Source organism: Girardinichthys multiradiatus, chromosome 3, assembly GCF_021462225.1.
Source record: "Girardinichthys multiradiatus isolate DD_20200921_A chromosome 3, DD_fGirMul_XY1, whole genome shotgun sequence".
NCBI classification, from domain to species: Eukaryota; Metazoa; Chordata; class Actinopteri; order Cyprinodontiformes; family Goodeidae; genus Girardinichthys; species Girardinichthys multiradiatus.
This window is the reverse complement of record NC_061796.1, coordinates 36181232-36253320: the sequence shown is the minus strand read 5'-3', so window position 1 is coordinate 36253320 and position 72089 is coordinate 36181232. Positions and strand designations below refer to the sequence as shown.

General features: G+C 39.4%; 1 protein-coding gene across 3 annotated transcripts; it reads left to right on the top strand.

Moving 5' to 3' along the window:
- Positions 1–31136: 31136 nt before the first annotated feature.
- Positions 31137–68446, top strand: rspo1 (R-spondin 1). Of its 3 annotated transcripts, XM_047357698.1 has the most exons (7): positions 31137–31484; positions 35221–35343; positions 38242–38905; positions 42673–42867; positions 53231–53374; positions 56550–56774; positions 66897–68446. In XM_047357698.1, exons 3-7 carry the CDS (start codon positions 38809–38811, stop codon positions 67055–67057), a joined length of 822 nt encoding a protein of 273 aa, XP_047213654.1. In that variant the 5' UTR covers positions 31137–31484; positions 35221–35343; positions 38242–38808; the 3' UTR covers positions 67058–68446. The 3 variants fall into 3 exon arrangements, with proteins under 3 accessions (XP_047213654.1, XP_047213645.1, XP_047213658.1); XM_047357689.1 differs by lacking the exon at positions 35221–35343; XM_047357702.1 differs by lacking the exons at positions 35221–35343; positions 53231–53374.
- The last annotated feature ends 3643 nt before the right edge of the window (positions 68447–72089 follow it).

Here is a 72089-nt window from a genome sequence, read left to right as displayed (position 1 = left end):
ATTTAGAGATAGAGCAAATGTGGCTCTGTGGGTAGAGCAGTCATCTTGCAATTTCAAAATTGTGCCTGTGAATACAGCTTGCTCCTGCCCTATGCCGACGTGCCCTTGGCTCTAGTGTAAAGTGCTTTGAGTGGTTGGTATGACTAGAAAACTGCTATATAAATTAAATTTACCCTTCACTGAAACCAGTTGCCCATCAGACTAAGCTTCTCTCATTACTTCAAACTGACACCAATAAACATACAATGTGTAACCTTAAAAGTGTAAAAAAGAGTTTAAACAACATAGCAGATTTGTTTAAATAAATTTTTAGAGGATGTTGCGAATGGGATTTATTCCAAGGACCTCTCAAGCTATTATTCTTTGAAGGCAAACAAATGAAAACAAGGTTTAGTGATATGATACTGTTAAAATTCTTTGTAACTGCCAGAGGTAAGGCTGTCTTTTCAAATGTTTCTTTTTATGATCAATAGGGTAAATGGTTACAGCTGATTACCTGTTCCCTAAGCAGCTGTGTTTGAAATTTCAGCAAACTATTGTTTTATGTTTCTCTGGCATAGAAGAGACCAGCATCTTTGCATGCAGAGGCCAAATTGTCAGAGCTGATTTATGGGGTTGGGCTTCATAACAACACTCACCTTAAAATACCTCTGCCTTGGTTTTGGATATGCCAGTCAGTGTCCATGCCGCATGCCTTTTTATATTTTCTGTTATTAAGGTAAATAAATAAATAATTATTTTCAGCAAAATACTTGTGTCTCAAAAGTTTTAGCTTTTAAAACTAAATGTTGGTAACAATCTGAATAAAGTTTGCTGTGGTGAAACTTGACTGGTCTGCATAGAGTCCTGACCTCAACCTTGTTGAATACTTTTGGGATGAGTTCAATTCAATTCAGTTTATTTATATAGCGCCAATTCACAACACATGTTGTCTCAAGGCACTTCACAAAGTTCAGGTACATACATTCCAAGCAATCCTAACCATTGAACAGTACAGTCAGATTCAGTTGTTTATTCAAATTGGATAAAAAGTTTTTCTATCTAAGGAAACCCAGCAGATTGCATCCAGTCAGAGATTTGTAGCATTCACTCCTCCTGGATGAGCATGTAGTGACAGTAGACAGTCACTGGCATTGACTTTGCAGCAATCCCTCATACTGAGCATGCATGTAGCGACAGTGAAGAGGAAAAACTCCCTTTTAACAGGAAGAAATCTCCAGCAGAACCAGGCTCATAAAGTTGAAAACTGAAATAACTGCAAATAATGCAAAATTCGAGAGTAGTGTGAGAATGTAGCAAAGAGGGTGAAAGTGGTCATTATGTCCTCCAGCAACCTAAGCTTATAGCAGTATAACTACAGAGATGGTTTCAGTTTCAGTTTATCTATTTATATAGCACTTATTTACAACAATGTCTTCTCAAGGCACCCCACAAAGGGTCCGTAACGGTGCGGGGCCGCCGAGGAGGCCAGACCAAACCACAGAGTGCCAGAGCCCGGCCACCCCAGAACGGGCCACGTGTAGGGGCACTAAGTAAAACAATAAACTGATAAAGTTTGTCCATCTAGAGCCCACTGATGGCCAATGTTATACTAAAAACCACAAGGATCAGGATACCTCTCTCTGTCTGACTGATTATAACCATTGGAAAAGAGAAGGGGTCATTCAGGTAGCAGAAATGGAGGGTGTGTTTGCACCTCAACCATAATTTTGCCGGTTTAGGCTAAACCTGACTCCCCTTTACTCCATCCAACAGGGAGGGAGGAAGGCAGAGGTAAAAAATAAGGAAGATAGCTCAGGATAACCTAAGCCACTAACTATAAGCTTTATCAAAAAGGAAAGTTTTAACCATAGCCTTAAAAGTGGACAGGTTGTCTGCCTCACGGACCAAAACCGGGAGCTGGTTCTACAGGAGAGGAGCTCGATGACTAAAGGATCTGCCTCGCATTGTAATTCTAGAGACTCTAGGAACCACCAGTAAACCTGCAGTCTGAGAACGAAGTCCTCTGTTAGGAATATATGGAACAATCAGACCTCTGATGTATGATGGAGCTAGATCATTAAGGGCTTTATATGTGAGGAGGAGAATTTTAAATTCTATTCTGGATTTAACAGGGAGCCAATGAAGGAAAGCTAAAATAGGAGAAATATGATCTCTCTTTTTAATTTTCATCAGAACTCTTGCTGCAGCATTTTGAATCAGCTGAAGGCTTTTAACTTCATTTTGTGGACATCCTGATAATACAGAATTACAATAGTCCAGCCTTGAAGTAACAAATGCATGGACTAGTTTTTCAGCGTCACTCCTGGATAGGATATTTCTAATTTTGGCAATGTTCCGGAGGTGAAAGAAGGAAATCCTAGAAACCTGTTTAATATGGGATTTAAATGACATGTCCTGGTCAAAAATAACACCAAGGTTTTTTACTTTATTACTGGAGGTCAATGTAATGCCATTCAGGTTAAGTGATTGACGAAGCAGTTTTTTTTTTAAAGACTCCGGTCCAAAGACGACAACTTGTGTTTTGTCTGAATTTAGAAGCAAAAAATGTATAGTCATCCAAGTTTTTATGTCTTCAAGACATGCTTTTAGTCTATCTAACTGTTTGGGCTCATTGGGATTTATGGATAAGTAAAGCTGAGTATCATCAACGTAACATTGAAAATGTATCCTATGCTGCCTGATAATTTTACCTATTGTAAGCATATATATAGTAAAGAGAATTGGCCCAAGTACTGAACCCTGTGGTACTCCACAATTAACCCTGGAGTTTAAGTCAAGTCAAGTCAAATTTATTTATACAGCGCTTTTCAGCAACAAGGCACTCAAGGCGCTGTACATACGGAAAACATTACAATGATACAGAAAATCAAACAACAGAGGTAATAAAAAAAAATAAAATAAAATAAAGAGAATAGAATGATGGTTAAGAAATTGAAAAAGCAAACTCACATATTTTAATAGCTCCCACATGGCTTTTACATGCCTGTGAGGAACTGCTATAGGCCAAAGCTGTTACCGCCAGCTTCTCATTAACTTTCTGATTTTGAATTAGGTAACAAGAACAACATTTTTTAACTCATAAAAATGATCAAGTACATACTCAACCTAAAGCTTTGTGCATTTTTCACAAAACAGTAACTGGAAAATTAAATGAAAGTCAAGTCAAACCTGTGAAAATGAAAATCTTCTAGGCTACTTATAATAAGCAAAGAGATGTGTTTTGTGAAGTTGTGGTGTTCCGACATCATGTCTGCTAGTTAAATAAAAAAAGGTTTAAGGTACAGGGATAAAAGACATGTTTCAAATCTGAACATAAATCACAGCTTCACTGTGTTTCCAGGTGGTCTAATAGCACATAATAATCTGAATCTGTTTTAGAATAAATATTTATCTTTCAAAAGGCAAGCTAAGTGGCAGGCTTTGGTCCAGGTACATCATTGTGGCAGATTTAGGTCAAAATGATTTACATTCACCCAAGAAGTTGGATTTTGATAGGAAGTGAGACTATTTTTGACCATATTACCACTGGTGATAAGCTCTTTGAGGTTAGAATGTCTCCTTGCCATAACCTAATCTTTAGCTTTTAGTCAGATAAAACGTGTTAGGAAAATTGAAAGATTACTTAAAACTTATATCTGCCAGATATATGAATACTTTTTAGCTTAACTGTGTCTATGGTGTTGCAGTAACAATCAATGTGACAACCACCCTCATTCTAACCTACTATTGGTCGATGCATGCTTATAATCGAGGATGCCTAGTAATCTGTGCAAAATATTTAATAAGATACAAACTGTCAGAGGTTCAAATTAACCTTTTTTTATACAACCACTAAGTTTTAAATATAAGTCAGCCATGTTGGATTTTGAGGTCAGGGCTGGTAATATACCTGACTTTCCTACTCTGTGTCTTGTTAATCTTTCCAACCCTAAACCTGGAAATTTTAACTTCTGAGTAAAAATGCAATGCTTAAGTACAACATGTCCTTTAGCAATCCTGCTGCATGTTTAGAACATAAAACCTTCAATTCCTGTTTAAAATTTCAACATGGTTGTATTTGGAAAGTTTTGTGTTTATTTAGGTGGAACTTGTGAAGACAAGGCTGTAAACCAGGGCTCCAACTGAAACTAAATCAAATTAAAAACAAGTAAAATTATACGTACAAGGGAATTTTAAGAGTTTCAATTAGTTTTAGGTGTAATACTAAACTACACTAAACTAAGGAAAGTAATTCCCATGGAATTATGTGGAGAGTTTTTGACAAGCATTAAAAAAATCAAAGACTGAGCATTGAAATAATACCCAACTGATATCAGCCATATTTATTTTCAATTTAGAGTATTCTTCCTAGGTGTGTCGATCTGAAGGAGCTCTCTTCAGGACCAGAAAAAGGAATATGTAATGTCAGATATTGTTTCACTGAGAACATTTTTTGTGGCTTGAGAGCCTATCCTGTCCAACAAGCCTTTTGCTTCTGTCTATTTTCAAGGCGCAAGAAGTTCCATCTATGGTGTTGAGAAAGTTTACCTCGGAGTCCGTGTCAGAATGCCAGTAAGGGATCTGCTGAAGAAAATCCAAGCCCCCAAGACATGGAGCCTGTCGATATTAATGTAAATCCTTTTTTTTCAACTTTTTGAAAGTGACACAGTTACTTAGAATAGGTTGTTACGTTCTGCTTTTATTGTGATCTCTTTTAACCCCTTCCAAGTCGACGGCCCGCAAAGGCTCCGGAAGTATGGGTGTTTTCATTCAGAAAATCATTATTTAAAAAATAAAATCAATTTATTTACTCCATTGATTGACACCTATTTCGACCATTTGTGTTCAGCTATGGTCTCTCCAGATCCAGTCATATCCACAGTATGTCATCTTATGTGATACAAGTCCCACGTATTCCTTTGTTTAAAGGTGATTTATCATTTACATGAACAAACTGGAATCTGTCAGGCAAGTACGATTTAAACCAGCCTAGTGCTGTTCCCCTGATCCCTACAGCATATTCCAGCCTTTCTAAGAGAATATTATGATTGACTGTATCAAATGCAGCACTGAGATCTAAGAGGACAAGTACAGACACAAGTCCCTTTTCTGAGGCCATAAGAATATCATTAGTGACTTTCAGCAGAGCTGTTTCAGTGCTATGATGAGTTCTGAAGCCTGACTGAAACTCTTTAAACAGGTCATTGCTGTGTAAATGCTCACACATTTGATTAGCAACTATTTTCTCAAGAATGTCACATAACAAAGGAAGATTGGATATAGGTCTGTAATGTTTCAAGTCATCTCGATAAAGTGAAGGTTTCTTAAGTAAAGGTTTAATTACAGCTACCTTAAAAGCCTGTGGTACATATCCATTTACTAAGGATAGGTTAATCATACCTAAAATGGGGCTGGTAATCAGAGGGAACACTTCCTTAAATAATTTGGTTGGGATTGGGTCTAACGTACAAGTTGAAGGTTTAGATGAAGCTAATATTTCTGATAACTCAGGAACTCCACAGGATCAAAACAGTCCAAACACAAATCAGGTTCTGCAGTTATTTCCAATGTTGCCTCACTTGCTGAGGATGAAGTAATCATCTTCGGGAGTATGTCAAAGATTTTCTTTTTAATAGAATCAATTTTATTTAAGAAGAATCCCATAAAGTCATGACTGCTGAGAGCTATGGGAATAGATGGCTCAACAGAGCTATGACTCTGTGTACGTTTAGCAACTGTACTAAAGAGAAACCTATGATTATTCTTGTTCTCCTATATTAATGATGAGAAATAAGCTGATCTGGCTTGGCGAAGTGTCTTTTTATACAACAGTAGGTTATTTTTCCAGATTAAGTAGGAATCATCTAGGTGTATAGAGCGCCATTTTCTCTCCAATTTTCTAACATTGTGCTTTAAAGTATGCAGATCTAAGTTAAACCAAGGAGCCTGCCTCCTGTGAATAATTACCTTCTTTTTCAAGGGTCTGCATTGTCTAATGCACCACGCAATGATGAAGTAACACTATGAACAAAAGAATCAATTTATGAAGGGGCAGAAACAAAATTATTGCCCTCCACTGTGTTTTTCTGTGATAATGAGGAAATTAAAAGTGGAACAGATTATTTAAAGGTTGTTACAGCATTGTCTGATAATGATCTACTATAATGAAATTTTCTTTCAGGTGTGGAGTACTCAGTTAAATTAAACTCAAAGATTATTAAGAAATGGTCAGACAGGACAGGGTTATGAGAAAATATTGTTATGTCTTTACACTCAATGCCATATGTCAACACAAGGTCCAGAGAATGAAGACAAAGGTGGGTAGGTTTGTTAATGTTTTGTGCAAAGCCAATTCAGTCTAAGATAGCATTAAACGCTATATTTAGGCTATCACTTTCAGTGTCAACATGAATGTTAAAATCCCCCACTATAATAACCTTATATGTATTTAACACTAAATCAGATAAAAGGTCTGAAAATTGATCTAAAAATTGAGAGTAAGGACCTGGTGGATGGTACAAGAGAACAAACAGAAGTAGTTTTAGTGCTTTGCAATTTGGATGAGGAAAACTAAGGATTAAATATTCAAAAGAGTTGTAGCTATTGATTGGTCTGAGACTGATCAATAAATCGGACTGAAAGATGGTTGCTACTCCTCCTCCTCGCCCAGTATTTAGAGGAATGTGGAAATTTAAATAATTAGTAGGAGTTAACTCATTTATAGTAACATAATCCTCTTGCTGCAGCCAGGTTTCTGTGAGGCAAAATAAATCAATCTAATTGTCACAAATCAGGACACTAACTAGCAAAGTCTTTGAAGAGAGAGAGATCTTATGTTCAGTAAGCCACATTTAATTGTTTTATTTTTGTTTGTAGTCTGAGTTGTGTTTATTTCTATGAGATTTTCCTGATTTCCTCCTTTTAGATAATTTTTTAATCTATTCAATTTTGGCCGTGGGCAAGACACTGTCTTAATAGGGTAATGGGTGGGTAGCAGTACAGAAGCTGCAGAGAGGAGTGTTAAACTACCACCCTGCTTCCTGGTCTGAACCCTGGGTTGTCAGAGTTTTGTAGAACTAATAAATTCGGCCAGATTCCTAGAAAGAAGAGCTGCTCCATCCAAAGTGGGATGGATGCCGTCTCCCTGGATCAGACCAGGTTTTCATCAAAATGTTCGCCAATTATCAATGTAGCCCAAATTGTTTTCTGGAGACCACCTAGACAGCCAGCGGTTGAATGACACCATGCGACTAAACATGTCCTCACTGGTCAGATTAGGGAGGGGACCAGAGAAAATTACGGAGTCCGACATTGTTTTGGCAAACTTACACACTGAAGCAACACTAACTTTGGTGACCTCCGATTGACGTAACCGGGTGTCATTATCGCCAGCGTGAATAACAATCTTACTGTATTTACGCTTATCTTTAGCCAGCAGTTTCAGGTAGGATTTGATGTCCCCCGTTCTGGCCCCTGGCAGACATTTGACTATAATCGCTGGTGCCTCTAGTGCCACGTTTCTGACTATGGAGCTGCCAATTACCAGAGTTGGTTTCTCAGCAGTTGTGTCGCGGAGCAGGAAAAATCTGTTAGAAATGCAAACGGGTTGGTGGTGACCTGTGGGCTGGGATCTAGGACTATGCTTTCTATGTACTGTCATCCAGCAGGCCTGAGGCCCCGGCTGCGCGGGCTCTGCTGAAGGACTGCTATGGGGAGCTACCCTGGTGGCTCCGCGCTGGCTAAGGGGCCTTGGCTATCTGCTGGTTTTTTAACAGCGCGGAGCTGGGCCTCCAATTCCGACACCCTCGCCTCCAAAGCTACAGAAATGCTACATTTATTACACGTACCATTATCACTAAAGGAGGCAGAGGAGTAACTGAACATCTGACACAGAGAGCAGGAGAGGGGAGGAGACTTAGAGAAACAGCAAAACGGGTAGCCATGGTGGAGCTAAAGCTAACGCTAAGCTAGCGACCCCTTACCACTACTAGAAAAACCGTGTAAGACAGAGAGAGTCCACAAACATTAAATGCAGTGACAGAAAATATGTGTTTTAACGTGTTTATGTATTAGAACAAGTAAGATATATCACAGTACAGACAAATAAGATCAAACGAGAGAGCCTTCATACACCAAACAATCCACCAAGTACAACAGCGAAAACAGGAGTAAACAGGAAATTAGGAGTAAAGGCTGCAATTCTGATTTTCTCATCTAACTATAAAGAAACTCCCAAACCTTGTGGAAGATGTTAACGGACTACACAGCAAATTGCTGGAGTGAAAAACTTAGAAGTGTCTGGAAGTGTTAAACTGTCTGGTCTGTGTTGAAGGATACTAATAGAGTAAAATTTTTGAGTTCATTCAGTGGGTGTTCAGGTGTGTGATTTAACTCCCTGTTGGAGTTCATGTTTAAGGTTTCCTAGTGATTTGCTGGTTGCGCAGGAAATGGCTCCGAATGACAGGAGCTAGCTCCTCATTGGGAGCCTCTTTTTCCCGCTTCTCTCACAGTTTTTTCTCTTAAAACTGTACGTGACTGGTCAAAATGTTTGTTGTCATCTCTGTCTGCACTAGCAGATGAGTGGAGGGGCAGCAGTTATACACATTGGCAAATTTTTCAGCAATCGGTGGTGTGACCAACAGCATTAGCAAGGCTTCTGCAACAATTAATGCTCTCTGTTCAATGTTGCTGGTTAGATTGCTGTTCATTATTATATTGTGATCTGGTGGTTAAATGGTGAAAGGAACAGTGGATTTGAACTTTCATTCTGATAACTACTGATGAGAACTCTGGCTGCTTTTGGAGAACCGGTTCTTTTGGCTCATCTCAAATAAAACAGCTAGTTCTTTCAGCTACGGAAAAGCTTTTAACCTTTTAGTTGCTTGAATTAATGTCAGGGGACAGATGAAGTCACTTTGAGGGTGAACCTAGTTTTTCATAAATCATATAACCACTAGGTCACAAATACTGTAACATTGAACACCGTCTTAAGCAATATCATTGAATAGGCCTGTTTAATTGTAACCGCAGCCTTGCTCATGGTGTTGCAGCACTGGCCACACCCATTGCCAAATAGTTAGTCAGTGTTTATTACTGTCGACCCTTCACCCCTCTGCTTGCCCAGACAGAAACAACACACATATTGTCCAATCACGTGTGGTTTCAAGAGAAAAATGTGTTAGAGACAGAAAAAACAACTCCAAATCAGGAGCCAGCTCCTGTTGTTCCCTAAGAGTCGTTTTGTTGGTGACAGAAATATCACTACTGACAACTAAGTCTTATACAGCGATTGTTACTGATTTTGTCAACTTGACAGGTATACATAATAAAGTGCTTCTTAACAATCATGCATGTTTATATGTAAATTGTTTTGTAAATGGTGCCCAGGGTAGCAGTTATTTTTTAACACTAATAATGAGTGAAAATTTCAATTAACTCAGGTTCGGTGTTATTGTAACATTGATAATTTACTCAACTAAAAGCAAATAGTACTTTTTACTCAGGGTTGAAATATATTCAGTGCCCACACATGTGCACTAAAATTTAGTTGTTTGTAACTCCCAGGGAGTTTATTCCAAAAAAAAAAAAAATGCTGTATTGTTAAAGTTAGTGCAGGGGTCTATCAACAAATTGGATTATGCAGAGTTTCTGTACATGTAAAAGTAGATAGACATATACATTTGGCAATATAGTGTAGAAATCAGAAAATGAAACAGTTTGCAGTTATCTTCAGAAAACAATAATAAAAAATCATTTATTAGCATTATTTTTTAGGCAATAGGCATAACTCCCACATTATTTTATGGTTACATTTATTTTAAAGGCAGTTTTTCATATGAACAATAAGGCTTTCTGCTCAGGGCAGCATGCTCTAGAGAGAAATACCAGTGGGTGTCTGATTTGAAGCTTGTAGAAACTTTTGATATATTAAAACCAGTTTTAGGAGATTTTTATTTCTCTTTTAGCACTTTAATATAAGAAGATATGTATGGCCATTCATTACTTACAGGCAATTTAAAGAGTCTAGACACTCCTGTTAAAATTGTCATAATCTGCCTGTGTTTGGGGTTTTGAGTTTTTGAGTTCTGTTTACTTTCTCTTCACTGTCATGTTCTTCACTTGCTTTATTTCAGTTCATTCAGGTTTATTAGATTCATACTGTTGTTTAGGTGTTTGTTACTTCCCTGGATTCCTAGGTTAAATGTTTTAGTCTGTATTTTCTTATAGATCTGTTTTCTCCCTTTTATTCGTGGTAGTCTCATTGTTTACTTGTTTCTGTTCACTTAGATGTTTTCTGTTACCTACCTGCTCATTTGTGGCAATTAGTCAATCTCCCTCAGTTACCTTTGATCTCCCTGTTCCCCCAGCTGTTCCTGGTTACCTCTCTTGGTTCATTGGTCCATTCTCCTCCTTTCCTCAGTATTAGGACTCTCTGGTTTTTTGTCCTCATCACTGGTTTGTCCTGTTACTTGTCACTGTTGTTTTCCTGTTCCACGTCTGCCTACCTGCCTCTGTTCCATGCTGTATATTCTCAGTTATGTTATTAAATATTCAACTCACCTTCTGGTGCCCACACTCCTGTTCACACATTGGTCCTACAAAATCATGGCTTAATGTGACAAAAATTAAAGGTTGTTAGGTATAAAATGACACCAAGATAATTTATTTCTGAACTTTTTCCACCTTTAATATGACCTATAATATGTACAACTCAATTTAAAAAAGGCCAACAGGAACAAAAAACTAAATATTGTAAATACTGAAACACATTTTTATTATACTCTATTTTATTAGAGTTCTTCTGGGTTAGATTTCATCAGAACATATTGACATTATAACAATATTGTCTACTCTTTGCAAAAATTTTTCAAATCTTTCACATGGTTGAGGCATTCCCTGTTCAAGGCCATTTAAGTTACCCTACAGATTTTCAGTCAGATTCAGGTCTAGGCTTTGGTTTGCCCCATTCCAAAACTTTAAACTTTTTGTGCTGAAAGATGCAGCTGGAGCTGCTCATAATTCCCTCCACACTGACTAAAGCGGCAGTTCCATCTAAAGCAAAATAGTCCTAAACCATGGATGGTGCAACCACTATGCTTCACTTTTCATATGGTGCTCTTTAGATGATGTGCAGTTTTATTTTTGCATCAAACATTGACACTTTAAATATCCAATGCAAAAATTATGGAGGCTTAAATGATTTGCTTTATAAGGAATGTTTTCCCTCTCTCCACCACATGTAGTAGCCTAGACAAATAAAGAATATTGTCACATGTACTATACACAGCCAGTATTGGGCAGACATTCCTGCGACTTCTTAAAGACTGCTTGAAAGTCTCCCTGTATCATTTCTTCTCATGGATGGACATGCAATTTTTAGTAATGTCACTGTTGCACCATACTTTCTCCACTTGATGGTGACTGTCTTCTCTGTAATTCATTGTATGTCTAATGCCTTGGAAATCATTTCCTGACAGATACCGTTGACAATGAGATCCCTGCGATGATTCGGAAGACTCCAGTGTTCAATGGCTTTTGCTGTGAGATGTGACTAAGAAAATGCAAGGGAAAACCTTCTAGAAAAGCTGAACCTTGTCTGGGGTTAATTGGAGACAATTTAAATCATGGCAGATATGAACTGACTCCTATCTAATTTGACCTTTAATATGGTGGTCAATTCTTAACTGATCTATATCTCTACTTATGAGAGCCTGTGCATACTTATGCAACTAAAGAGTTTTTCATTATCCCCCTAAATGATTTTAGTTTTTTTTATTTGTGTTGTCAGAATTATACATCACAGTAATAGTGGAAAATGTCTTGAGTCACATTGGTCTTGTTTTTTTTGTCTCACATATTAAAAATTGTTTGACTTTTTATATTGCGTCTGTACTACAAGCAGAGGCCACATCCATGTGTATTCAGTCAAGAATGTAGTTATTTGACTGTAAGACTATTAAAAGGCTGACAAAATTTCTAAATCCAGTATCTTGTATGACAGAAAGGCTTTGAGAGTTCAAAAGGACAGAACTGAACAACTTTTTCTTTTTAGCCTTCCTGTTATCTGCTGAAAATTCTCATTCTTTTTGTCTACTTTTAAATGGGTTCTTGCATCTTACTTTAAGCACATTTCTAATCCTGAAAAAAGCTGACTTTGAGTGTTCTTTACGCAGTAACAGCATCCACATTGGAGTGTTCTTGTATGGTGTGTTTATCGATGAGAAAATGACAAGACTTTGAGTTTCTGACTGACTAGTCACTGGTCAGAGCAGATTGAGCTGAAAGCTAGCTAATTACTTGCTGCATCTCTCTGTTTTCTTTCATTAACTTTATTGGAGGTACAAATTGTATTAAAACATAGGTCTCAGGGTTTTACCCAAATGAGCCCCAGGAACAAGAAAAGCAAAAGCTTACAGCAAAGTAAAAACTGAAACAGAATAACAATCCAGGAATAGGTTTGAAGCTCTTCCAAACAAATGGAGGGCTGAGAGGATTTATTGTGTCACAGTGTTCTAATATGGCAGAGAAAAGAAAACAGGCAATATTTATTTTCCAACGTAGCACTTGAATTTTGTTTTGCTTGTAAAACCTTGCACGCAATATGCGTAATCCTGTGAACAATCCTAATTAAATTTTCATGTTGTTTCTTATGAATATGCAATATTCGACTGATTCTGTATATGTTTTTTATTGATAGATAGACAACCAATTAGCTTACTGATCATATATAATTATAGAAAAACATCAGCTTCATCTTAAGAAGGTGAGTCAGAATTCTGACAAAGTCTTATTTCACATCAGGATCTTTCAGGCATCTGTTGCAGACAAGTCATTTGTCTCATGCATTTGTGAGCCTTTTTTGCTCTCTGCTGGCTCATTGATTTTACAGCTGAAATCTTAATGACAAGGGATGAGCTTTAACATTACCTAATGCCTTAAAATACAAATTATCCCCACTGTAATTATTATCATATGGTTTATGGTCAGGCCACAAATGAATATTTAAAGCTTTTTGGGGAGTAAATTTCATTTATTTACTTTCTTTCAGTTGAAATGCAAGCACATAGCTCACCTGCTTCAAATTGTCTTGGAACAACACATTCATATACACTTCCAAAGAGGAATTCAGTGTACAGAAAATTTCTGTTGTAAAAAGTAGTCACTATTTTGTGCACAAGTATTTATACCTCTTAAACTTTTCAGCTTTGCCATGTTAAGACTACAAGCTCGAATGTATTTTATTGGGATTTCATAAAATTAACCAACATAGTGTAGTGCATAACTGTGGTGGGAGGAAAAGGATACATGATTTTCAAAAAAGGTTTTGTTCATATGCATTCAGCTGCACGGAGCCTGTAACTTTTAAAATCACCTTTTGCTGCAGTTACAGCTGCATCTCATCTGGGGAATGACTACTAGCTTTGCACTAGTACCTTTGTCAATCATTCTCTGCAAAATAAAAGTTCATTAAGATTGGATGGAGAGCATCTGTGAACAACAGTTCTTAATTTTTGCCACAGATTTTCAGTTAGATTTAATTCTGGACTTTGACTAGAACATTCTAACACATTAATACGTTCTGATCTAAAAAATTCCATTGGGGCTCTGGCTGCATGTTTTGGCTCATTGTCCCATTGGATCGTCTGCTACCGTCTCAAGTCTTTTGCAGCCTCTAACAATTTTCTTTCTTCTGTTTTTGCTTCCATCCAACTTCCTCAGGTGTTTTGTTTTTAAGCCATACCTTTTTTTCCATCTTTGAATGATGGACAAAACAGTGCCCTTGAGATGCTCAGTGATTAAGATATTGTCATTGCTTTCAGAATAGATCTGACCCACATACAGAAGTGCATTCCGGAGAACAAAGATCAGTAAAATAATGTTTTACTGTGCAACAAGTAATCAGGAACATTAACGAGTGAATGTTCAACTGTATGGAAGGAAGGGGAAGAGAACTGGTGAGACAAGGAACTATAAATGAGGCAGAACTAATGATAAATAACTAAGTTGAATAAGTGAACGGCTTAATAAATAGATGCAGTCAAGTTGCCTGGGGTTGATGGATTCGGGGTTTCGGTTTACGGAGCAGAGTTCGTTCTGATGTTTCCTCTGGTGCTGTTTGAGGGAGACTGGAAAAACCATGTAGTTATCCAAGATGCAGATGCTTACATTGGACGCTTAATGTCTTGATCCAAGAAACAGAGGAATCAGGAAGGCTGCCAGCCAGAGCAAAATCCAGTTGAAGCCAGTAGTTCAGAAAACAAAGTCCTCAAAAATGTAGGAAGTCTTAACCCACAGAACTTCTGAGATTGACATCTGTGTTCAGCGAGGTAAATCCAAGAATCAGGGGTTCAGCCACTGTAGACAAACATTCTCGCATCGAAGTGCTGGCAGCCTCCTGATTAAATACTCCTCATGCAATCAGTAGAATAAGACACACCTGTCCCCCAGTGCACCTGAGAACTCCAGCACCATCTGGGAAACTGAACACAATGTTGCAAGCACAATATACACAAAACACAACCCAAAACCCAGACAGATATTGTTTTAAAACCAAACAGTGCTTTAATCTTAATCCCAACGTTATCCCTGTCCTGTCAGGTGCAGATCTTCATGATGCTATTTTTTCACTAATGCATACTAACCTAATCTGAGAGGTCTTCACAGAACAGTTATATATATTCTGAGATCAAATTACACACAAGTGTACTATAATTACTAACTAGGTGACTTCTGAAGGTGATTGTTGCAGTTTATTTTTTTAGGGGTAACATATTAAGTGGGACTGAATACATGGGCATGTCACACTTTTCATATTTTTATTTGTATAGAATAGTTTTTGCACTACTTTGTTTTGGTCTATTATTTGTAAACCTAGTAAAATAAATTAAAGTTTGAGGTTGTAATGTGACAAAAATTTTCAAATGTTCAGGGGGTGTGATTACTTTTAGGAAAGCACTGTAAATGATTAATTTGTCTTGTTTTGTTTTCTTCTAACTTTTTTTACTTTACATTTAAAGACTGAGGTAAATCAATTGTAGATAAATGAAAGTAATCTAACTGATTTAAAAATGCTACAGTTGATTTCTTTAAATTTCTGGAAACTCTTGACATCCTTTCAGTGCAGCCAGATGGCTTTCGTGCTCAAATGTAAGGTGATTTTCTCTTCTTTTTTTAGGGTTGCTCATTTGAAGACCAATATGGCAAACACATGTTGGCAGCAGCAGCTAACTCTCCTGGCACATTGTTTCAAGTATGATCAATTTTTATTTTCAAGCAGTGGGAATGATTTCAAAGAAAAAGCTTCCCATAACATCTGAGGTATGCATCTATCTTCCGTCCACTTGACAGGATGGATTTTATTTAGGTATTCTCAATCATAATGTTGATGTTGAAGAAATTCACTTGATAAATAGCTGCATGCACAATGTTTACATCTGCTCAGATGCCAATAAATGTATTGCAGGTCCAAAAATTGAAACGTCCCACACTTCAGTAAATATACCTTTGTTACAGATGTAACACTATTGTTAAGACTGAGGTTAGAAATTCGAAACCTTTTTCAAGCCAAAGCTGTAAAGATACACACAAAGTGCTCTCTCTTCAGAAATGTTAAATACAGCTACTTACATGGTTTAGAATATGACTAAGACAGTTATAATCTTAAAGATGAATAATATAAACACTTTATCCATGAAGGAATGATGAAGGCTCCAAAAATGCAAATCCAAAAATAGTCAGAGGACATTCATTAATTTCATCTATCACCTTCCCATAAACTCTTAAACAATCTTAGATAAATATTAAAATGGATGGAAAGAATGCCTTGCGCTATTGTTGCAATCAGCTGCATGTTTTTCCGGTCTCTGCTTTCTTAAAACCATCGACACAAAAGGCTATTTGTGGGTATATCTGATTTCAAAAGGGTGCATAATAAGTACAGCTACATATCTGTAGATAAGTAAAATAAAATGACAAATTTAACTATGCAAATAATCTTCATATATCATCACATTAGTGTTCTTCAACACAGGGTATGATGAATGTATAGGTGTGTCCTAAGAGAACACACATTAGAGCTGGTACAAGGCCCAATATTTAAACTCATGTCACTCAACACAAGTGGTTGGAATATTATGTCTGCAGGGTGCCGGGACGAAACGCACAACAGTCTAATTTAGAATAAATAAAAGTCATCAGCTAATTGTATACAGAGAAGGAAATGATGTGCAAGATGCTGTAAAATAAAGGTAGTTTGATTTGACTAGTATATTTTCTAGCTTATCCCTACTGGGTCTGGAACTGGATCGTTTTGTTTGGTCAGATGAGACTAAGATTGACATTTATGTGTAAAACAAGAAATGATTATGAGGAAAAGCTTCTAAACCCACTTTTAAGTACAGTGGAGGATTGGTGATGCTATGGGGCTGCTTTTTTTCCCCAAAAACCATGGGAATTTTTCTAGAGTGAATGGCATCATCACTGGGTCTTTCAGCATGATAATAATCCAAGACTAACAAGAAAATAATTCACTAAGCTTAAAATCAGCCTTTTGCCATGTGCATCTGAGTTTACAGCCCTCAATCCAATTAAAACCTGTGGGGTGAGCTGAAGACAAGATAGCATAATAGAGGACACCCAGCTTTGGATAATCTAGGGAAATTGTGCAAAGGGAAATGGTTAAAGATCATGCTCTGCTCCAACCTTGTGAAATCTTGTAGAAGACAAAGTTGTTCTAATGACAAAAGGGGGTTGCACAAGGCATTAAAACCAGGGTTACCAGCATTTGCACACCAACTTATTTTGTTAAAAAGTTCTTTTAAAGAGTTCCAACTCAGAGGGAAGTTTACTTCAATAACGGCTGAGATACAAAAGCACAAGGCACAAAAAAACATGAGGTAAGGAGCAAAAGCTAAGTAGAGATTACTACCACTATGTTGGACAATCCGGAGAGCCGTGCTGGTCCTTTTAAGCTGTGTCTTAATGCGCTGATGAAGAGAAACAGGTGAAAAGAAGGCAGAGGGAGCAGCTCTCATGGAGATTTAGCAGCACAGAAGCGGGAGGTGAAGGAAGAAAGGAGGAGATAGACAACCACCCCAGGATCATGAAATCTTTTTGATGTCTAAACTATGTGCACCAAAGTTCCTAAGAATTTAGCCAAAAAAATTGAATCACTAAAGAATGGAAACTAATTAAAATACAGAAACTCTAGCTAGTTAACTACGCTACTCTAAATTCAAACCCAAAGAAAAACAGATGATGTTTAAGCAGAGATTTTAAAATGCCACCCGAGATTTTGACATGAAATGTATATTGAGGGGTACAACTGCTCCAAATATTTAGGACAGTTGCTTTAACAAGCTCAATTTCCTTTATCGGTTAATTTAGATGTGAGAAGTTTTTGAAGAAACTGTATAACTTTATGTTGTTATCTTTCTGGTGTACAGATGTTTAAAAGAAAATATTAAACGAAATCTAAATCAAATTGAAAAATGGACAGGAGTGCTGTTTTGTTGTCCGATGAGCTAACCCCTCCCTCCTACTTCCCTATGTCTAAAGGGATTGCTCAATCCAGCTCTCCATCCAACGGGTCCGGACTTCTCTAAACCTGAAAGGTCTAACTAAGCAGGTTTAATGACAGTTCTGTTTAAGCTGGTGTCGGGAAATGACTCGCCTAGCCTCTGACAACCTTCATACAAAAGTCTCGCCCTTCTTCAACTGGTGGTCTGGACGACTGAGTAGCCTATCGCAGTCATCCACACTTTCAACAGTCACTTTTGTTCACGGCTGCTCATTCCCTAATTTTACAACTGGCTCTTGATATATGGGCTAGGTTAATTTTAGTGGCTTGGCACGAGCCCCAATGGCGCTATTTTAACAAACTTGGCTAAGGCAACCTATAAAAACCTCCTAAAATATCTTAGAACCAGGCAACAAGACTTTTTACCACCAATAAAAAACCAAAATACGGTGACTCAAATAATTGAATGTCCACGATTTATCTAGAATTTTATATGCTTTCTTTAATTAGTATCGCTTTTGCAGGGGTCAGTAACAGCTCAAATTCGGCAACACAAAATAATTTCAATAATAGAATGAATCAATCAATTCAACCTGTCTTTCCCTGATGCTGAAACTAGTGAGTTTGGAGAGGCTTTGAAGACGGAGGCTCATCCATGCACCTGATGGAGACTTTTCTTCTGGTAACAACGAATAGTTTCTTGAAGGGAATACGACTTAATCTTCAGTTTTCTTCCTGTAAGTGGCAGGCACTGATACTCCAGGCTTTGATGGTTAAACAGAATCTTTGTTGTTATATGTCTCCGAAGACAGTAGTTTCCAGAGGCTGAAAAGTTGAAGGAAACCCGGAGACAGAAATGAGATTGATTCAGGACTTCCAGAAGCCTGAAACCTAGAGCAATCAGCTGTTCACCGATCAAGTTCACTTCTGTTGTCTGGATAAAAAGGCTTTAGATGAAATTAGATTCTTAATCTTGAGGCACAGTCCTTTCTGGGCTCATGGGTTGATCCTCTTTTTAGTTGATCAGTTGGGCTGTGTTTCTGTTCCTTTTCCATCTAAGCTTCTTTTCTCCATCCGATCTTGTTCGCTGGTCTTCTGCGAGGAAACAACCCTGTTCCCTCCTTCAGCATTTCTTTTATGGTGCTTGATGCTTTCACCAGTCAGCCCCTTATTAGGCCTCTCAGTTATTGCACAATCTATTCAGCTCAGCTTCTTGGTTATTGCTCAATACTTTAGTCATGGTCATCGTGACCTACTGATGCTGTTTCTCGGCCTTGGAGATGCCGGTAATAGCCAAGCAGGTGGCTGTAGTCGCATCCTTCCTTCCTCCCGTTAGCCTTCAAAAGGTTCAATGTCAGCATGCAGCTGGCTCTCGTCACTCCCAGTCATCCTACAATTCTTTCCCTAATCTGCTCAGTTTTAAACTTTACACAGTATTACACATTCCACTCTTCAGCTTTCAGCATTTACTTTAAAACACAGAACCATCACTTCGTTCTTTTTATTCATGCTTCACAAATGATTAACGTTATATCTCTCTCATATATAGCTGATTGAGAATGTCAAACCTTAATGTTTTTTTATTTTAATTCTTAGTTCTTACCCATATTTGAATCACATATCTTTTTACTTAATGATCAAAGATTACTGATTGCATTTAATACATGGAAAATCCTCATACATCATTGAATACTTGTTGTTTATACTTCTGCAAAAGATAAGACAGATAACATGTGGCAGATAATATGTGGCTCCACACAGGCCTCTCCAGTCTCTCAGCTCCAGAATATGAGAACATGCTTGTTTCACTCCCTACTGCTTCAACTGTGTGTTTTAATAATTATTGCATGGATTACACATAAGGACATTTATTGTAACTTTTATGGAGTTAACTGTGAGCAGTTACTAAATGTTGCATGGATTACATGGAAAGATCTCACCTTATTTTAACAGCTGCAAATATCAGATTGTGTTCAGACTGTTTTTATACCAGGTTAAAGACAAGCAGAAGCTTTCTAGAAAGTCTGGAATCGATGCAATGAGATAAAATGGTTCATACAGGAGGTGATAAAAAAGGCAGATATGTTTTTACAGGTCTCTTTGAAGGAGGTTATAACTTTACCTTGGTTCTAACATTTAGATGTAAAAATTTGGATTTCACAGCTGCAGTCATGAAGTTGTCCAATTTCTAGGAGCAGTTGAAATTTATGTTCCAGTTTCTTGAAAGGAAAGCAATGGTAAGAACCAAAGGAAAAGAGTGTCACCAAACTCTTTTGTGGTAAAACATTTCAGGGGAGGTCTGCCTGATTTTCAGATTAAGAATGAAACAAAGGCAGCGAACACATTTTGAACATTTTAATCATAGCAGTCTGTTTTCTGATTGTCAAGTATTAAAAAATGTAATTCCTTACTACTTTTGTCTTTTTATCTCTGGGACATATTACTCAATGTCTCCTTTAAGTTAGAAATTGTTTTTCTTTACTTTTCTGCTCTAACCATTCTTTATTTGGTCGTTTGCACCGCAAATAATTAATACAAGAAACATAGATCCATCATGGGCATGAAGAGCAGAGCATTAATTATGGGCATCTGACAATGCTTTTTAACTGTTCTTTTTTCAGGGTGGATTACTTATATAACAAACACCTTCAGAGCATTTTTAATAACAAGAATTGGGATTTAACTGAATTTATTACAGTAATCCACACATCATACCAACAGGCTCCAGTGAATGCAATGCCCAGTGTATGAGATATTGAAGAAGGGAGACAACGTCCAAATTTTTCATCTCACTTAGTTTTCTAACAGCACAATAATCCCAAATATACTTCAAAATTGGTTTTGGAATAGATGAAGCATGCTAACCGTAACCCTCAGGAACAGTCCTGATCTCAGTCCTATTGGGAATTTATGGACAATTCTTAAGAGTCAACCATCTTAAATAAAATGAACCATTTCTGATAAGTAAAGTAGTGAAATATTCCAAAAGGATCTTTATGATGGCTACAAAACACGAGGTTTTTCTTCAGCTTGCTAAGGGACATTTATTTAAATATTAGTTGGATTATTTCTATGTACTTGAGTCTGTTTATTTCTGCTCCTGTGTAGATTAGGAAAAATTCACAATAAATAAAAATTTGTCCAACCCAAGTTAAGTAAGCTGCATCTTGTTTTATTAGTACACTTTGAAAAACATAACTGTTTCTATAAATCACTAAAAGCTCAAAATGTATGAAATGCATGCCTATGATGAGTGTATGTAAACATGCGAGTGGCACTGTAAATGTTCCATTGCAACGCTCGGAAGCATTTGTTTGCTCAGCAAGTCATTGCCACATCACTGTGCAGTTTAGCCTTATTAGAAAAAAAAAAAAAATAGAATTGTGTGCAATGGCATTGACGGTCATTGAACATCAAATTGTATACTCACCACCATTTCATGCACAAGCTACAGTGTTAGTGTTTACTGGCTATGTAATGTGCAAATTATCTGGAGCAAAACAGGTTCATGCAAAACAGTTACTATTTACTGTTTGCAAAAATACTATACATGGAAGGATTTTTGCCGATCAGTGCATATACATTTATGCTGCACATCTGCGTCCTCTCGTTCAGTTAGTGTTTAACACAATAAAAAAAATAAAAAAATTGTAATAACAGATTAACCTGAACTGTGAACTGAAAACTCACTCAATGGTACACATCAGCCCTGTTTCACGTTTACTGCTTATACTATTAGCTCAGATGTTTTTATCTTTTGCATCTGCAGTTTGGTGCATCTGGGTTTCTCATTAACTAACAAATAGCTCTGATGATTTGTTGGCCCAGACACAGCCTTCAAGTACAACAAGTAGGAACAGTTTTACTGTTTTTGCACCACATTGATCTTCCTTCACATTTTGGTACAAACACAGTGGACAAATAACTGACAAAGATAAGGGGGAAAATGTGAGCACATCTTAGTGATTGAACGATTGAGTGACTTCAAAAACAAATTCTCAGTTTATCAAAAAGTGTCATATTGTTTTTAACGGATTTGACCCACATGCAGAAAGCAATCCAGGAAGTACTGGAAACGAAAGGTTTGACTTAAGAAACATGAAACACAGGATGGATACGAAGGCTGGAAGGCAGGCAGAGGGACTGATGACCGAGTCGATAGTGTAGGGGCCAATGAAACGAGGAGACAGTTTTTTGGACATAGCCTTCAACAGGATGTCTCGGGAGGACAACCAAACCTTTTGGCCAGGATGGTACGTCGGAGCAGGCCGCCGTCTGCGGTCAGCGTACTTCTTGTTCTGGTCTGCTGTACGAAGGAGAACTCTGGTAGCATTTTCCCAGATCCGTTTACAACCGCGTATGTGGTGCCGAACGGATGCTACGCCTATGTCTTTCTCATCAGCGGGGAATAAAGGAAGTTGATAACCAAGGGAAATCTCAAAGGGAGAGAGGCCAGTTGCAGATGAGATTTGTGAATTGATTGCATATTCTATCCAGGGGAGATAAGCACTCCAGTCAAGAGGTCCGGTAGCAGTCATGCATCTGAGAATGGACTCCATCTGTTGGTTCATGCGTTCTGTCTGTCCATTAGATTGGGGATGATAACTAGAAGTCAGGGAGGTCTTGGCTCCAAGCGTCAAACAAAACTGTTTCCAAACACAATAGATAAATTGGGGGCCACGATCTGACAAAATGTCCTGAGGTATGCCGTGAAGGTGAAAAACATGCTGAACCAACAGCTGGGCAGTTCGAAAGGCAGATGGAAGTTTTATTAGTGGTACAAGATGGCAGGACTTAGAAAAACTGTCAACTATGGTGAGGATGACTGTATTCCTTTTAGACATGGGTAAACCAGTTACAAAATCAAGAGCGATGTGTGACCAAGGGCGTTTGGGCGTACTGAGAGGCTGAAGTAACCCATAGGGGGACTGATTGCTCGATTTTTGTCTGGCACAGACCGAACAAGCCTGCACATACTCAGTAACATCCTTGTGAAGGGATGGCCACCAAAATCGCCTAGAAATGAGTGATATGGTTCTGCTAACCCCTGGGTGACCTGAGAATTTGGCTGTATGAAACCAGCGGATGAGTCTAAATCTAACAGACGTAGGGACATACTTCCTGTTGGGAGGACCTGTACCAGGGTCCGGTTCATTTCGTAGAGCATTGTCAATAAGGTCCTCCACCTCCCAAACTAGGGCTCCAAAGGTCCAATGGGACGGCACAATGGGTTCAGCCTCTTTCTCGGTGGAGCATCCGGCTTGACGTTCTTGGAGCCTGGCCTGTAAGAAATAGAGAGGTCAAAACGAGAGAAAAATAGTGATCACCCTCCAGCCAATGTCTCCACTCTTTGAGAGCTAACTTAATTGCTAGCAGCTCCCTATCTCCCACGTCGTAATTCCGTTCTGTGCTAGTGAGACGACGAGAAAAAAAAGCACATGGGTGGAGTTTTCCATCTGTGGCAGACTGCTGAGAAAGCATGGCACCAACCCCTGTATCAGAAGCGTCTACCTCCAAAATAAAATGTCTGGAGGTATCAGGATGAACTAGTATGGGTGTCTGAGAAAACCTCTCTTTTAATGCCTGAAAAGCTTTGTCAGCTTCTGTTGTCTAGGAAAACACTGTGTTTATGGAGGTCAAGGCGGTGAGTGGTGTGGCGATTAAACTATAGTTCTTGATGAATCGTCGATAAAAATTTGCAAATCCAAGGAACCGCTGTAGCTGCTTGCGGGTGTCTGGGACAGGCCACTGCAGTACTGCCTTGATCTTCTCAGGGTCCGAGCGAACCTATCCACCCTCCAGGATGTATCCCAAAAATGTGATTGATGTTTTGTGGAATTCACATTTCTCGGTCTTTACAAACAGTCTATTCTCCAAAAGTCTTTGCAGAACTAGACTGACGTGACGGGTGTGTTCTTTAATGTCCTTGGAGTAGATCAGGATGTCATCAAGGTAGACAAAAACGTTCAAAAAATCCCTAAATACATCATTGATGAGGGACTGAAACACTGCAGGTGCGTTACTTAGTCCAAAAGGCATGACCAGGTATTCAAAATTGCCTAACGGGATTTTAAAGCGGTCTTCCACTCATCCCCCTGGCGGATCCTAACTAGATGGTAAGCGTTACGGAGATCTAACTTAGAAAAAAATAGTTGAACCGTGAACTGGTTCAAATGCCAAGGAAAGGAGAGGGAGAGGGTATTTATTCTTTACTGTGATTTGGTTTAACCCCCTATAGTCGATACAAGGGCGGAGTGAACCATCTTTCTTTTCCACAAAGAAAAACCCAGCTCCGAGTGGAAATAAAGAGGGGCAAATTAACCCAGTCACAAGAGACTCATTAATATAGCCCTCCATAACCTTTCTCTCTGGACCAGAGATGTGATAGAGCCTACTGGAAGGCAGAGGGGCACCGGGAAGCAGATCTATTGCACAGTCATAGGGTCTGTGCGGGGGTAATGACAAAGCCTTGGATTTACTAAAAACTAACCTGAGATCATGGTACTCTGGAGGGACATTTGAAAGATCGGAAATATCATTTTCTGCTGGCCCTGACTCAGTGGGGAGTGATGCTACTGCTGACTGTAGACAAGAAGAAAGGCAGTTAGTGGACCAGGATTCTATTCGGCTTTCTTCCCAGTTAATGTGAGGGTTATGTTTCTTGAGCCAAGGAAAACCCAAAACGATTGTATGTAATGCGATGGGAAACACAAAAAAAGAAATCTCCTCCATATGATTTCCCGAGAGGATTAAAGTCAACGGTTTGGTTCTGTGTGTGATTCGAGGTAATCTTTTCCCATCCAACGAAGAAACTGATTGAGGAGTGGGGAGTGGCTCAGTCTCAATCTGAGCTTCACTAACTAACCTCTGATGGTGTGCCTCCCTCAAATGCGGCCGACAAATGTGTCCTTTTGCCCGATTTGAAGAATGCGTTGTGAGTATCCTTCACGGCTCATCATTTCCCATGATTCATTGCGGGTCGAAGCGGATTGGTCAAGCAGGGGAAGCCATGGCGGACCATGGCAGCAAAAGCTGTGAGTAAATTGTGGAAAATTACACTTTCTGTGACACAAATTAACTTCTACAATGTTTTTAGTGCGGGAATATAACTATGTAGACGTGAAATATCTGCTTGATTTATCTAGACATCGTTTAATTTCAAACGTGCTCCGACATGTTCGGAGTTTTCCGCTCCCGGCGTAGTAACTGGCTCGCCTCGCCAGCCTTCCCGGCGGTGAGGCGAGCTAAACTTGGAGACATCTGACCGGACTATCGGCACTAAGCTCCAGCTGGCAGTCATCACAGTGAACGTTTAACACAAGTGATTTCTAACAGTTTATGTTATTATTTTAATTGTTACTGAAAATCAATTTAACATTTCAGGTGATATTAAGGTTAACCAGAATAAATGGACAGTTTTATGTAATCCAACTGTATCGCTGGACAGTGTGATTGAGAATAAATAAGCTTTTCAATTTTAATTTTTAATGAAGAAATGTGCCATATGTTTTAAAAGTTTATTTATAATTCAGTTAGTATTATAATTTCTGATTCCCGGTAAACCCGACGAGGAATATACCTCCAAATGTAAGTGAATCTCAGTAAAGAAGTAAAGAAGTTTGAAAGAGCTTGTTTTAGACATTTGCATAGAAATATTTTAATATTTTCTTCAAATTAGGACAAATGTAAAATTAAAAAAGGCTTTATTTTTGCTCTGATATTAAGCAAGATGGTTTTTTTTGGTATTTTCATATTTTTTTTTAGGTACAAAGGAGATGACGGGCCACTTTATTAAGCTCAGGGGTGAGAACCACCACCTTTTTACTGGAGCTAAAAACTCAGCCACCGTGGCTTGGAGGTACAATAACAACATTATTTGCAGTCGGTTTCTGTCCAGTTTCAATAACTCCTATCTTTCTAACTTTCATAAATATCCATCCAGTGATTAACATACTTCTTTCGGTTTAGGACAATTCTGGAGAAGATGGACCAACAGGGGAAGGTCACCCCTTTTGCAGGACAAAACAATATGGAATAATTTGAAGAAAAAAAAGAAGAATTTAGAGTATGTTCAGAAGTTCTCATATCACACACAAATAAAAAAATATTTCTAAAAGTCTTGTTGGTTTCTCTGTTTAGTCAATTATTATTATTTTTCTTCCATCTAACTTTAGGATTTTAAGTATCCAGGGTCAGGAGAGGGAGTCAGTGAAAAGCCCACTGCTGCTATTGGCCCTGGTTTGTCCTTATGGATGAGGTGTTGGGACAGAGGTCTTCCACAACACCTCCTGTCCTGATTGCCTCCATCCCTGAGGACACTCCAGGGCCAAGCAGAGCGGTGGACAACCAGATGGAGAAGGAAGACAGTGAGCCAGCAGGATGGGGGTCAGCAAAGAAAGAGGGACAGAGATGATGGAGTTGATCACGGAGGACATGAGGGCACAGAGAATGGACAGACTGTTTTCCATCTTAGAAAGAATGGTACCGAAATAAGGTGCTATATAAGAAATATTAAGTTTTGTTCAGATTGTTTCGTAAAGTTTTAAATTGTTCTAATAAATTTCAAAATTGTTTTTGTCACTAATGTTATTTACATTTGATCTAACAATACATCAACTTCATTTAAAGTTATAAACAGAATTTATTATGAAAAATACAAACAGCATTTTAAACAGAATGGGGGAAGAAAACATTCAAACAGATCAAGATTACAAGACAAAAGGCATAAAATAAAACTATGTACAAGTATTTACAATGGCAACAGCAGGATCAACCTGAGTTACTGGTTCCAGGAACACCTCTTCAACAGAACAAAGAGGCAGATGTCTTTCTGAACAGAAAGTCTCTGGCGGTGTGGCTAAATCTTTCACAAGGTCAGAGACTTGGATGGGATGCTGCAACTGAGACCTTTGGTTAGTCTTTCTGGATGGTGAGCGAAGCATCACACAGGTGGTCTGCAGATGTTTGTGATGCCTCTCTTCGCTGTCCATGGTATTGTCCATCAAGTGGGTTTAAAGGGCTGGCTGAATTGACGGCTGCCACATCACTAAGAGGTAATCGGAAAAATGCAGAATTAGAAGATGGTGCTCACAAAATATTACAATTAGTTATACCATTCAAAAATTAATCACATCTATAATATACTTGGCTGACACAGTAGTCATGTTCTGGTAGTACCTCCTCCAGGGCAGACACCTCAGCTGAAAGCTGGTCTTGCCAGAGAGCAACGCTGACTGTCTCAGTCCCGACCTCACCCTCATCCTCTTCTACAGCCACCTCTGGGTCATCCTCTGGGGCCATGATACCCCCAGCACCAAGGCAGATGTTGTGGAGGATGGCTCATGCTGTTATGACCTGAAAACAATTTAAAAGAGGGTGCATATGTGTGTATGTGTATATATTATGTATAATGTATATATAAAATGGATCTAGGTCAAAACTTACGTGAGGTACAAAGGTGTCGTGCACCTCCAGCGCTTGCAGGAAGATGGCCCTGAATCTGGTTTTCATCATTCCAAAAACACGCTCTATAATAGAGCGTGTTTTTGGAATGATGGCTGTTAAAGCACTGGGCTCCCACACCTTGTATTGTCCTCTTGTAGGGAGCGATGAGGGGGAGTGGATGTTGGAGGCATGGGTACCCTCCATCAGCAAGGATAAAATGCCCTGGAGGAGGATAAACTGTACAGTGGGCTGTGGCGGAGCACCCTAGAGTCATGCACTGACCCTGGCCAGCCCACATACGTGTCAATAAAATAGCTCTCAGAAACTGCTTGCAGGATTATGGAAGGGAAGAGTTTCCTGTTCCTGTAGCACTGACCATCAGGGCTGCTTGGACACCTGATGCGGATATGGCAGCCGTCAATTGCACCGACAGCTTTAAGAAAAGCTCTGTGGCGTGCCAGCCTTGCAAACTCACGGGACACTGCCTTCAAGTCCTCAGGGGTCTTTAGAAGGTAGATGACCTGGTGACGAATAGCCACGATCTCCTCTGTAACTCTGTGGATGATGTGATGGACAGTAGAGCGAGGCATCCCAAACACTTTGCAGACCACTCCGTAGGATGTGCCACTTGCCAGCCAGAAAAGAAAAACCAAGGTCTCAATAGTAGCACCCCATCCATGTGCCTATCCTGGTGCAAAAGATTAAACAGCACTGCCAGAGACTCCCTGCTCAGCTGAAAATCAGGCCTGGTGTCCTCCTGGTTGAAGAAGCGTTTCAGGACTGGGACACTCAGGTTGATCCTGCAGTAAAGGGGTCTGGTCTAGAAAAGGGAAGAATGGAGATGGAAAAACACATTATTTTTAAGGCATGCTTCTGGATATTTTAAGTGATCAAAGCAAGTAGATACTAATACACCAAAAACACTGCAGTATTATATAATTATCTAAGACCAGCCAGAGGGGATCAAATACTTTATAATTCCTGTCAACATACATTAGCCATAAAGTTGCTATCTCTTAGTTTATTGGCTAGTTAAATCAAACATCTTTTTTACCTGAACATGATTGTCTCTGGATTGTACCTGGAATCAGAAATTATAATGCTAACTGAATTATAAATAAACTTTTAAAACATATAGCACATTTCTTCTTTAAAAATTAATATTGAAAAGCTAATTTATTCTCAATCACACTCTCCAGCAATACAGTTGGATTACATAAAACTGTCCATTTATTCTGGTTAACCTTAATATCACCTGAAATGTTAAATCGATTTTCAGTAACAATTAAAATAATAACATAAACTGTTAGAAATCACTTGTGTTAAACGTTCACTGTGATGACTGCCAGCTGGAGCTTAGTGCCGATAGTCCGGTCAGATCTCTACCGGGCTAGCTCACCTCACCGCCGGTAGGGCTGGCGAGGCGAGCCAGTTACTATGGTGGGAACGTAAAGCTCCGAACACGTTGGAGCACGTTTGAAATTAAGCGATGTCTAGATAAGTCAAGCAGATATTTCACGTCTACATAGTTATATTCTCGCTCTAAAAACATTGTAGAAGTTAATTTGTGTCACAGAAAGTGTAATTTTCCACGATTTACTCACAGCTTTTGCTGCAATGGTCCGCCATGGCTTCCCCTGCTTGACCAATCCGCTTCGACCCGCAATGAATGATGGGAAATGATGGGCCGTGAAGGATACTCACGACCCATCCTTCAAATTGGGCAAAAGAAGGACACATTTATTGGCCGCATTTGATGGAGTCTCGGAATGATTCATGAATAGGGACAGCCTTTGTTGCCGTGCTGTAACGTAATCGGCCTACAAATACGGCCTTCGTTTTGCATCTTGTTGATTTGTTTTCTGAAATGTAAATTTGTTTTCTGAAAAGTAAATTTGTTTCGGTACTTGTAAAAGTGTTTTGCACCCCCTGGCCACCGTATAATCTTCCTCTGGTTCATAATTTTTGGGACAATAAAACTATATTTATTTCTGTTTGATTGATACAACCACCATCTTGTTAATATTTTCCAATGTTCTCCCTGTTCTGTGCAGTCATGGTGTGGTGGTCATAAACCTATCATCAGCCATCATTTAAACCCCCTGACTCTCTTGAAACTGGCTGCTCTGCAATCTACCCAGAAGGTACATGGTCCATAACTTTCCTTGGCTTTTAGACCGTGAGAGGAATTATGATCTTAATAGAGTTGACTTTGCAATATTTGCATGGTTAAGCATTTTACAGCTGATGCAAAATGACTCTGGCTCTGTTTTAGGACTCCCCTGGACCGTCTCTTGGCAGTCAGTGGATGTGCTCATGACATAATAAGCAGTGAGAATGATTTAAAAAAGCCTGCTGAATAAATGATAACTGGATGTTTAAGGAGTGTTTATTGTCACTCACATTCAAAACGAAAGGCAGTTGGAATATTTCGTTTGGCCTTGCTGATCCCCATAGAGGATTTGGATATAGCAAATTACTCAAACATTCAACATGTAGGCCAGAATGTATTTATCAGAAAAGTGTTTTAACAAAAAAGTTTGTTTAAATCTGACCCGTCATCCATGTCTCCTCCTTATGTCATAAGAATCCAACTGAATCACTAGACGTCATAGGGATGGGGTTATGTCAGCTTTCAAGATCCTGGCTCTCATTATTACTTCGTAACTAGGTGAAAAACAGAGAGTTAGCACACAAGATTCATTCTCACGATAAGTCCTTCAGCAGAATAACCTGGTGTGTTTATCCGGTAGCCTATCTTGTTTAAACTCGGTTGATAAATGTCTCCTTCTTAAAAATGGAATACTGTGGTAAATCCCCAATAATTGTTGCTTATGGACCCCTGTAGAAGATCAAAGCAGTTGTACTGTGTTATATCTGTTTTTTAGTGCAAGTTAACAATCGGGCTTAGTGGTAATGCTCATTTAGACATGATAATATTAAATGCTTTTTTACACACAGGGATAAAAAGCTGTTTTTCAGGAGTTTTTTTCTTCATAGCAGATACACCTGGCCTAATGATTCGTTGTTTAGCTGTGTTTCATTCGTGGACGGAGTCAATGATGGAGTTATTGCTGCCCTTAATTACGTGTGCTGGATGCTTTTCTCATGGCTCAGTGCTTTTGTGTTAAGCTGCCTCTATTTTTCTAAACAGTCATTGACTGAGTTATTGATGTTGTCAATTATTTGTACTGAGTATGTTTTCCTTTGACATAGAAGCTCTATGCCTCTGTGTCATGCTGTCTCTTTCCTTGATGAAGTCAATGAAACAGCTTTTGGTCCTATTAACTCGACTACTCAGTTTTTTCTCCCCCATCGAAAGATGGTACTTCTGTGTTAAGTTGTCTCTTTCCTGATTCAATTCAATTCAATTCAATTCAAAGATACTTTATTGATCCCCAAGGGGAAATTAGAATTCCTGTACAACCCATCCATCACTGTAGGAGATACTGATGCCATTCACTATAAATGTTCTATATTTCCCATAGAAAGTAATTCTTAGTTAATCTCTGTTGAGGAGTGTTTCTTTTCTGGATGGGGTCATTGACAGAGTTATTGATAGCACTGACCATATGTATTCTCTGTGTTCTCCTCCCAAAGAAAATAGTCATATCACAGTGCATCCATACTTAGTTGTTTGTTTTCAAGACAACGCCCTTTGTGTTTTTCTTTCTCTTTCCCATATAAAAGTATTTGAAGACCAGTGCTTCTTTGTTTTTTCTGTTTCTGCTTTCTGGAATCTTTATCCTGACTCAGCCGCATCAGTGCCTTTAGGTAAAATTTGTCAAGAATTAGCTATTTTTAAATGATCTGTTTTAAATAACTAAAGGGCACTTAAAAATAAACGAACGAGAACAAACGTTCTGGCAAAATGTAAGAGAAACTGGTCAAACTGGCTCACTCTTTAGTTTACAGCTATGCCAATATGTTGTATTTAATTGTATCATATGGTTTCAGTTAACGTCTTTATGTTTCATCGTAGGTTTCTCTCGGAGGTGACAAAACCACCTGATGATTTTAAACGTGGGAGCAAATGTTTATTTGCTATTTAACAGCATGTCTATAGGCACAGGTCCGCGGCACTTTTCACATCCTTTCACAGTGAGAATGTTAGGGGCGGGCCCTGCAATGCCCTCTGGTAAGGACTGCAGTTTATATGTTAATACTACAGCTTTGGAACCACTCTCTGGAGTTGGACGCTGTTGGAGCCTCAAAGCGCGTTTAAAAGGCGCACCTCGCACGAGAATCCGAGCACAGCAGCGCGCTGCGACTGAGAGAAAGGAACATAAGTCAGACTGAACTGTTTCAGCGGACTGTACGCGCCTGCGTAGCTTTTATGCTATATACCTTATTTTTCCCCGTAAGAGCGCAAGAGTTAAACAATCTATATTTTTCACATTTTATCATCGTGTGCATCTACTTGCATTATAATTATTTAGAAGGTAAGAGAGGACAAACTGCGGGTGAGTTTCCGGTAAAAAGGATGTCTTGTGAAGGATTTTATCTTAGAAGAGGGATCAGATAAAGATCACATTAACAGGTGAGTCGATTAGTTTTATATTTTTATTATTATCATCATCATAATTGTTACTACTACTACTACTATTAATAATAATAATTATATCAATAATAACAACAATAATAATATTATTATTGTTTATATTATTTGTGTTGCTTTGGTAAATGCTAATTGTGGGTTTAACCGAAATTATTTTTATTTTTATTTCGTAATATGTTTGAGTTCCTACACACCTCCTTTCTTATTATGATTAGTTTTCCTTGAGTAATTGAGCATAATTTAAACAGATCTGTTATTTTGTGTCATGATTTGGTTTAATACTGAAGCTTGAATTTTAGCACTATATGAAATCATTAACTGTCAATTCTGAATAGGTTTACTTTTAAAGAGCAGTTTTATTGATTCATACTCTTTTTGCACAAGCAAAAGCAGATGACATTATTATGATATAACAGAACATACATTCCAGAATTTTTAGCAAACTATCAGCAATGTGTCCACCAGAGATGCTTCAGTTAGGACAGGTGAAATGTGTGTTTAGCTTTTTTAATCTATACTCAAAGAGCTGTCTAATGCAGTCCCTCCAGAGGCATGCTGTGCAAGCCTCTGGAGGGGAACGCTGACCTGTAATGATCTGAGCTGTTCAGAAACAGCCAAACATTTCTGGAGCTCTGCATGCCTCTGGAGCTATGTGGTGGTTTTAATCAGGGGACATTGCAGGGATATTTCCATTTGGCCGGTTGTTATGTTAGTTGGTTTAAATTTGACATTTTATGACGAGTACAATTGCAGCTTCTGCAGATGCTCCTGGTGCAACCAAATGTTTGTCCACACGGTGCAAATGATGTGGACTGGATTAATTGATTTGAATAAAGAAAAAAAGAATTAACATACATTAAAGAATTATGAAAGGATAATATTCTATGGGTGACTTATTAAAAAATAGCCATTGTTTTGCATGAAGTTAGTGATTTTTTTTTTACAGAAAAAGCCTGCTACTTTAAACATCACCTCTCTGACAAGTTATCTTTGATAAGTTTAACATTTTCTTTGTTTAAATACATTTCCCCAATTTTCTCCCATTATCTCCAACTTTTTTATTGTTTGCTTTGTTTTTTTTCTTTTGTTTCCTGTGACTCTTCTTTTATAATAATGTGTTGCAGAAGTAATCTTGCTAACATCATATACATAGAAAAACTCATTTGTTCAGCTCTCAGAAGTGCCAGTAGATTCAGTTACAGGTGTAAAGTTCATCCACAGACATTTGTAACTCTGCGCTCAGAGTTGTGGCACCTTCTCCAGGTTCAATAAATTCCCAGAGTTGCAGCTCATTTTCAGCATCTGAATAATTGATGCATCAAACTTAGGGTTTACAAAGGAAGCAATTTAATCTCCTGATTATTTAATGAGCTGACCGGGCTCTGCTGAGAGACGTAAGACAAAGTTTAATGGATGAGGGAGCAAAGATAGAGAGAACTTTTAATAGCTTACAGAAAAACAAATTTGTCTTAGGGAAACAACTGTTTGTGATGAAACATTAAAATAAAAAGCATCTTAATGTAAATGATAACAGATATTTTGCTGATTGCTGTACTGGACCTGTTTCGGAGAGGAGTTGCATACGGCCTTTTGACTGATATCGGAAGTGTATAAGTTTTGGACTATGAAATCCTTTTTGGCCGGTAGTTTGTGTGGGTGAGTTGTGGAATGTTTGAGTCTGACTCAGCCAAAGGCTTTGTGTTTCTTATTATTTGAATTTGCTCAAGAATCAAAGTGGCAATGACGAAAAGCACAGCTGCTTGCTGGAAATGATTTCACTGGAAAATGAAGTGTTTGTGAAATTTTATAGTTTTGTCATGTCAAGAAAACAAACTTGGGGAGTATGGATCACTTTTGAAAAAGATTAATATAACTCTACATAAAATGAGGCAGAATTCAAGAAAAACATGGTTACAAAACTCTCTGTCTCTCTCTCTCTCTCTCTCTCTCTCTCTCTCTATATATATATATATATATATATATATATATATATATATATATATATATATATATATTTAGATCATATCTGCAATACATTATCTTTAATGTATACATGTATTTTCAAATGATATGATATATTTAGGATAACACTTTCAAATGTACTTTATTTTTTAAATTAGGAATTATATATCATCCTTTGATGGTAAACATCTTTGCTTATTCTCATGACATTTTGGCTCAAGCAGCTTGCAGGAATGTGTGGAAATCTGAAAATATTTTGTCGCCTTTGATTTATACTTCAGCTTAAAATGTAATGTTGCCTGCTGGAATGTTTAGACGCACCAAATGGTATTGTCCTCAGTGTGATTCAGAGCCACAAGCAGCTAAGCGGCCAAATATGGTCCTATTTTTCTTTATTGAGCTGCGAGGGAGGACCGCCTATTGCTCAGATACGAACATGTTCTGAGTGTCCTCGTCACACAGGAGCTGTAAATATAGGCGCAGCATGACACTATCTTACAAAAGATCTCAACACCAAATATGACGAATGCCTTGCGAGTTTCTGAGGTTCGTTTTGCGTATCCCGGAGACAACATTGAATTTCCTAAAGATAAACATGCTTGGGTTATTGATCTGGGGCCAAGTGCAGCTTGAAGTGTCTTAAACCGAAAGCATTTGTGGGATTTGGTTTCCCTGTTGCATGATGGATCATTTAGTCAGTCATCTTAAAGGATATGATTAAGCATCATACCACCATGAACACAGTTTGGAGTCAAATTGCGCACCTTTGTTACATCTGTTTAGGATTTAGTGTCACTAGTTACCTATTTTAGAAAAAATTGATGGTGGGATCAATCTTTTTCTTTTGCAAAAAAAAGGAAAACGGTTTCTGACTTCTTCACAGAAGAATGAAACAACTTTCACATCTGTATGATAATATTAATATACACACACAATACTTTGCAAAAGTACTAAACTTCAATGTTTCAATTTAAACTTCTAAGCATTTTCTTGGGATTTTATTGAATAAACCATGCAGATCAATGCACATTTATGATATAGAAAGAAAAGGTACACAATTTTCAAAATTCTTTAACAATACAGATCTCAAAAGCATGGCATGCATTTGTGCATGTGCATTTTTTGCTGCAACATTTTTGGCTATGTCTCTGCCAGCTTTGCACAACTAGAGATTGAACTTTTTGCACATTCTTTTTTCAGAATTACTTAAGATTAGTTGGACTTGATGGAGACTGTCTGTGGATATACTATTCAAAGCGTGCCACAAATTCTTCGTTATATTGGACATTCTAACACATGGATTTGCTTTGATCTAAACCATTTCATTGTCATTTTGGTTGTATGTTAAAGGTTTTTTGTCCTGCTGGAAGGTGAACCCCTGCCACTATGTCACATCTATTTGCACCATCCATCTTCCCATCAACTCCGACTACCTTCCCTGTCCCTGCTGCAAAATATAAAGATAGCCAAACACGAATGCTGCCACTACTAGGTTTCACTCTGGGAACGGTGTTTTCAGAGTGATGTACAGCGTTAGTTTTCGGCTACATAGGGGTTTGCATGTACGCCGAAATATTCAGTTTTGGTCCCATCTGACAGAGCACCTTCTTCCACATTTCCTGCATCTTCTACATAGCTTTTGAGAAAATCTAGAGGGGATTTTTTATGGGTTTCTCTCAACAATACCTTTCTCGTACCACTTTTCCCTAAAAACTAGATATGTGGAGTGCACAACTAATTGTTGTTCTCATCATAGATTCTCACATCTGAGCTAAGGATCTCTTCAGCTCCTCAAGAGTTACCATGGACCTCTTGGCTGCTTCTTTGATTAATGCTGTCCTTGCCTAGCCTGTGAGTTTAGATGGACTGTTATATTTTGGTAGGTTTGCAGTTGTGCTATACTCTAAGGCTGCAACTAACGATTATTTTGATAATTGATTAATCTGTCAATTATGTTTTTGATTAATTGATTAATAATTGGAAAGCCAAAGGTGCTTTATAAGAGATGCTGCTTGAGGAGTTCTGGATAGAGCATATTTACAGACAAAATAGGTTTTTCATCTTAAATGTAAAATGTATATATTTTTTTTGTACAATTTTGACCTAATAACTGCTCTAAGTAGGTTGTTCTTTCAGCAAATAGCATGTTTTAAAGTCTGTACACTCCAGTTAACGATTATCAGCCCTATTATACTCTCTCCATTAACAGATGATGGATTGAACTGTACCAGGTGATATGTTCAAATTTTGGGTTGTTGTTCTGACTTAAACCTGCCTACAACTTTATCTCTGACCTATTTGTTGTATTGCTTGATCTTCATTATACTGTTTTTCACAAATTTGCCCTGACAAACCACGAAAGCATACACAGAACAGCTGGGTTTATATTCATATTTAATTTATTCTGTGATTAAATTACACAGAGGTGGACTCTGTTTACTAATTAGGCAACTTCTGAAGGCAACTGATAACACTGAATTTTATTTAGGGGTATCAGTTTAAAGAGGACTGAATACAAATGCACACCACTCTTCAGATTTTATTTTTAAAAATCACATAGCATTTCCCTTCCAGTTCACAATTATGCATCACTTTATGTTGGTGTAACACATACATTCCAGATAAAATCTACTGAAGATTGTTGCTGGACCATAACAAAAATATGACAAAGGCCAAGAGGTATAAATTCTTTTGTAAAGCACTGTATCTGTTACCTAATTTAGCCTTGTAAAAACCCTTACACCTGTCCAACAAATAGATAATAAATCTCTGAAAAGAATTCAATTAATCATTTTAACAAGACTGTTTTATTGTGGTTTGAAAAGAGAACTTGTGCTAAGGAGTGAACTTTAGCCATTCTTTCTGGCAACCTTGTGTGGTACTAGAAGTTTTTATCTATATTCATCTGGCAAAAGTAATTATAACCCTTTAACATTTTTCATATTTTGTCATGTCATAACCACAAAATTTAATGTATTTGATAGGGATTTTATTTAACATTAATCTAACAAAAATAGTGCTTAATTGTAAAGAGGAATAGGGTACGGGGTTTTTAAAGATTTTACAAATAAAAAGTTGACAATTGTTAAATACATTTGTATTCATCTCCGTAAACATTTTGACTATTTGTCTTTTTGACATAGCTAAAGCAGATTGAACAATAAGCATATGTAAACATCAAGAACCCCTCATGACGACTATTAAATCGGCATGGCGGAGCCGGGGTCCCACCCTGGAGCCAGGCCTGGGGTCAGGAATGGTCGGAGAGCACCTGGTGGCTGGGTTGCTCCTCGCGGGACCCAGCCAGGCCAAGCCCGAACAAGAAACGCGAGGCCATCCCCCCAGTGGGCCCACCACCTGCAGGGGGAACCGTGAGGGACCGGTGCAAAGCGGATTGGGCAGCGGACGAAGGTGGAGACCTCAGTGGCCCGATCCCCGGATGCTTAGGCTGGCTGTAGGGACGTGGAATGTCACCTCGCTGGGGGGGAAGGAGCCTGAGCTTGTGCGGGAGGTCGAGAGATATCGACTCGAAATAGTCGGGCTCGCCTCCACGCACAGCGTGGGCTCTGGAACCCATCTCCTCGAGAGGGGCTGGACTCTCTTCTACTCCGGAGTGGCCCACAGGGAGAGGCGACGGGCTGGGGTGGGTTTGCTTGTTGCCCCCCAGCTCAGCTGTCTCGTGTTGGGGTTTACCCCAGTGGATGAGAGGGTCGCATTCCTGCGCCTTCGGGTTGGGGACAGGTCTCTGACTGTCATTTCAGCCTACGGGCCGAGGGGTAGTGCGGAGTACCCGGCCTTCTTGGCGTCCCTGTCAGGGGTGCTGGATAGTGCCCCTCCTGGGGACCCCATTATTCTGCCAGGGGACTTCAACGAGGGTGCTCCAGGAATATGGAGTCGGGGGCCCTTTATTAGGGGCCATCTACATCTGTACAAGCGGAGCAGGAGTTTGGTTCTCATTGCCAGCACTAAGGCGGACCTGTTCCCGGTGATGTTGGACTCCTGCAGGGCTGCCCTTTGTCACCGGTCCTGTTCATAACTTTTATGGACAGGATTTCTAGGCGCAGCCAAGGGCCGGAGGGGGTCTGGTTTGGGGACCAGAGGATTTTGTCTCTTCTTTTTGCAGATCAATTCAATTCAAAGATACTTTATTGATCCCCGAGGGGAAATTAGAAAATGACGTGGTCCTGCTGGCCCCCTCTAGCCAAGACCTACAGCATGCGCTGGGGCAGTTTGCAGCCGAGTGTGAAGCGGCTGGGATGAGGATCAGCTCCTCCAAGTCCGAGGCCATGGTACTCGACCGGAAAAGGGTGGCTTGTCCTCTTCAGGTTGGAGGGGAGTTCCTGCCTCAAGTGGAGGAGTTCAAGTATCTCGGGGTCTTGTTCATGAGTGAGGGAAGGGTGGAGCGGGAGATCGACAGACGGATCGGTTCGGCTGCCGCAGTAATGGGGGCTACTTTGAGTTTATCCATTTTTTATTTTTTGATGGATATACTTTGAGTTTATCCATAAAAAAAAACAACATATATCAAAGCTTGTTATTGTGACATAGCAAAATGTGAAAAAAGTTAGTTATGAATACCTTCGCAAGCCTCAGTAAAAGCCATTTAGATGTTTCATGTCTTATTACATAGATTCCAGAAAAATTCAAATAGTTACTTTCTAAAATGTCAAAATATGTTTTTACTCTTTCTGTGATCTGTTGTGTTTCTGCATTTTCCATATAAAATCCATTCTAAACTTTTAATTTTCTGTTTTTCCTTCTTTTTTTTTCTCATTAGGCACTGGTTCAAACAAATTTGCTACCACGCATAGGAAAAAACCTGGATCCGTCTTTCGTCAGCTTGCATGCCATTATTTACCTCCATCTGTAAAGCAGCACACATATTCAAACGACAGTGAATCTGGTTAAAGCAGGAGGCTCCAGGCTTGTTTTCAAGCTCCTCATAAACTTCATGGGTTGACCCACAAGCACTCCAATACGCCTCCTCTTCATCCTCTGCTCTAACCCTTCCCGCTTCCCGCCACCTCCGTCTGTTTACACCACCTCTGACATGATGACTTGTTGTGCCTCGGACCTGTCCGGACGTGTAATCGCAGCGTCACACTCTACATCTCAGACTTGTGGATATATCAGCCAGTAGAGTGAAAGATACAGAGAGAGACCGTGGGAGGGACAGGCAGACAGAAGGAGAGGAAGGAGCGCAGCACTGTGTGTTGAGAAGAGGGTCCATCAGTACCTGCAGCAGAGGGATCCACCTGCCCCACAGAGGAAGGGGGAACCCCCCTTACCTAATCCATCTGGTTGCAAGGGGGGGCCTTGCACAGCCTGGAAGGCAGCAGACACTATGCAGCTGGGACTGGTGGCGCTGGCAATGATCATTCTCAGCTACATGGGTCACAGCGATGTTCTCAAGCTCTCCAAGGCGAGAAGGCAAAGACGGGGTGAGTTGTCACTTTTTGGTTTGTTTTATTTGTTGTCTTCTTCCACTGCACCAATACAGCTTTTCAATTCTGTGGTCTGACTCACTGCGGTTAAAGTCTCACAAACATGTAACAAGTGAAGAAAAGATAACATTTGTTTATTTCCCTTCACTCTCATTTGTTTTTCCAAGGCAGGTTATGTTAGGTTCAGAGTTTCCCCCGGAATGGCTCATCTTTCTTGCTCTTTTAAGATTATGCCTCTCTCAGTTTATGTAAAACGTTTTATGGGTATTAGAGTTGTTTATAAAAGGTTTTTTTGATGGATTCCCTCTCAAAGCCATTGCTCATTTTATGTCTGGCTGTGTGGGCACATAACAGAGTGAGTACCTGACAGCTCAAAGCTCTCTCTTGGATCAGGCAGGCAATATTATTGTAAGCATTTTCTGACCTCACGCAACTACAAAAACGGGGCACCCAGATCAACTTGCAGCATATCTCCCTGCGCTGGTGTTTCTGTCAGCTTTGAGATAATTCTTCCTTAACACACAAGGAGCTTTCAGCAGATGCCAAGCTCGCCGTACTCCTCAAAGCCAGAATACATAGAATACCAAGACTTGCCCCAGGAACAGATGTGGTGCTAATATGAGCACGCAAACTGGGAGAGCGGAGAGTCAGTTAATCTTGTGGCACTGTGATGAAAACAGAAGATGTGGAGCAACTAATAATACCCAGGAGGTCCCCTCTAGTGTGTCAAAGCCAGCTGAATGTTTCCCATCCGAAATATGGAAGATGTTTTGTAATTTAGGACATCTGAAAATATCTTCAAATTCAGTTTTTGTTAACCTTACCATGTGGTATGTAAACAGCTTTTTAAAATTTTAACCGTAGTCGAAATCAAGTATCAAACTAAAACAGAAAGATTTTTTTTTTTATCCATATGCCTCAGAGAAAACTCTTAAAAAACAACTCATTTCATATAAGCTACAGTTGAAAACCCAGATTTACTTACTTATATATATATAAGTAAGTATAACTTGTTTTTCCTTCACTGTCTAACATTTAATTGGGATAAACTTTTATGGAGGGAGAATGTTTTTTAACCTTCTTTTAATTTAAAAGTTACCTTTTAAATTGTTTGACGTGGATCAAATATTTTTTGGATCCTTCAACAATGTTCTCATAATAGTTTCCTGTAATTTGGGCCTATTGCGCCAGACAGATCTGGTGTAACCTTGGTCTGACACACAGCTTTTCTTTGTGACCACTCTAAAACATGCACTTTGTTGTCATTAAATTAATTTGTAACCAAACTGGTAGTTTGCATTGGACCTCTGTCCATGGAAGACTCATTTACAATATATTTAAACGTCCTCGCTAAGATCTTGAGATGTTACCTTAATATTTCACCACATTCTCACAATGCTATTTATTTTGTGAAGTGCACCAAAGATGATACTGCCGCCCCATACTTCAGTTATAATTGTATTTTCCAGGATTTGCGTTTTTTTTTGTCCAGGATGTGTCACCAAAAATTAAGGTGTTTCTCCATGAGGGCATTTGCAAACTTTATTCTGGGTTTTTATGTTGCTTTCTTAGTAGTGACGTCTTCCTTACTGAGTGGCCTTTCGGACAATGTCGGTACAGGACTGGTTTTACTGTGAATAATGCCTCTCTCTTACCAGCTGGAGGCAGTAATTTCACAAGGTCTATTACTTTTGTTCTGGGTTGCATACATACATTTCACACTAAACCAATTTCGTTTCTGGGACACAAAACCCTTCTCCTTCCTCAGTTGTATCATAGCTGGACATTCCCACAATGTTTATACTTGCATATATTGTTTGATCAGATGAAAGTCTCACCTTCAGGCAACTGAAGACTGTTTCCCAAGAATGAACCATATTTTTGGAGGCTTACAATTTTCCTTCTTGATATCTTGGCTGATTTAATTTCCTTGATGTTACAGAAAGAATTACTAAGTTTGGGGTGTTGCCTTAAAACACATCCACAGCCTCCATTTAACTCAGATGTTATAAATTAACCTGTTGGAAGTTTGCAAAGCCCTTAAATAATCATCTTTGCTTTCTCAAATTGTTTAAAGTTATAGAAATCAAATTTTGTTTTAACCCTGACCTAAAACTGACAGGGTTAAGTCTGATTTAATATCAGATACTGACAAAAAAGGGTATATGTATTTTTATACAGTGTATGTCATCTTTACGGTAATAGATTTCTCCTTCGAGACACTTTTTACCTATAACACAATTTGTAACAAAGAGTAACTGGACTTGACCCTAATTACTGCCGCTTACCATTCTTCAGACATGGAGAAATCTGTTCCTGGAAGAAGCTTTTTAACGGGTTTGGCCTTCTATCTTTATTCTGGGAGGCATCGCAGCAGATTGATTGGTGTACGAGTGTGCATTGAGCTAATAGAGAGCAGCACAGTAAATCAACTGGGCAGACTGTTGTTTTTTCCCATGAACACTGCTAGTAAGCATGTGCACTATAACACACATTTGCTAGAAATGACTTAAATTACTGCTTCTGTCTGCCTTGTCCTTAGTTGTTTTGAGTATTGAGGGATTTGATTCATATCCAGGCTTGGGATGACGAAAGGGGCTTGTGATGCATCTTTGATTGGGGGGTGTTTGCTAATTTGGGAAAATATTAAACCTGTATTTCTGCACTTGTATTTATTTCTTATCAAACCCATTTCTGACTGACCCATGTATAGTTGCCAAATTCTGGATAGCTCTTAGCTGACTGGCAGTCACAATTTTTGGGATATTTTTTCACAGGAAAATCTTTTTGGGATCTCCAATAGTCCAGTCTTGAAAATAACAATTTTTTTTAGAGTTTAAACAAAGATGTTTAGCTATTTAGGTAGGTGTTTGTGATTGTGCACCTCCCTTACAATTTACAATCCAGACTTATCTGTGAAATCAGTCAAATTCACTTTCGCTTTAGTTTGAACAACAATTTTCTATTTGTTTTCCTATTTTCGCTTTAAATCCAGAACCTTGTCATAAAACAACAGGCGCACATACCTCTGGTGAAATCACAGAAGACATAAGGTACTCTTGTTTTATTTTTTCCCTTTTCCGTTTATTAATCAAAATATTCCTCTCAAGGTAATTACTTGCGGTTTTCACAGCTGCAGCAATTTGGCAACAATAAAATGAATAGAATGGCAAACTGGTATGGCGCGTTTTATCAAGGATCTTCAGCTGAAAACCAGGAATTTAAACAGATTCATACCAGTTTAAACTCAGTTTAAAACAGCTTCATTATACCTCATGGTTTTGGGGTCATCAGAGTTTTTGTTCAAAGGTTGTAGTTCTTGTAACTCAAATGCTGCAGAGTCTGTGTTGAGCCAAAATGTCCAGTAATGTGCACCGGATCTACTTGATTGTCCTTCTTGTGATGTTTTTGACCTTAACAAACACAAAGCAGAATAAGCAGTTATTTTCTTCAGTTTGCTCTTTTAAAAGTGTGTAATTTGTGGATTTCTTAAGAGGAAATCCATACTTCACAACCCAGCTGTGCTCTCAGTGTCAACGTACATGTGTTACTATATAGTATCTTCAACCCTGGACTGTTTAATTGCATGTATGATTATGATGATCAGTGGGGATGAAAACAAAATCCCAGAAGCTACCTGATCTTATAAACCTAATGCAGATAAATACCACATTTTTATACCCTAATATGTGGTACACACTGTTATTTTCTGTGCACTCATTATGCTTGTTTCTTCCTCTTTGTTTATCCTCATGTTTTCACAGTTAGCACTGAGGGACCACCATCCTGCCCCAAAGGCTGTGACCGATGCTCTGAGTACAATGGCTGCATTAAATGCAATCCAAAGCTCTTTATCTTCCTTGAGCGCAACGACATCCGTCAGATAGGAGTGTGCCTGCCGTCCTGTCCTGTGGGTTACTTTGGCATGAGGAATCCAGAAGGCAACAATCGATGCACACGTGAGTTTTATTTTGCATACTTGAAAACCTGAAAAAAAAAAAATCAAACTCACCCATAATGAGCCAGATGAACCTAAACAGGATATGAGTGGGCATGGTAAATTTGTTGACATTCATATACAATCCTGTAAAGTCATGAAGGTTTCAGCAAACTCATTTCTCAACAATTTCCAAATTAGACCTGTGGAAGACATGTGCTTACTTTTGACTCATCATATCCTGCTTATGTGGGTATTTAGTGGTTTATACAGGAATTCTGCACTAGTTTTGTTTAAGTTGTGACTCTTGTTGCATCTGCAGATGTTTTAACAGAAAATATGATCATTTATATTATAAAGTTGAGACAGACATGAGGGTAAATAATTACTTTGATTCTCTATTTCTTTGGTTTCATGTTGGTTTCAGCACTCCTGGTAAAGATATGTACAAAACAATTTTAATTTGTGTCTTTGTAACTATAAGATGCCACTATTTGTTGCAGTTTTCTTAAAGGACCTGTTCTTTTCTCTCTTACTATCATCTTTACTGTGCATTGTGGCAAGATAAACTTGAACCCTCATTGGGTTTTTTATTTTGGAAAACGGCATTCCTCCCAAGCTACCATTTAGGATGTAGATAGCTTATTAAGGTTTCTATATAGACTTAGTGACCCTTCTCCCAATGCCCCACTTTATGGCACAGTCCAAACATTACACTGCAAAGATGGTTGTTTTTTACTACCTTTGCCATCTTCCTCACTGTGCTTGGTGGCAGACTTGAGTCCTCATCCAGCCTTGTTTGTCGCAGTTCCTTCTCTGACTGTAGCTATTTTCTGGTAGGAATTTCCTGACTAATGAATATCAGCACTGACTTTAAAGACAAAGATAAATGTGTCTCAAGTCATATTCATAACCCATTGAAACAAAAAGTCACGAATTACTAATTAAAAGTTTCTCTACACTCTGATCAACTTAAAGTAAGTAATTTATAATGTTTCAAACCGAAATTACATGAACTTTATAGAAATGATAGTGGGACCAAAGATTGTGGCACCACTGAATTTGTTAAACAGTTGTTTTTCCTACTGAGTAAAAGTACTTAAAACTTTTCAGTGCTCCTGTTATCCTCATTTTCTGTATACACCCTGTGTCCTCTGGGTCAAAATGACCCGTCTTCACTAAACCCCCAATATAAGCAGCTTAATTTAATTTTAAACACCAAATTTCATCTTGCATATTGTCATTGGGCTCAAAATGTGTGAATACTTGAGTTTTCCCTCTTCACTTGAATTTCTATAGCTTAAGAAAAGGAAAAAAAAGTGCAAAAAGGAGTTTTGAATACATTTTTATTCATCCCAATGACTCAGTTTCATTTTTTTTCTTCAGTGTACAATTTAAGACAATGTACAATACATAAATATGAAAAATAACATAACCCATTCAACTAATTAGCACATGTAGGGTAGTATACAAGTGCACAGCCCTTGCAGATATATTTCTTACACCTGCAGCACACAGTATGTGTTTTACAGTTCTTCTTTTGAGGGCAGAACTGACATCTATTCCTCTTACTTGCCCGAGCTGGGGAAGTGGCTGTGGTAAATGGATCCTCAGGTTGATCGGGAGCTCCTGCACTCTGAATAGCTTTCACAACTGCTGCTGTTCTGTGCGGGGGACATGCTTCCTTCTTTCAATGAGTGGAATTACAAGTGCCTTTCCTAGCTGCTCCAGGAACAACCTCCTCTTGTTCTGCTTATGAGACATCCAGGTTGGGTTGATCTCTCTCCAAATCACAAAGGCATTGTAGGAGGAAACATCAATGATGTTGTGGAAGATGACCAGGGGCCAGCGGGCAGTCATTCTTCCGCAGCTATATGTTCCAATCACCTTATCCAGGTTGTCCACACCTCCTTTGTTGCAGTTGTAGTCTAGGATGATGATTGGCTTCCTGTCCTCACGATCGCTAATGTCACCGTTTGTGTGCAGTGTGCTCAGAAGAACTACATTCTTGTTTTTCTTTGGGAGGTAGGAAACTAGAGTGGTGTTGGGCGTGAAGGCAAACTTTGAGGAGAAGACCTCTCTCTCCTTTGACGCAAGCAGTGCAGGTGGGAGCTCAGGCTTATTCTTTCGAACTGTACCAACCATGGTGATCTTCCTCTTCAGGAGCTGCTGTCCGAGTTCATAAGAGGTGAAGAAATTGTCACATGTCACATTGTGACCCCTCCATCCCTCTGTCACATCAAGCACAACTCACATCCCCTGGTTCTTCTCTGGGCATCCACTGGTCAGCTTCCCAGTATAGACTTGCATTTTCCAAGCATAGCTTGATTTGGCATCGCAAGCCACCCATGACTTGATCCCATATTTTGCTGGCTTGCTGGGAATATGCCGCCGGAAAGGACAACGACCTTTGGACAAAGACATTAGCATCAGTGATTAGTATCAGTGTCACAGAAAACAGTCAAAGAAATCAATAGTGAAAATCACTTTTATTACAAATGTGAAAACAGATTACCTCTAAATGGAACCAGATGTTCATCCACTGTTACGTCAGGCCCTGGATTGTAGAGGTAGGGCAGCCGCTCCACCCACTTGTCCCATACCTCTCTTATGGCTGCAAGTTTGTCTGTCACACGTCTTGCTGGTCTTGACTCACGGTCATCAAATCGTAGCAGTCTTGAGTATGCGTGAAAGACTTTGAGTGTCATTGTGGCTCGGAAAATTGGCCTTCCACTCTCAGCATCCCATAGACTAGCTGCAGCCTCACCTCGGGACCTGTATACACCTGCTAAGATTAGCAGCCCTAAGTAGGCCTGCAGGTCAATCTCATCCATCTTTTTCCAGCTGTCTCCATATTTGCGAAAACCCTCCAGATTTGTCATCCCCAGGATTAGTTTTTCTATTGCTGGTGTGATAAACAGGTAGAATGTAGAGACAATATCATGGGTATGAGAAACGGCACACCTTGTGGGTCCTGGGGTCATCTTTATGATGTTTTGTTCTGCATGCCTGCCGTGTTGGTCATATGCTGCTGAGGACCATGTTATTTTGCCATTTTTTGAAAGGAAAGTCTCGCTTTCAGCTTGAGGGGTTTCTTCTTCTTCTGAAGATGATTCATCATGCTCTGGGTTGTATTCCTCCCCATCGTCTTCTTCGGATACATCCTCCACTTCCTCTTCTGAATCAGAGTTGTCTTGCTGGACATCTGAGAAAATCAGCTCTACAGCGTCTTCAGCAGTATAACGCACACTCATGGCTTCAGCACAGACAGAATTCGGGGTCCTGTTATCTTCAGCACCTTTATAACCTCTGGAAATAAACAGGTGGTCTTCGGAAGCCTGCGAGAACACCACCTGATTTGCTTTGTTTACTTCTGCTACTGATTGATCTGAGACACATCTAAAACATTGTAACATTCTGTGGTTTGTAAATAACTCTGTGACCTTGATTTCAACTCTATTTGTCTCACGGGTCATTTTGACCCGAAGACCACCTTTGTACCTTTTTTTGTACAGCTTATATGGAAATGTGAATAAAAGCAACATTTCACTTTTTCTATTGTTGGGGCCATTCAAGGAAAAAATTTCAAGTAAAAAAAATAGCATTTAGTGGATTTTTTGGGGGGTTTTAACACAGTGGCGGGTCATTTTGACCCAAGGACAACTGGAGGGTTTAAGCTACTGCAATAAAGTAGGAATTTATATTAAGGCATTTGCACATGTTTACCAGGGGTGGAGATCAAGTAGTTGCTTAAACCCCCAGTTACTATTTATCAAATTGCAGTGAAGAGATCTAATCCAATAAAATAAGGCTAAACACCTATATTTTCCTAGGCACAGCATTTTCAAAATTAGTAACACTTGTCGTGACAAATATTTGTAACTGAGTAAGATATTCTCTGATAACGCATTTTGCACAAAGGCAAGATACAGAAAATATGGGTAAACACTTGATTGTGAAATTGCTTCTCTATTGCTGCTTATCTTGTTCAGAATACTGGCAAAAATACAAATTCCAGCTATAAATTTTTAAGCTTCAGGAATGTAAAGATTTAAATGGTCCTCTGTGGTTATAAGCAGGTTTGGCTCATTTACAGGGTGTTTAAAGGGGCAGCTGCACTCTAACTACTCAAACTATCTTTTTTTCCCTCTTATAGCATTGGCCCCAGTGCTTTTAGGTGAAGAGTGCCAGGACCTTGGTCTAAAGTGTGTTTTCGCTTATGTGTGGGTAGAAATAGGCATTCAACTAAAAATCCCAATGAAAACCGTTTTAGAGTTTGTTTTTCAGTGTTTGCTTTTTTCAGTTGGTACTGGTATGCAAGGATTATGGTGTTTATTTTCTCACTATAGCAATGCAGTTTTTGAATCGTATACAGTGATATACAGTGGCTGTTTTAGATTATGAGTAAAACTAAAATTAAATTGGTTTCCTAGTTACACATGTCAAATCACAAAAAAAAAAAAACAATTTTAAAATCTACCTTAAGTTGTTTTTATTTTGGTACTTTCTGGATCCATATGCATATAATAGACTGTACTTTACAAATCAAGCTAGATTATATCTGATAAATGAGTTACTGTAATGTAATAATACTTTGCAGACAAACTTTGCAGATAAAACTGCATAAAACATGTTCCTTTTGCTGTTTTCTTTCAATTTTGTCGCTCAAATGGCTGAATTTGTCCTTTGCATTCTTTTCAGAGGCACTTAGTGGTAAACTGGGGTTATTATCCAATCATCCTGCTTTTTACATGTCATGTTTAAATGTATCATTAGCAACATTTGTCCTAAATTATCATGCTACAAACATCTTTTATGGCAAATTTAGCTGTCATAGCTTAAAAATAGTAATTGGAAGCAAAAGGGAAGAGCACTAAGATCTCACTGAAGTCTTCAGTGTTAAATCATTTTTGGTCTTGGCATCAGATCATCTGCAGAAGGTTTAGCCTGTATTAGAAAAAGACATTTGTACCAATTTCCGTTCAGTGAATAGTGTTTTTACGTGATGGAGCGTTAGGAAGTCCTTCACAATATCTAAATTTGTAAATTTTCTATTCAATATATTTACTTATTGCAATTTAAGTGTAGCATTGATAGGTTAAGTATCAAAAATCAATCAGTCTAATGAACAAAATGAGCTGAATCGTGTTTGGAAAAAACATGAAGGAGGAATTTTTTCCTAATCATGGAGCTATTCTATCCCATATTTTAAAGAAGCAATGAGGAGATTTGTATTTTTATAAAACAAGATTTATTTATCAATGGAGACAATAACAAGGATCATACAATGCCTTGAAGAAGTGTTTGCTCCCTTACGGATTTCTTTTTTTCACGGAGTGTATGCCCATTTGTCACACGAATGTTTTACATCATCAGACTAGTTTTATTATCAGTCAGAAATAATGCATGGAATAGGCATTTTTTAAGGTAAAAAAGTTATCCATGTTCTGGCTTGGTTGCAACAACTGCCACCAAGCATTTGTAATACCTGCCAAAAAGTCTTTGACGTTGCTGTGGATGAATTTTGGATCCCTCATTTTTGCATATTTTTCTAAATTCAGCCACTTGTGTCACGGTTCTGTCACGGTTTACTTGGAATTGGACCCCAGAATGCAGACGAGCAGGCAGCGTGATGGTAAGTGAAAAAAAAAAGGTTTAATAACAAAATCTCACACTCAGCAGGAGGCAGGAACAAAACAAATGGGCACGCAAGACAGGCATGGCATGATCAAAAAAAAGACAAGACTTGGTTAGAGAACTAGACATGAGCATGAAAATGAAAGCTGTTTCCGCGAAGACTAACAGAACAGGTGTGAATATATGGCGTGAAAACCAGATGGAGTAAGGAGACAGATTAACTTGAAGCAGGTGAACTGAATAAACTTAATTAACAGAACAAAACGTGACTGGTCAAAACAGAGACTCTTGAACACAAACTAGAAAAACATGAAGCAAAAGCATAACCATATCTGAAAACCAAACTTGGCAAAACATGAACAAGACGACAAAACAAAAGCATGACCAGGAAAATAAACAGAAACATGATTCAAAACTTGAACAGTGAAAAACATAAGGAAAAACCCCGAAACCAAAAACCAAACAACCCTACATCATGACAGAACCCCCCCCTTAAGGGCGGATACCTGACGCCCACAACAGTCCAAACAAAAAGAAAACAACCCGACCAGGGCGGGCGGTGGGGGCCTTGGTAGGAGGGCCAAAAACAAAAACAGAGTTCAGGCGGGCGACCAGGAGGTCGTCCCGAGCAGGCACAGAGTTCAGGCGGGCGACCAGGAGGTCGTCCCGAGCAGGCACAGAGTTCGGGCGGGCGACCAGGAGGTCGTCCCGAGCAGGCACAGAGTTCAGGCGGGAGACCAGGAGGTCGTCCCGAGCAGGCACAGAGTTCAGGCGGGCGACCAGGCCTGCACCAAAGACGTGGAGGCCGACTGAGCAGAGTAGAGGACTTCCCAGACACTCTGTGGAAGCCTCAGAGGCTGAAGCAGAGCCTGGCGAACCCTCAGAGGCTGAAGCAGAGCCTGGCGAACCCTCAGCTCTGGGTTCAAAAGCCAGAACGAGGACAAAACGTTCCTTAAACTCCTGCAGACTAGGAACAGGAGCTGAGGCGTCGACGGGATCCTCCGTGACGTGAGCAGGAGCTGAGGCGTCGACCGGACCCTCCGTGACGTGTGCAGGAGCTGAGGCGTCGGTGAGACCCTCAGTGACGTGAGCAAGAGCTGAGGCATCGGCGAGACCCTCAGTGACGTGAGCAGGAGCTGAGGCGTCGACTGGACCCTCAGTGACGTGAGCAGGAGCTGAGGCGTCAGCCGGACCCTCAGTGACGTGAGCAGGAGCTGAGAAGTCGCCGGGACCCTCAGTGACGTGAGCAGGAGCTGAGGCGTCGGCGGGACCCTCAGTGATGTGACCAGGAGCTGAGGCGTCGGCCGGACCCTCAGTGACGTGAGCAGGAGCTGAGGTGTCGGCCGGACCCTCAGTGACGTGAGCAGGAGCTGAGGCGTCGGCCGGACCCTCAGTGACGTGAGCAGGAGCTGAGGCGTCGACCGGACCCTCAGTGACGTGAGCAGGAGCTGAGGCGTCGACCGGACCCTCAGTGACGTGAGCAGAGGCCGAGGCCGGACCCTCAGTGGCGTGAGCAGGGGCTGAGGCGTCACCGAGACCCTCAGTGGCGTGAGCAGAGGCGTCACCGAGACCCTCAGTGGCATGAGCAGAGGCGTCGCCGGGGCCCCCGATGACTTGAGCCGGGGCGTCCCTCTTACGACGTCTTCTGCGCCGTGTGGAGGGGGTTGAGGCTGACGTAGGGTCAGGCTGTGGTATGTCTGGCCTGGAGTCAGGCTGAGGCTGTGGTGTGTCAGGTTGTGGACCTGACGTGGGCTGCTCTGCAGCAGCAGCAGCTCCCTGGAGTCCTGACGTGGGCTGCTCTGTAGCAGCAGAAGTTCCCTGGAGTCCTGACGTGGGCTGCTCTGCAGCAGCAGCAGCTCCCTGGAGTCCTGACGTGGGCTGCTCTGCAGCAGCAGCAGCTCCCTGGAGTCCTGGAGTCCTGACGTGGGCTGCTCTGCAGCAGCGCCCTGGAGACTTGACGTGGGCTGCTCTGCAGCAGCGCCCTGGAGACTTGACGTGGGCTGCTCTGCAGCAGCGCCCTGGAGACTTGACGTGGGCTGCTCTGCAGCAGCGCCCTGGAGATTTGACGTGGGTGATGGAGGATGGCAGTAAAACAGCCTTACTGCCGCTTCATACTCCATCTCGATCTGCTTTATCCTCTCCATCAGCTCAGGAGAGGAATACAGGAGACCAGTCGTCCTGAGGATCTTGATTTGGCTAGCCGTGAACCTCAAGCGCTGCTCCAACTCGGCAAGTGTTGCCCCAGAACTCCGGGCTGGAGCGAGCGCAGACGGCATGGGCGGAGGTGCAGCGAGCCTGGGAGACAGTGCTATGGCAGACGAAGATGTGGGCTCACTTGCTGCAGCGAGCCTGGAAGACAGTGCTGTGGCAGATGAAGATGCGGGCTCACTTGCTGCAGCCCTCACGTAGGCTGGCTGAGAAACCACCTCCTCGCCAGCCGACCGGCTAGGAACCGCTGCACGTCGGCGTTTCTTGCGGCGGGAGGAGGACGTGGGCCTCACTGCCGGACCAGAGCGCACAACCAGGGGAGGAGGCGGAGAACGGCGACGAAGGGGACCTGTACCCCGGAACTGGAATCGCCAACCTGGATCCTTCATAAGCCGACTGCGGCACTGACAGACCCGCAGAACGGCGCAACGACTTCTCCGCCTCCCGAGACAGGAAGGCAAAGAGGCCAATGGAGCCAGCCCGATGCTCATTCGCGAGGTCCGTGTTTGGCGGAAACATACTGTCACGATTCTGTCACGGTTTACTTGGAATTGGACCCCAGAATGCAGACGAGCAGGCAGCGTGATGGTAAGTGAAAAAAAAAAGGTTTAATAACAAAATCTCACACTCAGCAGGAGGCAAGAACAAAACAAACGGTCAGGCAAGACAGGCATGATCAAAAAAAAAGACAAGACTTGGTTAGAGAACTAGACATGAGCATGAGAATGAAAGGTGTTTCCGCGAAGACTAACAGAACAGGTGTGAATATATGGCGTGAAAACCAGATGGAGTAAGGAGACAGATTAACTTGAAGCAGGTGAACTGAATAAACTTAATTAACAGAACAAAACGTGACTGGAGCAAAACAGAGACTCTTGAACACAAACTAGAAAAACATGAAGCAAAAGCATAACCATATCCGAAAACCAAACTTGACAAAACATGAACAAGACGACAAAACAAAAGCATGACCAGGAAAATAAACAGAAACATGATTCAAAACTTGAACAGTGAAAAACATAAGGAAAAACCCTGAAACCAAAAACCAAACAACCCTACATCATGACAACATGGAAGGTTTTACAAGCATGAATTGCCTGTTTAAGGTCAAGCCACTGCATCTCAACCAGAGTCAGTCCAGACTTTGACTAGGCCACTCCAAATCTTAAGTTTGAATGTTTTGTGCCATACAAACTGGATTTTCTTGGAGGTGGACTTGCTTGTGTGCTTTGAATTATTGCCCTGCTGCAAAACCTGTGCACCTGAACCACAGACTTGAGGCAGATCATACTCCTTTAGGATTTTCTGGCAGAGAGCAGAATTCAAGGTTCCATCAATTACAACAAGTCATCCAGGTCCTGAAGAAGCAAAGCAGCCCTTGAGTATCCCACTACCACTGCCATGTTTGGTTGTATGTATGATCTTTCTTGTCCGAAATGCTGTTAGTTTGATGTCAGATGTAATGGGACCCACAACTTTTAAAAAGTTTCGCTTTTGTCTCACCGGTCCACAGAATATTTTCACAAAACTCATGGGGAAGATTAAAGTGGTTTTAAACAAATGTGAGACAGGCGTATGTCTTCTTTGGGTTTTTCTCTGAGAAATCCCCCATAGATGCCATTGTTGCCTATTCCCTTTTTTAAATCATAAACACTGTGTTACTTTTTGAGATCTTTTAGCCTACTTCATATTGCCAGACAGGTTCTGTTTAGGTAATTTCTAGATTCTACAGGTCAGGCATTAATTAGGTCTGAGTGTGGCTAGTGAAACTGAAATAAAAAATGTTGTAAATCACAGTTAATTCATCATTTCACAAGTTGGGCAATTACAATTTCACAGTGGGTCATGCGGGGTTGGATAAGTATATGAAAGGTTCATTTGAAAACCCCTTTTGTATATACCTATGTTTCTTTGACAAAAAATGTGTATGATCATCAGAAATATTTAAGTATATCATAATTTATGTAGCAGCAGTAATCTGTAGGCGACAAATGCTTTTTCACAACACTATAATAGATACTTTGGCACTTATTTACAGGCATTTGGACAAAGCATGCCTCAAATGACACATCCAGTCTTTATATTTTAAAGACTGGATAAGAGGTTGTTGTGGCTAACTGTAAGAGTCCAGCAAGAGCAGTTTTAACGTAGCTAGACGAGAGTTAAAAGTGTGTGAAAGGTCAAATTTGAGGTAGCCGTGGTCACCCCTAAGTCAGAACTTTTTTTTAAGTTTGAGATATTGAGAAATAAACTGTTGTAACATCTACTATAACAAATCCTGGGAGCTTACATTTAAACTTGCTTTCCAACAAAAGAAATTCAGCCCTGTGTAGGGTGTGTTTTGAAAAGGCGGCTATAACTATTCTGAAAGAAAAAAAAACGTCTATTTTCCTATTAGTAATCTCTCAGAGAAAATAAAAATCAAGCTCTTTTGTGATTTGACTAAATGTTCCAACAGGAATCTTTAAATCTCTGTTCGGAGCAGAAAACATCCTGAACTTACTTTTTTTTTGTACTTCTCTCTCTTTTGTGTTTTTCAGAGTGTAAAATTGAAAATTGTGAAGCATGTTTCAGTCGCAACTTTTGCACAAAATGTAAGGAGGGCTTGTATTCACACAGTGGCAGATGTTATGTCAGCTGCCCTCCAGGCAAGCACACTGCCAATAACACCATGGATTGTGACGGTGAGTGAATTTTTATGTTTTTTAACCTCATACTTAAGAAACAAAATTACTATAAAAAAACAAGAATCCCTTTTAAATACACTGCTCAAAAAAATAAAGGGAAAACTTAAACAACACAATATAACTAAGTTAATCAAACTTCTGTGGAATCAAACTGTCCACTTAGGATGCAACACTGATTGACAATCAATTTCACATGTTGTTGTGCAAATGGAATAGACAACAGGGGAAATCTTTGGCGATTAGCAAGACACTCAATAAAGGAGTGGTTCTGCAGGTGGGGACCACAGACCACTTCTCAGTACCTATGCTTTCTGGCTGATGTTTTGGTCACTTTTGAATGTTGGTGGTGCTTTCACACTCGTGGTAGCATGAGACGGACTCTACAACCCACACAAGTGGCTCAGGTAGTGCAGCTCATCCAGGATGGCAGATCAGTGCGAGCTGTGGCAAGGTTTGCTCTGTCAGCTTAGTGTCCAGAGCCTGGAGGCAATACCAGGAGACAGGCCAGTACACCAGGAAACGTGGAGGAGACCGTAAGAGGGCAACAACCCAGCAGCAGGACCGCTACCTCCGCCTTTGTGCAAGGAGGAACAGGAGGAGCACTGCCAGAGCCCTGCAAAATCACCTCCAGCAGGCCACAAATGTGCATGTGTCTGCACAAACGGTTAGAAACCCACTCCATGAGGATGGTATGAGGCCCCGACGTCCACAAATGGGGGTTGTGCTTACAGCCCAACACCATGCAGGACGCTTGGCATTTGCCAGAGAACACCAGGATTGGCAAATTCACCACTGGCACCCTGTGCTCTTCACAGATTAAAGCAGGTTCACACTGAGCACATGTGACAGACGTGACAGAGTCTGGAGACACCACGGAGAGCGATCTGCTGCCTGCAACATCCTTCAGCATGACCGGTTTGGCAGTGGGTCAGTAATGGTGTGGGGTGGCATTTCTTTGGAGGGCCGCATAGCCCTCCATGTGCTCGCCAGAGGTAGCCTGACTGCCATTAGGTACCGAGATGAGATCCTCAGACCCCTTGTGAGACCATATGCTGGTGAGGCTGGCCCTGGGTTCCTCCTATTGCAGGACAATGCTAGACCTCATGTGGCTGGAGTGTGTCAGCAGTTCCTGCAAGATGAAGACATTGAAGGTATGGACGTTCCCCAGACCTGAATCCGATTTAGCACATCTGGGACATCATGTCGCGCTCCATCCACCAACGTCACGTTGCAACACAGACTGTCCAGGACTTGGCGGATGTTTCAGTCCAGGTCTGGGAGGAGATCCCTCAGGAGACCATCTGCCGTCTCATCAGGAGCATGCCCAGGCGTTGTAAGGAGGTCATACAGACACGTGGAGGCCACACACAATACTGAGCCTCATGTTGACTTGTTTTAATGACAATACATCAAAGTTGGATCAGCCTGTAGTGTGTTTTTCCACTTTAATTTTGTGTGTGACTCCAAATCCAGGCCTCCATTGGTTAATACATTTGATTTCCATTGATGATTTTTGTGTGATTTTGTTGTCAGCATATTCAACTTTGTACAGAACAAAGTATTCAATGAGAATATTTTATTCAATCAGATCTAGGATGTGTTATTTGAGTGTTCCCTTTATTTTTTTGAGCAGTGTATATAAACTGTGCTCATCACCTAATCTTACTTGGATTGTGAATATAAAGAGAAAATATTTATTCTTCTGTTTCTGTTTGAAACTATATTGGCATTCTCTAGTTTCCTCTTTAATGCCTCAGACACTAAACAGTGAAAAGCCTTTAAATGCTAGGCTTTTTGGCAGCATAAAATTAGTTATACTCTCTGAACTTTTTCACATTTGACATGTCACAATGACTATATTCAGACTATTTTAATGGGATTTTTATGTGATAGACTAATACAAAGTAGTGCATAATTGTGAAGATTTTACAAAGAAAAACCGGAAAAGCGTGCAGTTTAAATTCAATCTACCTGTTAAAATACTCTTTTGAACCACATTTTGCTACAGTTACACCAGCAATACTTTTTGTGCATGTCTCTTTCAGCTTTGTACAACTAAAAATAGAACTTTTGCCCATTTTTCTTTTCCAGTTCAGTCAGATTGGATGAAGAGTGTCTGTGAACAGCAAGTTTTTATTCTTGGCACAGATTATTGGTTAGATTTTGGTTCTGAACATTGACTGGGTCATCCTAATGTATGAATATGATTTAAAAAAAAACATTCTGTAGTAGCTCTGGCTGTATGTTCAAGGTGGTTTGAAGGTGAACCTCCGCTCAGCTGTTTCGTAGCCTCCAACAGCACCTCTTCCAGGATTGCTCTGAATTTAGCTCCATCCATCTTCCCATAAACTTAGACCAGCATCTCTGTCCCTGCTGATAAGAAAAGCATCCCCACAGCATGATGCTGCCATCACAATGGTGTTGGGTGCAAAGTTCAATTGGGACCGCTTTTAGCTTTCTTTCAATTATGGCTTTCTTCTTCCCTCTCTTTCATACAAGTCAGATTTGTGGAGTGCATAAATAATAGATGTTTTGTCATTAGATTCTCGCACATTAGTTGTGGCCTCTTGGCTGATTCTCTGATCAATGTTCTCACAGCCATGTTTTTGTAGGTTAACAGTTGTGCCATACTCCATTATCTTTTCACATGGGACAATGCTCCATAAGAAGTGAAATCATAGTATACTATTTATTTAAATTCACATATTATTACAATTTAGCAATTAGGTGAAGACAATCGGTTGCACTGCATGTTTCAAATTTTCATTTAGAATTCTCCTTTAACTTCAAAGTTATGCACTACTTTGTGTTGCTCTCTCACGTAGTCGTCCAATAAATTTTTAAATGCTCCAAAGGTATGAATACTTTTGCAAGGCACAATATTACTCAGTTAAACTGGCTCTTCTTTCACATGCAGAGTCTGCTTAAAGACAACACATTTTCAGTTTCTTAGCAACTACGTAAACGTGTTGCTCCCCTGCCTTCAATCCATCTACAAATCACAAATTGTTTTCAGATGTGCAGACTCCCTAAGCTCATTATCCTGAGTCAAACCTACTGAGGTGTGAAAAGCACACAGAAAATATGGCGCAAATGTGAGATGCTGAAATTGTAGGCCATTCACTCAGCCCATAAGTCGTTTGAATATAAATATATATATATTTTGTCTCAGGTCATCATGCTTCAGAGTGTGAACTGGGAGAGTGGAGCCAGTGGAGTTCCTGCATGAAGAAGAACAAGACATGTGGATTTAAGAAGGGCTCACAAACCCGGGTTCGTTTACCCCTTCCCCAGATTCACAGTGTGGACACCTCCCCTACTTATGTGCCCTCACAGACCTGTGCTCCAGAGACAGAAAGGAGGAAGTGTGTTGTGACCAAGACGCCTTGTGCAAGAGGTAAAAAACACATCCAAAAAAGCTGATTCACAAATGAGACTGCCAAATAAAATGTAGCAAGTTTTTGCTTCCCTCAGACATATGAGCAAATAAAAGGCAGAGTATTCTTTAAAAAGGCATCCAAAGACTCATAACTCACATCTCAAAGATCAGAATGTTCATCGGAGTCTTTGACCCACAGCATGTTGGTTGGGCTTGGTTTGGCAGAGGACACAGAAGGTAACAGATTCTCTCGAGATTAACACATACAAACAATAAACTCAGTCCACCAGCTGAACAGATGAAGGGCGGACAGGACGCATTGCTGAGCTGGATCGGGATCTGAAACGCTAGAGAAAGAGCTGTTTGTTTTTGAAAACCCTTGAAGCGAGAGGTTTTCATGGCTCCACACAGCTGCTTACTCTCCAGCAGGTTAACTGTCATTCTCATGGCTTAGTGGCCATTATCTGCTTTCACAATGTTTTATTAGTCGCTCTTTGCCTTGTTCACTGAGTTCACTGAGGCCAATAAACAACGCCTCTAGCAGAAAAAAATCCACTGTAAGTTGAATGAAAAGTGCAGGAAAACTCCTATGTTTCCACTCATTTGAGGCAAAGAAAATAAAAGGCATCCACAAGTGATAAAACATACAAAATTATAGAAAATGTACAATGCTATTAAAGAGAACGGATTTCTCCTGTTTTTGTTTTTTCATCATACCTATTCCTTGGGTGGTCCAAGGAAGATAACTAAATATCAGCCAAATATAAGCCGAGTAAATACAAAATCCAGTTTGCAAATGATTATTTAATAAAGGAAAAACGCTATCCAGATTAACCCCTGGCATTAAGAACTGAACCAAGTGTTTGTGATAACTGATAATGAGTCTTTTAATCCTCTGGAGGAAATGTTGCCACACTGGAGGGTTTCCGAGGATGAATTGCCTGTTTAAGGTTATTTCACAGCATCTCTTCTGGATTTAACTCCAGACTTGACTGGGCCACTCCAAAATCTTCATTTTGATTATTTTAGGCCACTCAAAGGTGGACTTCCTGTTGTGCTTGAAATCATTCTTCTGCTGCCTAACTCAAGCGTGCTTGAGCTTTGGCTCACTGGTGATCAGACACTTTCATTCTGGGTTTTCTTGTAAAGAGCAAAATAAATGGTAGGTATAGCAAAACATGCAGGTCCTGAAGCATCAAAGCAAACCCCAGACCATCACACTATCACCCTTGTGTTTGGCTGTATAATGTTCTTTTTCTGAAATGCTGTGTCAGCCTTACACCAGATGTAATGCAGCGCATATCTTTCAAGAAGTTCCACTTTTGTCTCATCAGTCCACTGAATATTTTCACAAAGGTGTTCAAGATGTTTTTTATTTCTCAAGAAAATGTGAGACGGGCCTTTTATGCTCTATTTGATCAGCAGTGGTTTTTTGCCATGGGTTTCAAATTTGTTCTTAGCGTAATATTGCTAGGCCAGTCATTCCTGGGAAGGTTTACCACTGTTCCTGGCTCTCACTGTTTTGCTGGAGTCCCAGAGCCTGAGAAATAGCTTTATAAATCTTACCAGACTGATAAACGACTTTGTTTGTCAGCCTTTCTAAAGTTTATTTAGGTTGAGGCATGAAGTGTTGCTTTTGAGATATTTTAACTCACTTCATGTTGTTCAACAGGTATATTTTAGGTGAAGTCTGGCCACCAAAAATGAACACAGCTAATTTACTTCTTCACATTTAAATTGTGATTTAACAAAGGGGAGAATAACTTTTTCACAAACGGCCAAGTTGGTTTGGATGGTTTTCCCCCCCTTTAATAAATGAACTCATTTGAAACTAGTTTTTTTGTGTTTTCTCGGGCTCAGTAACATTTGTTTAATGATCTAAAAAACTTGTAACAAAAAGTAAAACAGAAAAATCTTGAAGGGGGCAAAGGCTTGTTCAGTGCACTTCAGTAGCTGTTACCTTGTTTAATTTAATTGGATTAGACCCCTTTAATTGCAATAGAATTAATGGTAATTCGTGGGTTATTAGCTAATCATTCTCTCTAAATGCTACCATATGTCAGTTTCTTTTACATAATGTATCAATTTTCACAAGGACTAGAATAGTTAAGTTATTTGCAAGGGCAAAGAGAACTTTCAAGTCTTTATTGGACGGTGGTACGCTTAGGGGATTTTGGCCACAGCAGCAATGTTGGCTAACAACATTTGCACAACGCTGGCAGCAGTACAGATGTTTCAACATGTAACTGATGGCCTGCCCCGATATACTGTATGTGAGTAAACATGTGGAGGGCTTGCATATTATGTTACCTTTCTCTAAACTTGGAAAGTTCCTCTCGGGTTCTGGATCTAAACAACAGAACATGATCTGACAGTGTCCCCTACAGATCTGCGTGGATGAAGGATTGAAGTTGTTCATCGAGAAGCTGGCTCTTCGTTGGATTTTAACTACAAGATATCAAAAATGAGAAGAAGACTGCATCTTGGAAAAACCTTCAACTTTGAGTTCAAAAATAAAATTAGCGGTAAAATAATTGTAAACCTCTGTAGCTTATAATAAAAAGAAATGATACAGGAGGCTTCATGTGACAAATGTTACATCATTGAAGCTTTGTGGAATACGTAATAACTTACTGTTAATGTTAAGGAGCTTTTTTCTCAGTTTTTCATTTGCTAACCCTCTACTAAAATGGACTGGGACGACTTTTATCTGCGACGACTTTCATCTGCAGGATAATTCATGGGTGATGGCACTGTGACTCCAGTAAACAAATGCATGTGGGTAAAAGAGTACAGCTGTGTATTCATCAGTGGGAGCCGGCTGGCAGGCAGGCTATATAAAACACGGGGCAGATCTTGTATAACATTAGTGATTTAGTGGTCTGCAGAACTCATGTTTTGTGTTAATTTGGCTGTGATTTCATTCCTGAAGCTCCACAAAAAAAAGTCTCACGCGAAAAGAATTGCTATGTGTGCTGCATTTGTCAAGCAAAACTGTTTAGCTTGGATGGAGAGGAGGTGCAATCAGAGCTGTCATAAACTGATGGAGTCCCAGTCTCTTGGCCCCATCAGTGATTTGTTAGAGGAGTAATTAAGTCCTTACACATTGAGTGCATCTGCTCATGTTTTTGAAATATTTTTGACAATTCTTCAGACATGCTCCACTGTTGTTCACCATGTTTAATTTCAACCCTTTATACTTTGTTTTAATGGCTCAGTATATTGATGCAATGATTAGCATTTCTTACAGAATCTTTGCCAGTTCAGAAAATGAGTGTTTAGTAGTGTTTTGCAGTTTTTGTATTTTAAACAAATGTGTTGTTGCTTGTGGTGTGGCTCAGATTCTTCTAGTTTTTAGTTGGGAGTACACCAGCTGTGGTGTTTTTCTGGGTCAGTGGCAGAGATACAAGGATCTTAGATTTTGTGGCCAATTTCTCAACTCTGACTCTGCCAATACAGAGTTTAGCCGATTCTGGTTTCTGTGTTATAGCTATAGATAACAACCTGAAACTTACTGAAATCTACAAAGGAAATGGGACAGAAGCATCTATAAATAAAACCTAGGTAAACAGAATTACAATGCATGTTCTTTACAACACATGATTATACCTCATTAACAGTTTTTTGTACATTCCAAAATGCAAAAGTAGAGCGTAATAATGAGAGAAAAAAAAAATCACATTTGCTAATATGTGTTAAATAATTTATTATTTTACAGGGGCATTAAGCAGCTATTTATTTGTGAACAGAACACAGGATTTTTAAGAACATTTTATTAAATATACCAGTGGAAACTTGCAAAAAGCTTCTCAACAAAGGGTTTGATAGCTGTAGAGACGATACAGACCTTTCCATTTTAAACATGGTATAAATAACATCAACAGGTACATCTCAAAGAATTAGAATATCAGAAACAAATTCTAAATTTTTTGTCACTCATTTTAGAGCGTGAAAGTCAAATATTGTATAGATTCATTACACATAGAGTGAACTATGTCATGTCTTTATTTCTTGTAATTTTGATGATTATGGATTACAGATAATGAAAACCCCAAATTTTGTGTCTCAGAAAATTGGACTATTTCATAACACAGATTTTAAAAAAGTATTTTATAAATGTTATGTAATAACCAGATTATGGCCAACCCAATCATGGATAAAACTGCTGGCTTGACAGATGTTAAGAATACAGTCCTTGACAGCCTCCACAAGGAGGGTAAGCCACAAAAGTTCATTGCCAAAGAATCTGGCTGTTCACCGAGTGTTTTTACCATGCATATTCATAAAAAAGTTAAGTGAAAGGAAAAAGTGTGGTAGGTTAAGGTGCACCAGCAACAAGAATAACCACTATTGAACCAGAGACTAAATTGTTGCTCAGTGGACCAAAGTCCTCTTTTCAGCTAAAAGTAAACTTTGCATTTCATTTAGTAATCAAGGTCCCAGAGTCTGCTGAAAGAGTGGAGGAGGACAGAATCCATGTTGCTTGAAGTCCAGTGTAAAATTACCACAGTCAGTAATGATTTGGGGTGCCATGTCATCTGCTGGTGTCGGTCCACTTTATGATTCCTTCTGCTGAAAAGCTTTATGGAGACACTGATTTTATTTTACAACAGGACTTGGCAGCTGCCCACACTGCTAAAGGTACCACAAGCTGGTTCAATGACTATGGTGTTACTGTGCTTGACTGGATCAGCAATCTCGCCGACCTAAAGCCCTTAGAGAATCTGTGGGGTGTTAAGAGGAAGATGAGAGACAGCAGACCCAACAATGTAGATGACCTGAAGACTGCTATCAAAGCAACCTGGGCTTCCATTACACCTCAGCAGAACCACAGGCTGATCACTTTCATTCCACACCCAACTAAGAATTGAAATGAACATTTTTCAGAAGCCTGACATATCTGTTTAAAAATATTTTATTTATTCCTATGTAACATTCAAATTTTGTAAAACACTTAATTCTGGGTTTCAGAAATAAAGGCTTGAGAAGTTTCACTCTATATACAGTGAATTTATGTAATATTCAATTTCTGAAATGAGTGACAAATTGTTTTTAAAAACGTTTTTATGATATTCAGATTTTTTTTAGATGTACCTGTAGATTTTATGGTGTTTAAATATTGCATATCTACATTTGGACTATTTTTCTTTCAGTTTAGACTGCAACCAATTGCGTGACAAATCAGTACGGTGGCGATAGGTTTTGTTTACCCATTGTCACTTTTGAGGCTCTAAAGAGACCGCACATATTTTGAATCAGTCAGTCTCCATTAACTAACCATGTAACGACAGAACAATCAAATGTGATTCAGCGGCTGTTCAATGTTAATGTCTGTTTTTCACTTTGTGACTACTGTTTAAGTTGTCACTGGCCAATCCCTGGGCCCTTGACAATGTTCATCTTATTAAGGCAAAAGTGATTTTTAAGTGACTTTGAACAGAAAATTGCTACTTCACTATCCACAGTGCTCTTATAAGCCTTCAAAATCATCAGCTTAAATCATTTCTGAACTGAAGATGTATGAAAATTAACCAAAATGTGGGAAGTTTTTGTATTTAGGGTGCAATTATGCCCTTAAAATTCGTGACAGGTGTGTACAAGAGCTAAAGCAGAGAGGAGGGCGTAGACGGTTTTAGTGTGTCAAGTGGGACAGAGGAGTGAGTAGCTGTTGAAATTCAAATTAAACAAACTAAGAGACCACTGCCAGATCGGTCCCATGTGCTTTAGGACAGCTGGGCTTCGAGTTCTTTGCTAATGTTGATCCGTTGCTATAAAAGTTTTACCTTGTTGATGTTAAAGAGACGATAGTTTTAACTTTCTGCGACTGTCGGCAAATATATAGCATTCAGAGTTGGGTTTGTTCCTGCAGGAATGTGGTTGTACAGTAGTGGTGCACAAGTTTGGAGATGATCACTGCTGCAAATAAGTTGTTTATCTGACAAATTAAACCTTATTTTATTTACAAATATAAAAGTTCCTGGCTACATATGATACAACAATTTGAACCATTGGCTGTTTTTTTTTCCAAGTCTAATCTTCAAAAGCATGCAGGAAGGCTGATTTAGCTTCGACGCCTCACTTTTGATAGAGGATTAAAAATTTATAGTAATTGAACAGTAAATGTTTAAAAACATCCAACAAAGAACATATGTTTTTTTAGACTGAAGTGTCACAATTATTCAGTATTTGTGTTTCTGAAGATGTTGCTTTAAAAATTGCAAGTACAGTAGTAGCTTCCATTATAAATATCCTGCAATGCCGCTGGTTTTTGTTAGATGGTACAGTTGCAATTTTGCTCTTCTGTTGATACAAGAATGGGAAGCATTTTGTCTAAACAATTAAAACATAGAAAACTTTTCTGAAATTGCCCACAATGTCACCATTCTATTGTCACTATGCCATACGTTGCCTGCCGTAAGAATATTCAACCCCTTCCCTAAAAGAAACTACTTATTTTGGTCCTAAAACTAAATCATAAGAGCCAAGCCAATTTATTCAAAACAGTGTTGATATTACATCTATCAGCAACAGAGGTAAAACCACTCTGAAATTATAAAGTTTGCTACAGTTTACTTTAAATGAGCTAATGCATGATGTTTTTGTAATATTGAATTGGCTGCACACATCCATTCAAAGTTCATATATCACTATTTTAGTGCACACAAACATATCAGATTTGACCTTTCACCTACACAAAGTCCTTTCTTCCAAGTCCCTTCAAAATAGTCTCCACAGTTCATAGGCCCAGTCATAATAAGTTAAGCTCTTCTTCCACACTGCTGGTGTCCCAAAATCCCCAGACAATGAATGCTTTTGTGACTTCTGCAGGTGTAAAGCTCAAGGGACATCTTCTCTGAATGTCTGACAATATATATGTCATTGGCTTGAAAATGATCCATATGTGGAATAACTTTAAAGATTGGTAAAGTATTAAAATCTGACCATGTGTCCCTGTGTTTTAATTAAACAGAATGTTTACAACTTTAAATGTGAAAACAGCCCCAGTCATGATATATTTTGTTCACAGTAAAGGCCAAAACACATTCGCGCGTACTTCACTCCGAACGGACTCAAAGTGGACGTCTACCGGACATGTCCGCATAAAGCTTAATTTTTACGAGGTGCCACACAATAAACTACTCGACGGGAAAAAGTCTCCACATCGAACTGTTTTATATGTGACGCACTGCCCCGAGCAGTGGGTCACAAGTATGCACAGCGTCACGGATACTCTGGTGTATTCCTATTCTTCATCCCTAATGTGGTTTAATGGCCTTTAACACTACCTTCTTTTCTTTTTCTTTTTTCAAAGCCACATGGCAAGTTAGTTCTCTCTCCACTTCCGATGTGGTCATGGCAGAAAGTGTGAGAAATGTAGGAATTTGTCTCCAGAAATATAGGAAATTGGTATGCTCGACTATGAAGCCCCGGACAGTGCGCGCAGAGTCCATGCTGCTCAAAGTACGCCCGACTATGATCTTCCATTAATAGTTTGTTGGCATTTATGGTCTCTCTGTGGTCTGAAGGTGTTTAAAAAAAAAATTATTTTCGCTGTTTAATTTATCGCAGAATTTAGTTGATCAGCTCCTTTTGGTGACTCCTCTCCCAGAGAAAAGAAAATGTCAAGAGAAGCCATTAAACTCTTCATAAATCTTATACTTTATTCAGTTTAAATGTATTTTAGACATTCAGTCTCATCGTTGTAAACGTTTTAGCCTGTAGTAGTTGTAGAGTAGAATCAGTAATAGTATCTTTGTTGTTTAGATTTATTTTGCTTAATTAATTAAAATAATTAGTAAATAGATATTAGTTTGGTTAATAGATTTCACCTCTGATTATGTTTATTATCAATATGTTTTCTTAATAATCATTAGCTGAATTAGTGTAATTATCGTTGGTTATTCTGAAGACATTTGTAATCTTGAAAATGTATAAAAATCACCGGATTCTTCTATAAATGTGTGATTTAGATTCCTCCATATAAGGGAAAGTTGTTCAACTTTTACATCGAGTTTAGAGATTATAAACACTACAATATGTTCACATATGGGAAGAAACTTGTGCCATCAGAAATTGAATTTGAATTTCTCAAACTGAATCTGTATTTGTGTAATTTTAAATTAAATGCATTGGTTTGAAATTAATTTCACTTAATTGAAACTGAATGTAATGGTTTGAAACTGAATTCATTTGCTCTGAAAATGTATTTTGTTGAAAATTCCGTTTCACTACTATTACTTTCAGTACTAAAATTCAATTTCAGTTCTAAAATTCAGTTTTTTGTGTCACACATCCGGGTCCTTGAAGCCACAGATTAATCAAACACAGATTCACCGATTCACGGATGTCGTTCACTATTGCTGTGTCCAAATTGAGGGGCTGCATTTGGCCGATTACGTCAATGAAGTCTACAGCCTCGCAGGCTCCTCCAAATAGGACCGAGAAATGCGTCCTCCTTTTCCCCAGATATGAAGGATGGGTCCGGTGTATCCTTCGTCGGCCACCCTATCCCATAATTCATTGCGGGTCAAAGTAGATTGCGCTAACGGAAGTAGCAAAGCCTGGAGGAGAGGGAAAAGCTGTGAACAAAGTTGGATATATTGCGCTTTCTGTGAAACAAAATGAACTTGTTTTTAGGCTAGAATGTAGCTGTGTAAACCTGAAATATCTGCTCGGTTTATCAAGATTTCGCTTAATTCCACACATGCTCCGATGTGTTCGGAGACGTCCGCTTCTGCTGCCCTGACACCGGACTCACAGCCGGCTCGCCTCGCCAGCGCACAGCTGACCAGGGGGTTGAGGTCCGATGAACCCCGAGAGAACAGCTGACTCCCGGCACGTTGTTTTCAAGCTCCTGCTGGGTTTCCCCAATGAATGGAAGTTAAACACAGATATATTTCAGTCAGATGATATCTAATGTTGATGTTTGGTTCTTTTATTTTTATGCTGTACAAATAAACTGATACATTTTTACAAATAGATTTTTATATTTTTTTTATCTATGAACACAAAACTTTAACAATTTAAATGGCTGAATAATGAACAAGATTATAAAACAAGAAAATAAGCCATTAGGGCTCCATTTGTTCGACTTCACAACTCTGTGCTTCACGCTATCACTGTTGCTAGGCAACATAAATTACGCTGAGGTAAAGGAAGGGGAAACGCAGACCGACGTAAGACCGGCCGCATCATGCTGATCTGGCATGTTTAGCTAATAGCTACAGGTAGCATAAGAGTTGCTGTTCGACCATCATTTGTTTACATGATTTCTTATAGATGTTCATTTGACTTGGTGATGGACATCCGCTAAGCTCATGTATGCTGTACTGCTCCAGCTCAAAATGCCGTAAAGGAAGTTTAACCTGATGTAAAACGTAAATCGATGAATCTGTGTTTGATTAGTCTAAGGCTATCCTCAAGGACCCGGATGTGTGAAACAAAAAACTGAATTTTAGAACTGAAAGTGAAAGTAGTCAAACTGAATTTTCAAAACAACGAAATACATTTTCAATGCAAATTAATTCAGTTTCAAACCATTAAATTCAGTTTCAAACCATTAAATTCAGTTTAAAATCAATGCATTTAATTTCAAATTACACAAATACAGATTCAGTCTGAGAAATTCAAATTCAGTTTCTGATGGCACAAGTTTCTTCCCATTCCACATGTTTTCCTTATTCTGAACTGAAAAGGTATGTATAGAAAACACCCGCAGTCCTTTTGAATGTCAAGTTTTGAAAATATATAACAAGAGACCAAGATGAATAATGTCTAAACCTTTACCTCCTTTATTGTGCCAGATATTCATTATAAGTCAAATGAAAAACAAAAAGGTCTGTTCGAGTGAACAATGCAAAAAACAAACAACTTTCGGACGGACGGACAGATAGAAAACTATTGGTTGTAAACTCATTCGTTTACAAATTCCTGTCATTTTAACAGGGTTGCATAGACTTTTTATATCAAATGGCCATTTCAATGCACCCCATATTTAGCTTCCTCAACAATTGACATTTTTGTTTTGCTGAGACAAGAAGGCAATTTGTCCACAAAACATGGGATGATGATAATACCCTTTCAAGACTCTCTTTGAAAAGCAGACATTTTAATCATGTTGTCTGTGCATTGTCATTTCAGAGAGAACGAATAAGGGCGACAGGCAGGATGATACAAACAGGAGGGAAAATGCACGTGGGAGAGGACGAGAGGGCAAAGGAGAAGGTGGAGGGGCGAAGCGGAGGAAAGGCCAGAGCAGGACCACCACTGCTCCCACAGTCACAACCAGTGCTGTCACCTAAACTCTGAGGCCTGCTGGGTGAGGCCGGAAGAAAAACTGAGATAGTACCTCACCCAACAGCACCAGAAAACACACAGAGATGACTGCAGAAGGAAAGAGTTACTGCTGCTATGCTGCATTGTAGAAGATGCAATGAGAACTGGAGGACTGCTTCGACAAAAAGGTTTTCTGAAGCTTTTTTTAAAAAAAAATATCCTGACAGCCTTGCTGGTTTCCAGTTAGACTCACAGTTGGATAGCGAAGCCACTTTGCAAACTGTGGTTGCATTTGGTTTGTGTCATAAACAGACCATATTAAACAATTGGACAGATCTCTCTTTTCTAAACGCAACATTAAACAAGAAAGCTTGATTCTTTATGGAGATAAAATCTTTTAGGCTGATGAAGTGTGGAAATTCCAGGTTGACTTTAATCTCTGTGTTTCATTTGTTTTTTGCATTTTGGGGAGGAGGCAGATGGAGTTCCTCAAATGTCACAATGCGTGATGTGGAGACAATGAACAGTCACAAGTTGCGGTATGGTCGGTGGGGAGTTGAAACAAAAACGAAGTCACTGGAAATGATTTATGGCTACTGAGGATGAAAAGTCTTCGGTGAATAAATTTTAGGGCGTCTGGTACAAAAACAAGTTTAGAATAATCAATCGTAATCTTCATATCCTTCTGTGGCTTCTAAAGAAAAAATGCAATATCATTGCTTTCTGGTTGTTTTAAATGAAATATTTTATCGGAAAAAAGAATATCTGCACAAAAATTAATATTTGCATGATACTAAGTAGCAATTGTGTACAAGTGCATTTGTGTGTGTTTAAACCTACCTGAAGTATTCGTGTTTGCGTACTTTATATGCATATATGCACGGATTTAAGTGGTCAACAGATCTTTGCTGTGTGTACATGAGTAGTCAATATTTGCACATACGGTTAGTTTTACTACTCGTCTCAGACTGAAGGAACAAAGTCTGAAAAACAAATGGAAGGACATGTCAATGCATATTAATATATAAGAACCACACTTATCATTACACTATCTGTCAAATGAGCTGTTCTGTAATAAACCACCATGTTTGTAACATGGTCTAAGGATTTTGCACAACTGTAATGTTTTCCTGCTACTCATATTCCGGAACAATCACAGCATTTTACAAATCTTAAAAAAAAAAACTGGCTTTACATTGCATACACAGAAAGCTTGTGGTCTTTAATATAAGATATCTGTAGATGTATCTTAAGATATCTAACGATGTTACATGGTACTTTATTCATTCTTTGATACTATGGATTGTGATACATAATATGTCAAGATGTGTTTATCAGTATTAGTATCATCATGTATAGCTTTTTTTTGTAAAAGCCTGAATAAAATACAGATGACGGGGGTGATGCATCAGTCATACACTCGTTTTGCTTGTATAATGTGCATTTGTCTTATAATTACTCTTTTTACAAGTAACAAATTGCTCCTTAAATACATACCATAGCTGATTGCTGATTTTTGCTCGGTATTTTTTATATATTTGTGAATTTCTTGGTGGGCTATGGCCAATTACTTTAGTTTGAACAACTTTAAAATACCTTTTCAGTCTGATGCAGAATGACAGATAAAAACCAATGTAAACACTAAACTTCTGGAGTTACTGGAACCATGTTAAACATGGATGAAAAGGCTTAACATAATCATTTCTATTCATATTTAAGAAATAGAAAACCACAGGTGAATGACGCTCCGAAAACTCCCAATGTGATCAGTGTAGCTGATGATTCGATTTTTGGTGTCTTTCTTTACTTTTTCAAAATTGATCAGAATTTCTAGAAATGTTTAGTTAGTAATCCACGATGCCCTGTTTCCATAGGTATGCCATAACACAGAAGCCATTTAGTTTTCACTCTTCAAAATGGAAAAGAGAACATTTTGGTCAATCAAAGTAGATGTGTGGTTTGAACGACTTAAATTAGATAGAAGCTGTTTAATGTATTTAGTTATCTTCATTGGATTAGCTCTCTGGAACTGCAATAAAATTAATGCTAATTTGGAGCAAAGGATTTAGTCTCCAACCTCGGCAAAGATGTTTAAAAAGTTGCAAAACCTCACACTGAAAAATGTAGGACAATATAACCTTTAAAATGACTACATTTATCCACCAAGGGAAAATGTCTTACAATGAGAAATAATGGTTTTCCAAGTTTCTTCAGAGTCATTGTAGATGGATGACTGTGGACAGAAAGAATTTCAGGCTTTACTTTTCTAAGTTGATACAAGTCTATTTTAATTAGTAATCTATGATTGCTTTCTTTGATTGTTAACATGACAGAGACCTATTTCTCTTATCTACCCTTCAAAATGGGAAAGACAACAGAACAGGTCATTCAAGTAAGGCAGTCCTGAGAATGGAAACTGTGGCAAAAGGGACTGGACAAGGAACCAAGAATATTTTGCTACACGCACAGTGAGGAACACTTATTTCGTTATGTAACATTTATTCCCTGCTGAATGAAATCAATCAAATAAAAAATAGAATTTCTTTTTAATTTTGTTTCTGTGGGAGATCACACTACCGCAATAAAATATTTTTTTCAGGCTTTTTACGCCTCTTTACCATGGATTCCAAAAAGTTTAGATGGTGCTGTTTGTATGGAGTCACATTTTAATGAATACATTTTGATTTTGCTTTTAGTTTTAATGATAGATCATCTAACAAAACTACTGCTGGTTTAGCCATTGTCTTTTTATTTTTTGCTTTTGTCATTTTGTGCCCTGCAAACTTTTATTATTTTCTTGTTGCCTTGTTTTAACAGTTGACTTGTTTGAGGATTTTCATGGAACAAACGCGTATGATTGTCAAAAACTAATTTTAGAAGTGGTTGTAGTTCTACAATATTAAACAATATCTTTCTATTGATTTCACAGACTAAAATAAATATGACAAGAACGTTTAGTTTTAATAGTGATGACAGTTTGGGAGAATTTCATCAAATCAACAACGAATGCAGGATCTCCCCGAAATCTCCCTGAACATTGTTGTCTCATCATCATAATAAAAAAAGCCCTGTCTCATTAAGGCCTGGTTTTCCTCTGGTTTCAAGACACCATCTTGAGAGGTGGAAGAGCTCAAATGGTGTTATAGGATGCACAGGATCACCAGCCAAAGGCTGGCGCCTGGGTAGGGGGTCGTAAAAGCAGAGACAGAAATAAAAATTAATGGTGTGTCATGGCCAGATGGGAGGGGGTGTACCACATATCGGCCTCTCAACAAAACAGCCGTTTCTCATTACCCAAAGGGAGGGCAGGGAAAATGGCAGAGCATAAACCGTAAATTATACGTTCATCGCGCTTCCTGACCATAAATTTTTGCCTTGGCTCCACTGGACGGAGCTCTCTCTCACCTCCCACTCTCACTCTCTGTAGGTGTTTGCCCCTCCACAGTTTTCCAAGCAAAATGTTTTGGTAAATCCTTGGAATATTTGGGTGCCATTGACTTACCAAGGCCTCAGATGCAGAATGATTGTCAGTTTTTCTCCAAGTCCTGGATGTCTGTCGAATTCCTTTTTATTGCTATTTAAGTCAGCAAGTTCTTGTCCTTAGACCATAAAGCTGACTTGAAAGTTAGAATTTTTAGGGAACTAGATGCTCTGTCCAAATCTAACCAAAATGTTGGAAAGAAAGTAAATGTGGAAGTAAACGCAACACAAAGTAGTGATTAAAAGTAGAGGAGATCAACACAAAGTAGTGATTAAAAGTAGAGGAGAAATGCTAAATTATTTTTCTTATATTTTGTTTATAAAAATCTGAAAGGGGTTGGATGCATATGTATTCTGCCCCTAAATACAAAGTCAATACCATCATTTGTTACAATTACAGCAGGTAGTCTTTGATGGTATGTCTCTATGCAGACGTGCAGCTTTGCACGTCTAGACTAAAGGTTTTTCCTATTCCTCTTAGAAAATAGTTAAAGCTCAGATGGCAATAAAGAGTTGATGAATATCAATTCTAAAGTCTTGCCATAGATTCTCAATTGGATTTAGGTATGAACTTTAAGTGGGCCATTCTAACACTTGAATATGCTTTTAACTGGACCAAGGATTCAACAACTAGATCTTTCATATGAGGAATCTAAAAACATCAGTTAGAGCCTTGAGCTAATCCAAAATGCTGCTGCAAGAGTTCTGATCATATTTCTCAAATTTTAGCTACTTTTCGTTGGCTCCCTGTTAAATCCAAAATACAGGTCCTTCTCAAAATATTAGCATATTGTGATAAAGTTCATTATTTTCCATAATGTCATGATGAAAATTTAACATTCATATATTTTAGATTCATTGCACACTAACTGAAATATTTCAGGTCTTTTATTGTCTTAATACGGATAATTTTGGCATACAGCTCATGAAAACCCAAAATTTCTATCTCACAAAATTAGCATATTTCATCCGACCAATAAAAGAAAAGTGTTTTTAATACAAAAAACATCAACCTTCAAATAATCATGTACAGTTATGCACTCAATACTTGGTCGGGAATCCTTTGGCAGAAATGACTGCTTCAATGCGGCGTGGCATGGAGGCAATCAGCCTGTGGCACTGCTAAGGTCTTATGGAGGCCCAGGATGCTTCGATAGCGGCCTTTAGCTCATCCAGAGTGTTGGGTCTTGAGTCTCTCAACGTTCTCTTCACAATATCCCACAGATTCTCTATGGGGTTCAGGTCAGGAGAGTTGGCAGGCCAATTGAGCACAGTGATACCATGGTCAGTAAACCATTTACCAGTGGTTTTGGCACTGTGAGCAGGTGCCAGGTCGTGCTGAAAAATGAAATCTTCATCTCCATAAAGCTTTTCAGCAGATGGAAGCATGAAGTGCTCCAAAATCTCCTGATAGCTAGCTGCATTGACCCTGCCCTTGATAAAACACAGTGGACCAACACCAGCAGCTGACACGGCACCCCAGACCATCACTGACTGTGGGTACTTGACACTGGACTTCTGGCATTTTGGCATTTCCTTCTCCCCAGTCTTCCTCCAGACTTTGGCACCTTGATTTCC

Excerpts from the sequence above, each read along its gene's own strand:
- rspo1 (XM_047357689.1), top strand. The coding sequence starts at position 38,809 with ATGCAGCTGGGACTGGTGGCGCTGGCAATGATCATTCTCAGCTACATG. Across the intron at positions 42,868-53,230 it reads AGGCAACAATCGATGCACAC|AGTGTAAAATTGAAAATTGT; the intron begins GTGAGTTTTATT and ends TGTGTTTTTCAG. Across the intron at positions 56,775-66,896 it reads CAAGACGCCTTGTGCAAGAG|AGAGAACGAATAAGGGCGAC; the intron begins GTAAAAAACACA and ends TTGTCATTTCAG.